Source organism: Trichoplax adhaerens, genomic scaffold (assembly GCF_000150275.1).
Source record: "Trichoplax adhaerens TRIADscaffold_8 genomic scaffold, whole genome shotgun sequence".
Taxonomy (NCBI): Eukaryota; Metazoa; Placozoa; class Uniplacotomia; order Trichoplacea; family Trichoplacidae; genus Trichoplax; species Trichoplax adhaerens.
Genome location: NW_002060950.1, coordinates 1,919,015 through 1,973,998, shown reverse-complemented (window position 1 = coordinate 1,973,998; position 54,984 = coordinate 1,919,015). Strand labels below are relative to the sequence as shown.

The window sequence follows — 54,984 nt, the reverse complement described above, 5'->3', positions numbered from 1 at the left end:
AACTGCGATGCAAACTCTGTGTGCTTTGCTATACAGTAATGAATCTCTTCGAAAGACACGAATAAATATCTGATAAAAAGTAGACATTATTTTATTTCGCTATCACGATACAGATTAATCTTATTTGTAACACTGTAATCCTCGTAATTTTAACAATATCAATAGATTGTCGTAGTAAGGATAGACCAGTCTGATAATATTTACTCCGTATGATTAGGTTGAATGATCAAGGTTTGCGTTTTAATTCTTGCATTGGACAAGTGAAAATGATTTATCTAATAATGCATCTTGTAGATGCCTTAACAATGGCCTGCATTGAGAAAAACATCGATATTGACAGATCTCGACTGTCTTCACGAAAAAATATTTTATAACCATATTAGATCTTACGCGGAATGGAGATAAATTTTCACCGATTGCTGTAGGTTAGTAATTAATTTACCATTTACTAATACTAACGATTTGAAGATTATATAATTTGCAACTTTTTTACTGTAGAAGAATCTTGTCTTTGATACCAACCGCTACCGCGGACATCTGGATTACATTAAGAGTAATTTATTTCGATATGGAACCTCCTACAGGAAAAGAAACAATAGGCTTTTACTTTTATTAAAGCGTAACGAGGATAAATTCATTGAATTAGTCGGAATTGTCATAACTAAAGAAGGGAAGTGTAATGTAACTTAGTATTGTGATTGTAGACCGTTAGCCATGTGTAGTATAATGTACGGTAGATATTTATCCTAAGAGATATTTGGTAGCTGTAACTATAGACTGTAGTGGTAGAGACGCTATGCTAGAGTACAGATGACTATATACAGTAAGCTGTTGAGTTACTAATATGGCTATAGGTAAAAATAGAACTGTAAATCATATATTAGGATATGGTTAATTCATTGTACTTTGGCTGGTGTGAATAATGTCTACGTAAGTACTGTAGTCGTATCTATATTGGATTAATGATGGTCCGCAGTAGAATAGTCTTACTAAGAATAATTTAACTATGTGTAAAATAAGGTAAAAGGTTGCCATGCGGATTGTAGCTGCGAATGCTACGAAAAGTATAAAAGCATGCAACTTTAGATTATTCTGTTAGTTCGTTGTAGAAGTCTTTAGAAGTAGTATTCGGCTAGAGTAGAGCTGTGTAGTTAATCTTTGTATAAGATTCAATAAAGCCCTTATTTTTCTAAAATTTGGAATTTCGTGATTGGTATATATCACAGGAAGTAAAGAATATTGAAGTAGAATATTATATATGAATACCTATACTTTATGATATAAGGATTATAATTTAGTTGAACACTAATCCATTTACAGATCGAGTGGTATAAAATGTAAAAATCTTTAGCTTGATGAGAGCGGATTTGAAATATGTATCAAAAATAGTTAAAAAAATAAATAGTAAACGACAAACATCATAAAACGGTATTTTATAACATGGCAATATATTCTTGCAACAGAAATATCATCTGATTTGCAGATTGATGAATAAAATTAGCAGTAAAATGGAAGGTATTTTTTAATGGCAAGTAAACCATGCTTAACATGCAATAACTAAGCACTTCTGTTTATTATAACCAAATATTTAAACATTGACCAAGCTAGCAAGTTCTTTATGATAGCTCTGTGGAAGTTCATTTACATCTCCATTAGTAACGTTAGTATGTTATGCAGCATCACATTATAACAATAAATTTCATATTAGTAAAATGAACTTTAAATATGCAAACAACTCGCTACGAATGGTTATACCTTAAATCTTACTTAGTCTATTATATAATTGTCATTAAAATTACCTGAGCGTAGAAGTAATACTATTATCTAGTAATATAAAAATCAATTTTTCAAATTATCACAAACCAGCTTCGTGACAAGGATAACGTAAAACAAAAGCCTAAATTACTATAGTCTCCGAGATTCAGTATCCCTTAACTACCTCACAAGAATTTAGACGCCTTTGATTCTACGTTAAACTCAACTAGACAATTGAGAACTACTTTATTCAACTATCTGATGGGCTTATATACCCTTCTACAGCAGCTAACATTCATGAGTCATCTTATAAAAATACTTATGTGAGAGCATCTACTAACTAATTTTTCACAGTCGGACTACAATATGTCCATTCACAGAATCATTTCAGTGCACATTACAGCACAGTACCAAATTTACTGTAACACATTTATAATTAGAGTAATTCCTATTGTAAGTAACTAGTTGTAATATATGATCACTATATTATACTAACCAAATTTAGATAGCTATTTCTTCACAGTAGTTCGTACCGTGACACAAATGTATTATTTTAGTATTCTTACTGTTACATTGTGTAATAAATAGTTTAAGTCAAATGCGAATATTGAAATCGAATATCTAGTTTAATCAATAATTAGGTAAATTACTCTACTGTCCTCTCAGACATATTACACTATTAAAGAGAGACTAAGAGATACGTGATTACAATTGATAACCCAGAATACTATTGCTGCTCTTGACGTCAAGAAAATGTACTATTTCTCTAATTCTGAAAGTGTTGCTAGTACTTTAAGTCATTTTACCAATTTGGAACTGATGAAATATTTCTGTAATATTTTATTTACGCCTGGAAAATTAGCATACGATGGCGCATTATGAGAAAGATTTTTCATTCAGCAGCCTAGTTGATAATATCACCCATGAGAAGATGAGTGGATTATTTTGTAATGTTACTGACTTTCCTCAAATCTAATTTATCAATTTAGATCATCAAAACAATTTTGTATAGCAAATCACATCCATAAGATATCAATTTGACTAATATGCGATCCATTATTCTTAACCAAATTCTCATCTATAATTTATAGCATCATTTTTATAGTATTTCGCTGAAATAGCATTCTAATTGATAAATAAACAATTAGTATTGCATTAAGCAGCTAAATTCACTATCAGATATGGTAGAAGAACTAGTTTTAAAATAAGACTGAGTAATTTTTACTTAGTTAATTTTAGCGTTAATTCTATTTCAAACAGATAAAATATCTTAAAATGTAACAACTAAAAGGAGCAAAATCCTTTTCTTTCTTGAAAGACTATCGTGATACAACACATGAATACATTAATATAAGCTGCTCGATACAAATTTCACCATTGAAGTTTTAGACTTTAAAGTTGAACTTTTCTATATTAGTCTACCGCGCCAAGATATGCTCGGTACAATAAAATATGTATAAGCCACACTACACGATTTGTCTTACGATCATCTAACTTTTCGTAGTCTCATTTATAACAGTAAGATGGATAATGTGGTATCGGAAAATTGGCAATCTAACGCATACTGATAATTTACTATCACTATCTTTATGATTTGAAATAAATTCTTTTGATAATAACTATTTGTTGGTTGTGACAGTGTTATATACTGTATTAGAGTAGAAATATCTATGTTAGGATAATTCTGTTAGCCTATCCTTATTTAGTTAACTTCTAATTTGGATATACTGTGTTGTAATACAGCACTGACGTTTTATGACAGTGACACTTATACACATACTGAAATTAATACTTATAATAGGGAATGCAAATCATCTACTTACAGTTCGAATCATTGTGATTGTAACTTACTTATGGTAAATTGTAAATTATCGTGGAAATGTTCCGTGATAGGACATATCGTAATCTGACTATTCTGTATTAGTCATCAGATGTCTATGTTCGTAAATACTGTTGTCTGCATTAAGGGAGCAGCCCCTAAAATTAATATCTAATTCAGTGAATGATTCCAAAGTTAATCGTACTGACTTTGACTCATGAACTATTGAGGAAGAGATATAAATGCAGTATATCGTGTAATAAAGAGGATTCTCAAACTTAGTGTTTAACGTAAAATACGAGGCGTCTAAGTTTTTGTGTAGTCTGCTAGTAGAGCAAAAGTGTTTGTGATAGTGCAGATATCGTTCCTTGATACGTGGTTCAAGGAATTGACTTATTGATCGTACATTGCGTTATCTTGTTGCAAAGCTGTTTTATGACACTGGTATTTATTCATCCATTGATAAATGTAACAATATCTAACCCATATACAAGGATAAACGCTATGATTTCATCACGAATTCATAACGTTGATTCGCAAGACTTAATATCACACAGTTTACTTAATTACGTAATTACGTATAACGTAGTTTTATAAGCCATATGACAGGAACCATTATCAGTAACTGCAGGTCTATACAGTGCTCCAATAAGCGGTAAAGAATGAAATATTTATCCTACTCTCCCGCCCCTATAAGTTTAGTTCCGCTTTTTTGAGTTGTAAAATTTCAACAACGTTTTAAGTCTATGACTTAAAATAAGCAGTTGCATACACACTTACTTCTAGAAATTTAATAAATAATTAAAATTTTCACCTGCAGCTTGACTGAAATTTAATAAAACAAAATTCTTATAGATCGTTCTGTAAGTTATAGATACTTATTTCGCTTTAACCTATATGTCATAACGCTAATAAATCATTTTTTTAAGTACTCTTCGTATTAAAATCATGTACTACTAGATAGATAGTCTTTAGTAATCCATGGTTAAAATCTACCTGGATTTTTATAGCACAGCTTCTGAACATTGATCAAGTTCTTGACTTGATCTATGCAGCTTTATGATTATTTATTCTCAGAAATTAAGTAGGCGTTTCATGTAATCCAGATGGATGTAGACTAAGTTAGCGTATTAAATTTTATTTAAGAAAGGTGACATTTCATCGAGGATTTGCGTATTTCCTCTTTTTAAGTTGTCACCGCTTACATAATGAATTTTAAATATTGAAGTGTGGTTCTAAAATTAGTCACAAAGTGCTCTTGGTTAAAGTACTGGAAAATGTTCCTTTTACATTCTCAGCTATGCATTAACCTAAGTGAATATAGCTTAACAAGCTATAATACGTCAAATCGTAACGCACCTCGGAAATTTGCTGGGTTAGCTATATGAAAACTAATACTGCTACAAAATATTCATAGATTGATGATGTTATATCATTTATGACTTTTTTAATGTCTGCTAATTTATTTTGAGCGAAATAAAAGTAGTACTATAACGTTTATAAAGTAAAATAGATGATGCCACTTATTCCATTAATAATCACATAGAAAAATTTTTATTAGAACAAGGAATTACTGTATCGGTACTATTGTGAAACTTTATAACGAGGAGGATCTTTCAAAGGAAACACCAATACATAACACATTTACTGTTACGTTTGCAATAGTTGAAAATACTACAAGAACTTAGATTTCATTGTGATTTCATTTCACCGTAACAAATTGACCTTTGTCAATCTATTATTTATATATCAAATTTTTTCAGCCAACGCTGCAGTTTCGTGAAATGCTCATAACGAAATTGAGGAGGTCGATATTCGTGATACTTTAAATATGACGATTTCACTAATACAATAACACCCGAATAAATTTTCACTTTTACATCTGTCGTGTGGTGATTTAATGGGTGTAAGTTATGAAATCTTTCACTGTGAGAAATTTAAAGCTTAGATTTATTGACAATATACCACGCCGGCGAATATATGCCTGCTTTATATTGTCCTATGTGTATATATACACAGTATTATCGCCTTTCTATATAAGCATACAGCGCTATTTGTGCTTTACATATTTCTTCCCTCAAATCCGTAAAAAAGTAAATAATTTGTTAGCGTTGTTAACGTTAATACAATTATAGCCACAATATACTGGTGTAATCTATTCAATGATGACCGACATAATTTAAAGATTAAGTAGTTGTTCTAATAAAGTTTAGGTTCTTTAATTTAATCCAAAGACGCATAAAGTTCTTTTTTACTCTTATGGAGGATAAAATTTGCACAATTAATTAGTTATGCGATAGAAAATACTATTGAAGACGTCATGCTGATTTATGGAATACCTTTGTTCCCCTATAAACTTAATCTTTTGACAATGTCATTAGTATTAATTTATAGACTATCAATTTTTATGTACAATAGGCAACTGCAATACTTTAAACTGATATATCATTACTGGAAGAAAATTTGTTAAATAATGTGCTAGTATTCGTCTTGATTCATAACTTGCTATATTAACAGCCTAGTGTAATGGCATTTACATTTAAGTTAAAATTTAAATTTAACTTTTAAACGTCGCATCTGCTATAAAAAATGATCAATTGAAAATTGCTACAATTTTCGATTTGACAAGGGGAAATTTCCGTGCGTGATAATGCTCATGCAGTCATGCTTCATAGAGTAAAATTATAGCAATACTGGCTGCCTTCATGATTTGATTAGTTACATATCTCATAAGAACGTGATCTGATATAAATAGTGCTAAACAATAGCGAAGTGATCTACTAATTAACTAGCTAATTAGTGCCTAGCAGTCGTTATTTCTATTTTTAAACTATAGGAATTAAATTAACATTAATAATGGCAATTGATAGGCATTGCTTTATTTAGTCGCATAACCTTACGTCGGAAATGGGCCGATAAATATAACTTCTTCAAATTTTAGCTATTATAATTACCTTTTTCTTTGGCATAAGAAACTTTTATATAAATATTTCCAGAAGAGAATAATCTGCATAACCCATTTCTTGATACAGATATTGGAATTGAGTTGACGAAATAAATTTTAAAAATAAATCTAAACCGTGATGTTGCTAGGTATTTTGACACGGGGAACATTAAGTGGTAAATACCCCTAGATTTTGCGCTATATATTCTAATGTATGCACACTCTCTTTCGATAATATATTAATTAATCAATATTCAGTCTTAATTTTCATGTATAAAAAGATTAGAATGCAGTAATAAATTTATTAGTTAGACAATCTTTATAAAAGTTATATGCGTATTTAATCATTCCGATTGCGCCACAAATAATTCTGACTTACTTATTGTATACATTAAGTGTTATTGATTAATTATTAAAGTGAGAATGATTTTACATGTGAATTTTTTTATGTATGGGTGAACACTATGATATTAATTCAATCGGCGAGAAGAAGAAATAATATGTCATAAATGATATTGATATTACCATGGACGATATAAAATAATTCCACCCATTGAGATTTCTCAATAATGGCTTGTCACTAAATAATGTCGTAAGTTACCCTCAAAGTTAATTCAGAGATAAAAAATCATATCGGAGCTAATAAGCGATGAAACACTGGGATTTTATTCTAAATTTTTCTTCCGATTTCATAGTTGTATAAAATGTCTACTTTGTTGATAATTATCATAATAAAAGATTTATTAAAAGTAGATTTTAAACTTCAAGCCTACGTAATGAACATGGGATGAAAGGTCATGCATCAACAACAACATTAGGTTAAGAAAGAGTTGATGATCTTCACCAACAAATCTTTTATCTATATCTACGTTTACAGATTCGAAATTATTCCATATACGTTAATTAATGTTAAGAATAATAACATCGTGGGCATAGTGTTACCTGCGTTCAGATTCATATTCTACATGGCAGTAATATAACAATAATATAATATTTTAATCAATTTTGATAAAATCAAATGATGGATTAATTGATTATAATTATAATATTTTAACTATCAAGTATTTGTGCGGGAGATATTCGGAAATAAAATATAACATCAAACTTTGGAAATAAATTAGCTAAAAAAATTTAAGAACATTAGCTTAAGCGCAATTTAGTTCTTAGTATAACACAGCGTAATTTAGATCGTGATTGAATAGAAGTATGTCATGTGCTTTCAGTAATTCATTTAGAAAAAATAGCCATTATAAAATCGTAAACAATCTAACGGTAAATAAAAAAATACGATGATCCAAATAGAATGTAAATATCAGTTCCTTTGTATACTATTAGTACAGTATGATGTACTGTTCATAGTACATTTCATTGGATCAACATCCGGCACTGTTACAACTTCCAAATTTTGTAACAAGTACTAGATCTACACTCAGCAAGGAGACCCAGTAATCAAGTTGAAGAACTAACTTTATTGTTAAAACGAAGAGTTTATATACTTTCTTTATTGTGACCTTTGATCTACTGACGTAGATCACAAGATCATCACCAACAGAAAGGTTTCCCTAGTTTAGTCATTACAAATAGACTATCATGCCAAGTATGGCAACATGAGAATACATATATAGATAACCTTAATATAGTACCATAACTACATCTATATACGCCTGACGTGATAACATCGTGATATTTAACCATATATAGAAAGAAGGTAACATACTAATTATGTAACTATTACAGAACGTGACAGGTACAAAAAGGATAATTTATACTTCTAGATTCCAAATATACATAGGGTAACTAAAAAATAGTTTCTTTACATCAGAACTAGCACATTTTACTTTATCGTAATTCTTTTCTACATGCAGATATGCGCCAGCGATTTACTTATATCACTGCTTGTGTAAACGATTTATTTAAGCTATAATCGTAGATCCTTTTCATAGCATCTTCTATAGCAAGCAATTAGCTCTCGTCATAATAAGATTCATGCAAATGTTTAGAAAGAATAAGAAGCAATTAAGATATTGAACATAAATAAACCGTTATGGATTAACAGGCCGTACCTTTATATCAAATTCTTCCTTAATTGATATCAAACCAGTTATGTGAGCGTTATCGAAGTAGAAAGTACGGCAAATATCTCTGATATCCAAATAATTTCATAAAGCGCTATTAGATCAACACCATCATATAGAGGACTACCCTAAGATACAGTATTTTATTTAATACAATTTCTATTTATATTTGCAATTCTATCAACGAAATAACCAATTTTAAGTCGGCTTTCTTAGCTAATAACTTACCATAATGTACATGGCCATATAATTTAGACAGAATAAAATTCAATGATTTTGTATTTCAATTCGTTATTAAGACCACAATAAAAAATCGTTGACGAATTTCGACACTAATTAATACTAATCTAAAACTATCATAAAAGATATCGTTGTCATTATTATATCGAATATTGAAGACTGGTATGCAAGTTCCTGCCACTGAATTATTTCTAACCGCTTCTACCCTATAAATACGACCGAAATTTCAATTAACGAAGATTTCAATTTAACTAGTGATCAATGAGCAATATGAAATATATCAAGTATCAAGCCATCATTTACTTAAGTAAGAACGATAATGAAAATAATCTGTAATAATTTTTTTACTAATTACGAATTTAGATAAATTTTTTACCTATCTATCTATCTATCTATCGATCTATCTTCAACTAAAATAATATATAGATATCTTTATTTTTTAATTTTATTCTGAAGGAAGTTTTTAGGTAGTAAATTTATGAATTGTAAAAATTATTTTATTAAGTATTATTGGTATTTAACAGTATTTACATTACATTCTTCTAAATTTTAGAAAGTACAATTAAAAATCTCATTTGATCAACTTAATAATACTATCAATCAAAAGTAACATTCTAACTTAATATTGTAGCTATAATACGCCTGACTAAGCTTGAACGATTACAAGCTATTTTATGGTCATTAAAATCGACATAATCAATGCAATGAAGTCATTGTTAATCTATGAGAATTTCATTATTGGCATCTGTTAGCTATGTATTATTTCAAAGAAGATCAATTCTACCATTACTTTGATAATATTCTAGTTATATTCTATCAATAATGAATTCAGGATAAGTTTCCGAAGTACTATTCAATAATTAGGATATAATTAGAGATTTATTAATCTCGTATCACCATATCGATCGCACCAATAACGATGGTGATGCTCGGATAATGTTATCTGATTCGAGACTTCTTTTATATTGAGCACTAAAAGATTACAAACAATTATTTCAGCACTTACGTCAATAGCTATGAGTCTATCATCGTTCCATTTTACGTCTGATGAAGCCTTATCGAGGTATTTAGTAGATATTGGACGCTTATTGGAGGCATCATCAAAAGATATTAAGCAATATGCAACTTGCCTGAAAGCTTATGACGCCAATAAATTATTAGCTAGCAATAATCAGATTTGCAGCTTGCTTTATGTAGATATTGCCCTTAAAGACGAGGTAAATAAGCAATCAATTAAAAGTAAATATTTAATTGCAGTACCGATGAATGTTTCTTACGCAATCATCTATTTGCCAAGAATATCACCGAAATTAGTTTGTGATTCATAAGTTTTAACATCTAAAGTTGACATATTTAGTTATTGCTTTCTTTTTATTACCTATCTAAAATGTAAAATGACTTTATGATACGTTAGTTTAAATGAATCTATTCAAAGATTATATCTTAATTGTAGGAATGATAATTATAATTGATTTAGATAAAATTGATTATTCTCAATTTATTAAATAATATCTCTATACTTGATGCCTTATTTTTAGCCGTTCAGCATACTACACACGTTAATGTATCAAGTACAAGCCTTGAATCAAGGTATAGACGAACTAAGGGGATATTATGAAATTCAAAACAGAAACTGTCATCTATCAAACGACACACGCGATCATATCATTAATGCCATACTGAATATAGCAGACTTTGTAAGTTAATTTATAATTATAATAAATACCAATCGCCTCATCATCACCTTTATTATTAAATGATCATCTATTGGGCATGATAAAATATTGACTTAAAAATAGCCAAGAAAGATAACGAATTTTCACTCTGCACAGCTAATTAACGGATCAATTAATATTTATAACCATACATTGTGGAATTCCCCTTAACTAATGATATATGACCACAATAATGTATTACAGTTAGGCCTGGAAGTTATTTCTAAGGTATATTCGTCTACTGATGTAATAGAAACTATTATATTAGGTTCTAGAAGCGGTACTGTTTCATTATCATATGTTAGATGAATTTGCATTATCAAATTATATACAGTTCATACAAAACTAGCTTTAATAATGGTATCCGCTATGCTTAAATATTATTTATTGAATAGACTAGAAAATACTATTGTGATTTAATTTGGGTCGTTATAATTAGTTAATTTATTTTAATATTTCAAGTACGGCCACTGAGACTTCAAAATCCTTTACCTTATGTCTCCTATTACCAGTTTTTAAATATTTATTATATTTCATCACGATATTTTAATTTAAACAATCACCGTACTTTTCATCAAACCATTATTCAACCCTTAGAAAAAATGCCGTACATAAAATTTCTACAGAAAGAAAGTCTGAGTCTGTTTAAGTTATAGATTGCAATTATAGTAATAGTATAATGATTTTACTACAGAATGGAAGAAATCAAGGATTTCTTTGTCTAAGTTCTTACGTAATTGACGTAAAAGAACTGCATTGTAGGTTGGTGTAATTTCTTATCCTGCTGATATATCTAGTATACATGTAGCTCTTTATTTGAAGTTGTTATTTCAAATAGAAGAAATTACATGCAATAACATAGTTAAACGAATTAGTGGTAGTCAATTCACTGTTATGCCAAATGAGGGTATATAAATAGCTTAATTAGGAAGAACCGAATATGGAAATAGCATGAAGAAAATTAATTTCTCTTTATGAATTTTCGGTTCAATATTAATTTACATCAACGTCTAGATAGAAAGAAACGCAATTATAAACTACGCAATACATACAATACAACAAACAAAATTTATGACGGATTAAAGTACGTCTTTACAATTGCTTTAAAAATGTATTTAGTAATCGTCAATTTTCTTTTATTAAATTATCCAATTAATGTTGCTATTCAAATCAATCGAATTAGAATTAAAACCTTAATATAATGTTAATCTCCCGCCGCTATACAAGTATTATAATAAATAAAGCTAATAATCTCTATACGAAGATCACACTTATTAAATTATCCTTACTTCTTCAAGTCATACGTGCTGAAATAAATTTTACTGCATTGATTTAAAATCAGAACAGCAAAATAATTAAACTTTGACAAAATCAATAGTTATTTTCGCTCATGAAGTAGTGAAATTAATTTTATATGTTTATCAGAATATAATCAAGCAGTATATTAGTATTTGTCGTTAGTTAATTAATCAATAATCGTATGCTTTACATGCATATGTACATTATCTTACATTTATAGTTAGAACTTCTGTCTAAAATGTCTAGTAGGTTCTTGCTAATTATAATCTGCTACAAATGCCTCCTACCATGGTAATATTGTTGCATGATGATGTCTTCGTTACTACTGACTAATATCAAATCTGACTTTTGGGCAGAGTAAACCTATACTAACTACATTAAATTACTTATAATAACTTCTGTTAATCGTACATGCCAACATATTCTCAACCTTTAAATAAGTTTTAAAATTTAGTCTTACTACATCAGTACTTGTTTTATAAAGCTTAGCAATACAGTAATATTACTTAGGCTAGGAATCCCACAAGGTAATTGAAGCTATTAATTTTTTTTATTCTGAAAATAGTGCTCAATGTTTATTGTATTAATCATTCTAATTAATCATTATTAATATCAATCAGGTCAACCTCACAAACTTCCATAGAATTTCAACGTTTGATATATTTTATAACAATAATTATAAAAAGGTAAGTATATTACCTTATGTGAAAAGAAGATAAACCATATAAAATTAATTCTTTTACATTTAAAATTGGTTAATACACAGGATCCATAATTTAGTATTGATGAATGTATTTAAATACTTATTTTATTAAATGATACATTAAATTCTGATGATGGACCGATAGACTTTGACCGTTAGAATTGCACAAAGTTTTAAAAGTCCGATTCATACATTTCATACGCTAGAGCCATGTTATCACTAACCTAGTAATGAAAGTAAGGTACTACACAATTTCATACAAACAGCCAGTATTAGTAACTAATCCAAATATTTGAATGTAAAATTTACCTTGTTGATATCCAATTATAACTAACGATAGCGAACTTTGGCTTAAAATCAGGGTAGAAATACTATAATTAGCTAAATTTATGAAAGTAAACAACTACGGGCTGAAACTGATTCTCGTGATTATCCGGAAAATGGAAAGAGTTTCTTTGAATAAATTTAGCAATATTTCTATCCTGATCAGTCTTCTGTTATTATTCACTTTATCAAGTAATTTTAAATTAAATACATAATCATAGCGAATAACAAAAGCAAATTTAATTCCTATATAACTTATATTATAACTTATTTTCAATAGATTATCGATGAATGTCAAATGAAAGGAAGTGCAGTACAGCAAGACGCTATAAATAGAAGGTTAAGCTTATTGGCCAGCTTTGATGTCAACATTGAATTGCTGTTTAGAAGTTTAAGATATTATTCAGCCTATACCACCTTTACCAGATTCATCGACGATATGAAAGACACATTTGAGAATAAAGAATTACGAGATTAGTCGATTATCATAGTTACTAATTAGACCGTCTGAAGTTAATGAGCTGAAGTTATAAACGAACGGAATTAATGTAATTCTAATCTAATAACTAAATTAATATTATTCTAAATTATATGCAAGGTTATCTCTATCTATCTTTCAGCCTAATATTATATTAATTCTGGCCAACATGTAAAAGTTATATATAAAGGATATGCACATATCTCGTAAAATAAATATAAGTACATATTATATTAATGAACACGTAAGTGCACACAAATTATTTAGTTGTGCTCAAGCATCAAACTAATGGAAAAATTGGTTATATTAATTTCTCGCACAAGCTTATTTGTAAAGTATTATAGTCTAGCAATAAGGTATTGTATTCTTTACTTCTGTTACAGTGTTATACACTGTATTACAGTAGAAATATCTATGTTAGGATAATTCTGTTAGACTATCCTTACTTAGTTAACTTCTAATTTGGATATACTGTATTTTAATATAGCACTGACTTTTTATGACAGTGACACTTATACACATACTGAAATTATAATAGTTATAATAGGGAATGCAAATCATCTGCTTACAGTTCGAATCATTGTGATTGTAATTTACTTATGGTAGATTGTAAATTATCATAGAAATGTTCCGTGATAGGACATATCGTAATCTGACTATTCTGTATTAGTCATTACATGTCTATGTTCGTAAATTCTGTTGTCTGCATTAAGGGAGCAGTAGCTAAAATTAATATCTAATTCAGTAAATGATTCTAATGTTAATTGTATTAACTATGACTCATGAACTATTGAGGAATAGTATATAAATGCAGTATATCGTGAAATAAAGAAGAATTGTCCAACTTAGTGTTTAACGTAAAATACGAGGCGTTTAAGTCTTTGTGTAGTCTGCTAGTAGAGCAAAAGTGTTTGTGATAGTGCAGATATCGTTCCTTGATACGTGGTTCAAGGAATTGACTTATTGATCGTATATTGCGTTATCTTGTTGCAAAGCTGTTTTGTGACAACTTCATAAGCTAAAAATGCGATGATGTTAAGTATAACTGTTACGTAACTAATTAAGAAGGTTTATGGTGATAAAACTTTAATATTTAACCGCAATCTTAGATCAATTTTGACTATTATAATATAACAGCTTCGCTTTCAGTAATGAAGCCTTGATCCTGTATCTTATTTAATCTAAATGATACATAAATGGATAACATGCTCATTAATCTCAATGAATGCTGAAAATAAAAGTGATATCAAAATTAGAGTGCCTAAAATATGACTAGATGCCATTATTATCGCCGGTAATGATAATCTCAGCTAGCCACACTCACTGCATTAACTTTACTTTAAAACGTTCAAATGGCACAGGTTACCGTACTAAGTTATAATGGTAGATACAATTATAGTAGAACTTCTTGCCTATTTTACTAGCTTTACAGTTAATAATATTCAGCTCGACCTGTAATTGTAGGGTAACTTACAAGCCGCACTTTGATGAGAAATTGGGTTGATAATAGTTTAAAATTACGGCAATACAAATTAGATTAAGCGATCATTCCATTCGTAGATTCTGGCTCTATTTATCAATAATCACGACTGTACAATCATAATAATTTTATGTTCGCCATATATTTGTCATACTAATTCTTACCATAATTCTAAAACATAGCTAGACCAGTCTTCTAAAAGGGATACAGCGTTATTTTAATATTATAAGGAAACTGGATATTTTAACACCAAAATATCTATAATTCTATATAAATTCATGTACTCATTAAATCGATATTCAGAACGGAGCAAAATTAAAGGCTCTTAAATTTAGGGTTCTTAAACTATACCTATTGTATAGAAGAAGAAGAAGGATTGGGTAGTTTAAAGCATAGTTTTTCACATCTCAACTAGTTGGTACCCATTCCTTGAGTGAGATCGTTTTTTGGCTAGGCAACCCTATGTAATTGTTTAGTGTAGATGCAGACATACTGTGGATTTGTAATATAAAATATTGTGCTAATCGATGTTGTTAACCTTATTTAAATAATAATTTTCTAGATTATTACAGTTGAAATAACAAAGATGAATTGAATGCGAACATATCTGAAAATTTGATAAGCTTTTCTTAAAATTACAATTTACAGTCTAAGAACTGTTAAAGGTGGGCTTGAAACGATTATGGTACTTCGCAGATATAAGAATACGTCAAATATTAGCGTAAAATGTAATTTCCTATTTTCTTAATGATACATACAATAAAGAAAACTATTTCTTCGCGTCATTTTACAGGTATTCTAGAAATTTAGACTCAATTTTCTGTACTATGTGTATCTTAAAGATACAATTTATTTCTGGAATTTGTATTAAACAATGACTTGGCAGCAAGATCTTTCAAGCAGCCCGTATTAGATGATGAATATATGAGTATGAATATTTCATATCTTCTAATACGCGTACTTTACTAATATATATAATCAATATTAGTGCATTGCTTTCTTCAGACATTCGAGTCTTGCGCTTTTCAGATATTTAGTTAGCTCAGTTACACAATTTTCTATGCATTTTGGTACAGTAAAAATTATATCGGCAATATTTTAGCGTATTTATCAAATTTTGATAATTATCATTTCATATTGATGCAGTTGTACGTATGTCGAGCTATTAAAGTATACTATAGAATTCCCGCAAGTTCGGCTAGTTATTATTAATCAAGCAATAATAATTAGGGTGTCGTTACTGAGTTACCATAAAATATTTTAGGCCATACAGAACTCGTAAGCATCATTTATGAATTTGTTATCGACTGTCAATAAATAAATATTTTTTACTAAGAAACGTGAAACAAAGGCATAAGAATGATTCCGTCTCAGAGCTTAAATCGTGTAAACACAGTAAAAGACAGGACTGAATCAGCAGTATTATTGCAGCTTAATACAGACAAGAGTAGAAATCAGTAAATTACGTTTCACTATCTGCCTAGTTTAATTGTTTACATGTGGTATAAGTAAAAGTAATAAAAAAAAGAGACTACAACCCGAAATAAAAAGCAATAAATAAATGCAAACAATTTCTTCTTTTGATTGATTTTATTAAAGTACCAGTTATCAATGTTAAAGTGTTAAGATGTTTAAATCTAATAGAAACAGCTACAATTCCTACTTTCTCATTAATAGAAGACAGACCTCACTTTGAACGGTGATAAATTATAGAATCCTACAAAATGTTCGAACTTGAATTCATAAGAGTTAACAATAATCAATAGTTATTATAGGATGTAATTATATGTAACATAAAACGCATTAACGTTATTAAAGATTCAGCTCTTATCAATCAAATAAATACCATTATTGGCTTTAAAATGCTGTAAGAACATAACACCATTAAGATTTGATAATGAGCATCATATAGAAATGATTAATCTTATGATTCTAGTAATTAATACAGAATATTAATTAATTTTTTTTGTTTCGTAGTACATGATTCTGTGTTGCTAAATTGTCATATTTTAGTTCAACCTTAGTGTATCTTAAGGCTAGACACTCGGCAGGCTTCATTAATATATTTTACATAATACAACATAAGGTATAGTGCGAAAACAACAATAATTAATTTTGTGTTCAAATTGAAGCAGGATTGGGATTATTGGATTAATTACTTCACAAATTTACAATAAGTTCTATCATGATATTTATTACATTACGCTATAAAGTAATATACTTAAAATTTAGTTGTAAAGTTAATACTAAGCCTTTCTTTGGTGAAGTCAATAATTCTAATTCTGGTTGATTATTTATACAAATAAATAACCATGAATCAAGGCTTAAAGATCAGTAGTTGACAGGTATGTGGTAGTAATTGATATAAAATGTAAGTAATACAATAGCCACTAAGAAGATTATTACACTATTGCTTTTACAATGAAGGAAGTTATTACAATATCTACGACCTTCAATGAATCAACCAAAATAAATCCATATGCTCCTGAAAATTATTATTTATTACTTTAAGGAGATATTGTAGAAATTATTAAATATGCTAACAGACAAAAGAAATTAATATTAAAGTTTCTTCCAAAGTTTTCGATAAAATGAGCAATGTGAGCTCTAATTAATTTACAGCCATGAATACTAATAAGATAAGCTATAGTGTATAAGATGAATAATGTTTTCGAAGAACAAAGTGCATATATATTTAATTCAGCAAGTACGGAAGATTAACTATCAATCATTTTACTCCTCTCTTCCAAAAGGAGCCAAATTTGGCGATTTTCTTAGTTGTAGTGTAATACTCTTATTTTTAATCATTTAATTCGGAGCATAGTATTATAGTAAATGGAATCAGCACTTTTACCGTAGAGCAGTGACGACAAAATACCCGAAAAACAGATTTTACTGTTCTAAAGTAAAGTGCTATACAATAAACAATATCGCTTGAAATATGTAGACACCAGACACACCTGAATGCAATAATCTATTAAATTGGTATAATAACGGATCTCACATGATCTAGGAGATTAAGTTAATTTATGTTCTTATTATTACTCTAGGATTTCCGAACTAAAAATTTGAGAAGACTCTAGATTATATTCCAATAATAAAGATCTAGGTGAAAGTAATGAATACAATAATCCCCATGTTCCTCTTTTGATAACTTAAGAATCAAATAGAAAATTATATTGTACATTGGACTCTAAGATGAACATATCCCAATTTATTATAAATGCCCCATGCCTTCCTACATTGCCATGTAACGAAATGGGGAAATTATCTCTAATTAATCGCATGATGCAATACGATGATACTTTTTTCCTTTGGAAAAATAATACAACCGAAATAACAAATATCGCCTTAGTTATTTTTATTTTTGTTTTTCCATTAATTAATTTTATCTTACCTATTTATCAGTTAATTAGTACATAAAACTATCATCTCAATCTAATAAATAATACTTTGATTTAAAGCGGATACATAACTAATAATTTTTATCAACGTATTGACTGAAATAGTATTAATTAATATTAATAAAATAAGACTTAGACTAAAATTGAGCAGTAAGCTCGTTGTATTATAATACAACGAAAACATGACGATAAGAAGTTGTAGGACTACCAATGTAAGGAAAATTCTTATTATGTCCTTAGTAAACTACTTTTATGGGACTAATGTAGAAACTAGCATCATCACGCAATTCTACATTAATAATGTTATAATTTATGGTTTGAAGGCGTAATGTTGAATTATTTCTTTAAGTGAAGGAGAGCTATCTCTTTTTTCAGCTAAATCGTTTCCTAGTGCAATGTTGATATCTTCTTTGTAAGCTTTGATGTATAATTTTAAGTCCAACATAGATTCTTGCAAATTTGAACTTGATAGTTGCAACTCAATGTTGGATAGTATATAATTTAACGCTTTATCAAATAACTGAAATGCCACTTGCCAATGCTTTATACCATCTGAAATTAAACCTGGGCAATTATCTTGCTGTTTTTTACAGTCCTTATTATGCGGTCTGGGGTCAAAGTTACGTCTACATAGTCGATTTTGGCAGGATTTGATGTGACAAGACCGAGTTTTGATAGTGGAATTGCTTTGGCAATGGCGATGTTTACATGATGTTACCAACTAGAAAAGGAATTTGAATTAAATTGTTAGTTACCGATTTGCCACTACTCCTTAATTTTTATCTCCTTTTTACTTCTACTTTGATAATTACCAACTGAATAGGAGAGAATAATTTTAAAAGTTACCTCGCAGGCTTTATTACAAGCTATCCGATCAATAGCGTCCGTTTTATATGTAGCCAAATTCTAGAGGTAACGATAATACATTAGCCATACTATGATATAGATTATCATATCGATAATAAAAGTTAATAAGATTACTGCCTTAAAACTTATGAAATAGAAATAGATTTAAACCCATTGGCTTACTATTCGCTCCTCAAGATTGGTTATTATCCCCATCGAGTCTTCAATTAGCCGTTGCAAGGATCTATTGCAGTGCAGGCCGATATGATCAGTAATATTTACTTCAACTTGATCGTATAGCATGATATTCATTGCGCTTGTTATAATATGTGCATAATACAGAGAATTATTTAATATGGTAAAGGGCTAAATATCACATTGTTCGATCCATAATACGTTTTATCATTGCCATTCGAGCATAAAAATGGATAGAGAAAAAGAAAAATGATACAATTTAGAAATGAGTCCTCAAAAACGGTCAGATTTATTTTCACGATAATATTAATTTTTTGGTTTTACCGTATTATAACATGTTAATGAAATCACAGTTCTAACGAATTAAATCCTTTTCTGTTTTGCATTTGGAGTAATATTACTGACTTTGACTAATGTGTATCAAAAAATACAGTATTAATATTGCATACCTCATTATCCTCGCTAATTGGGATTTGAAATTCATAACAAAGTGGTAGGTTGAAATCATTTCTCCTTTCGATTTTACTGATGCAATCAAGCGTATGCCGAGTTAAGTCGATCATCAATCTAAGGTCATGATAGTAATATCTTGGCCTTGCAAGTTCATCACTTATATAAACAGTATCATGGCATATTTGTTCTCCATTGGTTTTACACCATAGCAGCAACGATAATATAGCTTAAAAGAACAGATGAATAATGAGAAGAATAAATCCGTTAATTATTTATTATAAATTTTAAATTCATTCACTTGTCATTAAGATTGAGTTAAAGATTAAAAATCCCTTGCCTAGTAAAGTAAGGAATATTTAATTTTCAATGGGTATACTAATTAATTCCCATCAAGCTATGGGAGTAAAATGCTTTAATACCGGAGAAAATTATGATAAGTAATAATTAATGATTATCAAGATAAGAAATTACTGCATTATAATCTACAAATAGAAAATGGATAAGTCATAATAAATAAACAGCCTTTCTAAGCATATTCAAAGATTGAGCAAAAATTGGGTTGCGGCTTCATTATAAGCAAATATCTCTTATAATTTAGGTTATTAAATCGAAATCTAACCTATCCTGCCAACTACATTATACTAAACAATAACTAAAAATTTATACAATTTAAACACGGAAACTATAGATTAAATACAATCATGATTAGCATTTTACAGAGTTAGCCTGGACTACTTTCTAGTTGACTTAAAAATTAACTCATACTGGCGAAAGTAGAGGAAATTCGTAGCAAAGGCAGTGCTAAGAATTGGATCATCGATGACTGCTGTAAGAAATACAGTCGTTAAAGTGTTTGATAACATTACATTTTCTATTCTTAAATTTGCTTGGTCAAGTCATTCTATCAGTAAAATAATAAATATGTCAAAGCTTAGCCAGACAGAGGTATCATTGTATTTGAATAAAACCAGAACTTGACAAAACGAAGACTAAACGACATTGCTTTTATTCGTTATTTTGAATGTTAACATATTCTATCAGAGATTAAACTATCATTCAAACTAATGCTATGGTAATTTAAGTTAAATGCGGCTTTCTTACTTATGAGCAACTATAATTCCTTATGCTAACTTAAAATTCTATTTGATAACACGACGTAGAAAATAGCTATTGAAAATGGACGATCGTAAACCATCCATAATTCTTGTCTAACTCATTTTTTTATCTAAATTACTCTTGTTGCCGTAATTTCACACTTACAATGACTGCTCTGTGTTTAATTTATCAAATACTAAGTTTTAAGTTGAAGTATCTGATTTCGAAATTTAGGATGATGCTTTAACATAAAATCTTGTACGTATTTATATCTACAAGTTGATAGATATTAAATGCAAAAATGTATCAAGATATTAAAAGTAAATATCATCTTATCGACATGTATAGTAAAATATCAAGGATGGGATTTTGTTAAGGTGTTATATTAACGCGTAACACTAACATTTATTAATAATTTGATTAACGATATTGAGGTATTTAAAATCCACATAGGAAAGACTATTTCGATATGAAAAATGATTATAATTTGCGTATACAGCATTGTACACGCAAAGTATACTCATGGGTAAAGTATTCAGATTCCGGATATGAGAGCAAAGAGAGAGAAAAAGCTTGCAGGACATGTAGTAATCGTAGTGAAATTTGAACCTACCTATACATTGTAAAACATAAATATGCTTCATTCTTTACCAATAGCCCTAGATTTGCTTTGTGGCAGTAATGGTTACCAGTTGACTTTGCTTCACTTTAAATAAAATGAAATTCTAGCAAAGAATTGTTGGATTAAATACCGACGTCTGGCCAATTTAACGTTTAAAAATAGAAGTAATAATTAATTTGATCCAAGCTTGTAATGATGCAATCTACCTCATAGAGTCTCATCTATCACCAGATAGACCTTGTTGGAAGTAGAAATTAAAAGCAATGATGTGTCATGAATGAATGGCTCCGCTTGTACACAACCAAGATTGTTTTCATTCACAGTCAGCGATTAATTAAAACTTCTATTTAGCACTATGAAAATCATAAAATTAATTAGATCATAATACAATTGGTGTACTCATACAACTATAATACAATAAGTCATTTTTAAGAAATAAATAAACAACAAATAACTAAATAGTAAGATCGAAAGTTAATTTGGACATCTTATAATTAGATCTAACAATTACTTCCATGCATATGTAAAAAAAAAGGATAAAACGATAAATAATGATAACAGTAATAATAATGGAATGATCAGGACAATACTATTTAGAGTTAGTGGGAATCGAAAATACGTGATATGGCTTAAGAGTAAACATGGTATTGCAGTAGCATGGCTTGGATTAGATAATATAATATCTCACTACAGTATATAGTCTACTCATTACGTAGTTGGTTAAAAAAGAAGCTGCAAATTGCTTCCTAATCATATCTAGAATTAAATTGTATATATGTTATGTATGAATATCTTCGACCATTACTAGCAGCTGCAGCGCTATTGATTGTTAAATAGCATTGGGCATTAGCCTTCCATTTAATTTATTAAAGATATACTGTCAAATTACAGCTATTGTTGTTTCATCAATTAGATTTTATCAGGGTGAGAAAGCCAGACCGGATGACATTGGTAAATTTTAAGTAAAGTTAGGTTTTCTGAAGAAAAATTGAGCAATAAAATGTAAATATCGTTACTGATTGTAAGAATAACTTAGATTATCGCATGTTATCAATCTGCCGGCAATGAGATTGACTTTTCGGAATCTGTGATCGCAATTCTTACGGCTCGTCTTACGGTTTCATTTCCTCTACTTAGCTTACAAAGCTCCACTTTAATAGGGATTGAAAATAAATTTTCCCTATTTGCCCTATACAATCAACAACAACTATGTTGGTGATACTAAAAAACATGTCATAAAATAAATTCCATCTGAAGTCAAAGACGGTTTTAATCATTCTTTATTGTACTATGCAGTAATTTGATAACGCTAATTTCTATAAAAGTGAATTTTTATTTTATATTTTCGATTGATAATTGTTTCTTATTGAATGAGCAAAGTTGTGATTGAAATTAGATAGATAATCTCAATTCTCATGCTTATTTAAATAGTCATACTAACAAAGGTTGTTATCTTATTGTGCGATTATTGGTTGACTTAATTGCACAGTTTTTTATGGGAAATTGATTGATAGTGAAATGTTGTCTATCATCATATATGCACTTTGTGGCATAGTTTATCAGCTATGTAATAGCAATTTTAGTGATTTGTGTATTAATAGCTATCAAGACAATCAGTTAAAATAGTTATAATAATAGCGTAGTCATCTTTATCTGAAATGGGTTGAGAATGGGAACAAAACGATATCGGTAAGTCAGATACAATTACTTAAGACTGCAAGTAAAAGCTGCGGTATATCAGTAAAGCGAATTTGCGATATTATAGCTAAGTCTTGAATATTAGCAAGATTGTTATATAGAAGACTTATTACAATCTTAATTGTTATCAGTTTATAAAGCAGATGGCTTGGTTAATATATTCGGATATTAATGGATTTCAATTCCTCCCACATTATTACTAATCATGGACAGGATCAGTGAAAAACGAGCGATATTATTCTAATCATTTAGATATCCCCGAAGAAAAATAGTAAATTATTGAACGATTATCTGCCTGTTTAGTGACGCTAATTTGTTGAATAGAGCTAGAAGATGAGGATGTGCTATATTAATAATTTTATCACTAAAACGACTCATGTAGCTATCTGGAAAAAGCTTTCATTAGCCATTCAATTACTCTTACTGTAAATATCTTATTATAAAAATATCAGAATTAAAATCTGCTAATTAATATTGTGCCCAATAAATACCGAATAACAGCCTAATTGAGGTGGTATCTATTACTCTCACATAAGTATCTTATTCAATTAACACAGCGAAACAAAATTAAAATTTACGACATAAGTGCGGGAAAAAGGCGTTTGATTGAATTAATTGAATGAAATAAATAACTCAGCATGTTTATTTTTCATCAAGGTTATTATAAGCTATAAACGAAGAATTGAATTAAGATATAGGTTAGAATTTTTCCTTCTGATGATAATGGTCATGATCTTTATTAGTTTTAACTCATGAGCTATATATCCTATAAATGAAAGTATTTCTATCTAAAGAATGCCAATATTTCCGTTACTACCTGTGCATATATTCAGTCGATTAAATTAGTATATCCTATCCTACAAGTTAATCAACATGGAATGGATAACTTCTTTATATTCTCTACTTGACGATGAATTTTATCACTGATTATAAGATAAATGCGGCATGCTATCATTTCTCGTCTGTATTTGAACTCAATACGAGTTTAGTTACATACTTATACTACGAAATATTGATTTTTTGAATCATGTAGCGGTAAATTTAATAAGTAGGATCAATAGGGGTCATATCGTTGAAGACATTTAAAATTTTTTAATGTAAGATAAAGAAGAAAAAATCAGGACAAGTAAAATAAACATTAATCACAGATTTAAAAATGATTAACTAAATGGTAACAAGGCTTACAACATTATTTTGTCTTTTTCTACTAAATTACTCGTATAGTTATCAGTTTATTCTCATTTTTTACCTTATTAAAAGTCTTTGATTAATTCCCGATGTCCTTATTTTAATACTTTGCCGTGAATGATGAGATGAAACTCTATATGAATTATATGATAAAGACGTGAAGTTATAAAATATTTGGTTAATCTTTTTACTTATGACTAGAAATTAATTGCTACCGGTTATTCACATGGATGATTAGGGATATTTTTATGGTTAATCGATTACTGTTGATTATTTATATAGCTTTTGAATGTTTTTAAAAATTCAATAGATAGCTATCTTATGCAGTATCTTTCAATCCTGCTAAATGAAATAGATTTCAGTTGATTATTAGCTATCTAAAACGTAGAAATACAACGGACGTCAAGCGAAAAATAAAAAAATGACTTGACAATTGCTATTGAACTGTTGATCCTATTGCCATCATGATTCAAAAGCTATCTATTGGCGCAATATTGATCTATTCTGCACTTTTTCAAATTGCAACAATAACAACAAATCAAGATAAAATGCTGACATGCCTATATCGTCGATGCAAGTCATGTAATCTTCCTGTCTATATGTTCTAGAAACAATCTTGCTTAATAGCCAGCCAGTTATCTTACCTAATCATTATTCAGTAGAATAATAACAATAATCAAATTGTTTAAAGCAGGATATTGAGTTTTTGATGCCAAAAATGAAATATGTAACAGCCACTATCGTACATAATAGATAGAGAGTTTGACTTTATTCTGTATAAATGAGATTTACCGTAACTGAGAAATTAGCCTATTTTAAAAGATTTAGTGAGCCAGATAGGAAGTAGAAATCAACGGAGGCGTATATATATAATGCATTCCATCGACATACATGGATACTTACTGATTTTCGATCGTATCATTATTCTGTGAATGTAGGAGCAATTAAGAGACTACAATATCATTATCTTAGGCTAAATCGATCAAGCTATAAATTTCAACATTCTTGTTTTAAATACAATTGCCAAGATATTTTGGCATAATTAGTTATCAATATTGCAATCATTATTCTTTTAATCCATTCTTTCATTTCAAATGTAGAGATGATTCTAGAATGATAATTGATAGGTATTGATGTTGAATTTATAAAGGTACAAGTGAAGATCAATTTTATTTAATGCATTGATAAAAAATATCGAGAGAAAAGAGAAGAATTTGGCATCAGGAACAATGTTTAGTTAAGTAAAATTGTCTAATTATATTATAGGGAAGTTATAAATAACTATATAAAATGTAAGTCCTATAGTATGTAATAGAATTTACGCTTTCGTAATATGAGAAAATCTCTTAAGCATTGCGATATCAATACGAACAAAAAATAATTATTATATTATTCTTGATATAACCAAGTAGGAGTATAAAAAATACAGTAGTGTACACAATTTAACTAATGTTAACAATAGTTATTCTGCAATGCGAAAAATAGGTGTAGGTTATTCATGGCTTAATGTTAAGAATATATAAGTTGATAGAATACTTTCGTTGCTCTTTCACTCAAGCTAGGTAAAATTGAAAATCAATTTATAATGATTATGAAATAAGAGCTACGTTTGTTTCTTGCACATTTCCTGAATACTAAAAATAAAATCAATCAATTAAAAATGCAATGGATATCGAAACAATACCATCTAATGAACTATAGATAGAGATCATCCAACCACTTGATCGGCTGCATATTGTGAGACCTATTTCCGTAGTATAATTTCCTCTCTCTTTAGCTACTATTATTGATTATCAACAGAACTTCATTTTTTTAATTTTAAACCTTTAATAATCACCTATACGTGCTCTTTGCTATCTGCAGGTGATATGAGTGTCAATCAATGTCTAAATAATCAGTAGTTGATTAATAAATTGCATCCAATCCAAGAATTTTAAACATAAATTTATAAGCATTCAATAGTGACAAATTCAATATTAGAAGAATTATGAAATAAAAGATTAAAATAACATTAAAATTTAAAACTATTTTTGACGCACTCGTTTACTTCTTATTAACTGAAAGCCTAATTTCAATGCCACGCGAGTAATCAACTTTCTTTATGATTGCTATACCGCCTTTTATATTTTACTGAATCAATTTATTGCCATCGTCGAATGACGTAAACTCTTTCAAATTAGAATCAATGGCTAGATTTGAATAAAGTGATAAAGTAGCTAAACATTTGCTTCATATTCGATCGATGATTTATGGTAATGGCAAATAATTCATCATGCGTAACTGTACGTAAAGTAGAGTGTACAGCGTAATTAAATAAAAATCACCTGGGTTATTTTTTGATCATGTCAAGTAAATAAAGAATATCGCATAAAAATTGATCATGGCATTAAAAATCTACTGCTTGTCCTGCGTTACATTTATGAGAAGGTATTACTACACATTACGCTAACGACAGAAACTAACAAAATATGGCTGTCTGTATGTTTACTGTTTACAAGCAGTAGATGTGATAAGTTGAAAATTGTATACCCGGAAGAGTATTAATGTCATCGCCATGATTCTAATAGCATGAATTAAATGGAATAAATCTGTGAGATGCGCTTTAATAATATTTAATTGTTATCGTTTAAAGAAACCATGCACTTTTACTCAAGCTTTAAGCTAAAGCTTAGCTGGTTTAAAATGTTGCTAATTAATAATGTTTATAATATTAAAGCATGGCTTGAAAAGTAAATATTAAAATCGGGGCTAGAAAGGTTGAAATAAATTTTAGTTATCATTATCTAGATCATAGTATTCCCTTATGACAATTTAATTTTCTTTAATAGGAAAGGAAAATAGAACACTTTTCATATATAAAAATTCCTGAATTTATTGATTTATAGATTCTTTAAGTATTACTTAGATAATGCGCGAACATAGAGCTTGAAACAAGAATTTGTAAAGGAAAGGAAATTATCATTTTCAATCTATATATAACGATAACGTTTTTTGTAATCATAGTATCAATACAATTAATATCGTCATATTATTATTACTTAATGTTTGCTAGTACAAATAATGGTTGTCTCAGCTGAAGATTACAGTAGCAAATATTATTTATATGGTAGTCTAGTAGACGTCTCGATCTAAGATTTGATATTATTCCTGCATTCTCTTGTAGCTACAGTTTGGGTATATTATTTTAGTAGCCAGATAGACGTAAGTTTGATAGATAATAGTAAAGGTGGAAAGGAAAATAAGCTGTTTAATAAGTTAAATATTTTATACGTGTTCATAGTAAGCAATGTTAGAAAGAAAAATGGACTTTAGACACAATCTTTTCAAATCGATCAGTATCTATTGGTTTAAATTTAGACTTAAACCTATTGTGGCTAATTCCAATAACGTAATCAGTTATTAATCGACTAAAATAGCTTTAGTTTTCCAATTGACATCATTGTAAAAGAATTGGAGTTGAAATTGCATTGATTTTTGATTGAATTATTTGTATAATACTAACTGTTAACTAGGGACTTCCGAACATTATTGATTGAAGTAGACAATACCTCGATACAGGTGTAGCTCTATTTTTCTTAGTAAGTTGGATAATATTATATAATTTCCCTCTATATTCTTCATTGTATCTTATAACCCTTGATTAAATTCACCTCTACTCAAGTAATATGCGTAGTCAATAGTTTGACTTCGCAATCATTTCTGTAATAAAAAGATGACTTGGTATTTAAAAATTGATAGCCTCAGCCCTTCACTTTAGTTTTAATCTTAGTTGGTACAAATGGAATTCATTGATATCTTATTCTCTTATATGTGACACCAAGTTTGATCCAATAATTCCATGCTGTAAAATTAATATCTAAATCGGGAGGATAAACTACTCAAATAAGTTTATGTACATAATTATATCCGCACTTTCTTGGTAAATGATCGAACAACTTCAGAGAGAACTTGTAATTACAATATAGTAATTGAATTCTAGCATTTACAATTTAACGTGTCAAGACATTATTTGAGCGCAATCATGTAGTAAAATATAAATGGAAGAAGAAATGACAGTGACAGGATTATCAGAATAGTTAGGTGTCATTCCATTTACTTTAATATTTCTGAATAAAAACACTAATACAGGTGATGATGATTTCTGATGTTATTTCATCTCTATCAATCGTAACTGATTCAACTTAAGCAACTAATAATGAACTTTCCAGTAGCAATTGGTAGCCTTACAATGATTTCAATTTTCAAATAGATAGATTAATGTGGTAAAATTTCCTCGATTGTAAGAGAATAATTCATGAATGAAAGATCTAAATTGTTTGTTTATTGCATTCTTATTAAGTACATTTTGCATGTTGCTAATGCCAATAAACTTGATTTAATGCTACGATAGCCTGCTGGATATAGCTGATTTTAATGACTACGATATCTTCCTAGCTAACTTATCGTGTCCTTTATTTCTGAAAGTATTATGGAATAGAATTCTCTTTTCAGACGTTGTTATAATTAGCATGATATGGTGAAAGCATTCCAAATCAACTTTGTTCATTTAGCTTTGAACTGTATAAGTTTTAGTCGATAATAACATAGAGTATCTTATTATTCAGATGGAACGATATATCCTACATTATTACGATACGTGGATAGCCCACCTGGGTATATGTCATGTCAACGATATAATCAACTTTTTCATCTTACAGGATGCAGCCGTCTCTTTTCTTATCGTATCTTAGCAAAATGAGATTTTGTAAAGTATTTAAACAATAATCGTTAACCTGTGAGGATAGAGCCATTCCTTTCACTATTGTAGTAATATATGTGTAAGTGATGAATCAAATCCAGATACAATAACCGGCAGGATGTAGCTGTACTCTCTTCTCCCTTCCTACTTCATTTAGACAAAATCCTTAGATTAAAACACTATTATCCTTGGTAACTAATATTACACTTCCTATAAGTTTTATATTATCATACCTAAAATTATAGTATACTACGATTTAGTAAATTTCAGTGCGTAAATACAATAAATTGGCATGTATCTAGAATGGAAAATAGATCAGCTCGACGCAATAGCCCTCTAGAGTTAATGATATAAGCCCAAGATAAACTCTTGGGTAAAGATATAAACTTTATTTATGATGACATCTGATATATACTATTATATAATTTGTAGTTCTAAAAAATAGTTTACTCTTATAAATCATTCTGTTTTATTGATAGTAAAGAAGATTTTCCGCACTGAAGTAATGACAATGAGAAACTAAAGTATTATCTGTGTTAAGTTACGTCATAAGGATAGGAGCAATTATTTTGCATATAATATTATAATTGAGATTGTCTAGACAGTAGACAAAGTAGAAAAAATTAATAATTACCTCGTCTTCATTAACTGAGAAGTTAGTTCTATAACCAATTATTCTTTATCGATTCGCTTTAAACTTTCAAACTAATAGCGTTATTATTTTATCTTTGTAATGTTTCTTATTTCCTTCCTTCTGGCTGATTCTTTTCCTTCATATACTGATAATTCTATTTCAATATCTATGTTAAGCAAATATTTCTAATTTAATGAATCAATCGTATAGGGTTATCAATTCTATAAATTAAATTGATGATATTCATACATTCGTATGTATAGGACATTAATCTTTCATTATTTAAGAAGGAAGACACTGTCAACTTAGAATACTAATCATAATGGACAGCTTTCAATTACACAGACTGAAGTAATTTTTATTTTATCATTGCAGTATTGCTTTTGCGGGTTTATACTTGTTAAATATTTACTACATTGCTAATCGAAAAAGACATTATGAAATAATCAAACTTATTTACGAAACTCACTGTTTTATCCAAGGCTAAAATAGATTGTCATAAATGGCATATTAATCCATATTTATGATGATATAATCAATATTACGAATAAGAAATAGGGAACCTCTCTCCCTTTACCGCCTATTACTAATATAAGAAAGTAATCATTAAATTAAATTTTGGTAACGTACAAGTTGGTTTCATGTAGAATATGCTTAATTGTCTCTACAAAATGAAATTAACTGTATCTTTATTACGGTAAGGTAAGTAAATTGTCAGGTGTGACAAATCTTTTATTGGTGTGATCACTTCTTACGCAACTAATACAAAGATTTAGGCGCATATTGTGAATCGGTAATAAATTAGTATATTCAAATATATAAATTATATTTGTAGTATGGTGATTTATTCTAACTACTTGAATATCGCATCTTCGATCACATACATATTCTTTATTAGCAAATGTTTTCATTGTATTCATCAACTTAGGTCTTTATGGTAATTTATTGAACATTAAAACTCAATCAGGACATTCCATATATACAGATATAAATTCCTAGTTGAATTAGGCTATAGTTCTAATTCAACACTTTTGCTCTTACTGTTCATCATACATCTAGATAACATGAGTTAGTAAAGATTAAGAGAATTATACCAAAGTCTTCAGAAAGCAAAGTGATTAGAATAGTTTTGTATTTCATCGAGAAATCTCAACAAACTGAATTTGCGATGAGTTGCAAAAATTAGATAATAGACATTTCTTGACGTGTTCTGAAGCCTGAAAATATAGCAATAACGAAATTATGAGTGTACCTCAATCTATACTTATACTGTAGCATCATAATATTCTAGTTACTTTGTGTTCTACCATCATAATTAGTAATACAGCAGTTGGATAATTCCTTACATGTTGCGATATCAAACTTTCATACAATTTTAGAATATATGTAAATACGACCATGAAATCATTTTTCCAGTTAGTAAACGAATGAAAATGCAAGCATATAGGAAATTAGATTTTCTCTCAATAAAGAATAATTTTCTCTCATATTATTGTATTGTAGGTATGGGTATGACCGCCTGAATTAGAAGGAATAAACTGAAAGACAATAATTAATTCTATAATTAACAGGGTTTGCCATTAGATGTCAGATGCCGTTGGACATAAATTTATAATTACAATGGGTTTTATTATAAATCATAAAGTTAGCTAAGGCCAGCAAGAACAATTCCATGATTTATAGCGCATACAAGCAAAGAATGAGGTTCCACTACTGCCTATTAATAAATTAAGTATTTCATGGATGGTCGTATTAAGGCACTTATATCATAATTCGTGATCAGAACTAGAAATTTATACGGCTAACTTCAAATGTGAACGATGCTTGACATTACCGCCTTTATCATAACAACTTCAAGTACTTTAATTCCGTAAAAGTCGTATCATAAAACATAGTATCATTTACAAGGTAGAACTAATTGCACAGTAGAATGATTATAAGTTTGTGTATTTAAAGACTGATGAAGAAACTAAGACAACTCGTTTATCTTGGGAATTTATTCCTAAAATGTACTTTAATCATAAGACTTTACAAGCAAATAAATGTGTTTAAGGCTTGCTATTGTCTTTTACTTCATCTTTAACGCTAATAAGAGAAGGAATCATTCTTTATACACTGCTCATTATAAATTTTATCATATATTAAAATTTTAATTTAATAGCCACTGCTTTATGTCGTAAGCCTGGACGCATTTGTAACACCATTGGAAAACATTGCAGTGAACAATTTATAAATCATATTAAGAAAAAATAATAGCAATTGTACAATTAGAGCGCATGTTAAAGCTTAAACCGAAATAAATGGTGAAACCTTGTTAGTATTTCTAGTTTCTAAGTAATCTGTACATATTAGCATAAGCATCATCGCTATCGAATTAAAATTAGTTCCGTTCTCCACATAGAAAGTTTAGATGTCAGACATTATACGCGTATACTACAGCTTACGACATACCACGGTATATCAGTGAAAACTAGCGATAAAATTTGTTTTGACGAGTAAGCGATAAACGTGCTAACTTTGGTGCTAAATAAGTTGGAAGGATGTTAAGTAGAAGAACGATCATATGATACCAATATTTTATAATTCCTTATGCCGTCTGAATTAATAATCATCACAAATTTATTAAACCATTCCTTACTAGTATCGGAACCTCTATAATTGTAATTACCTCCTATCATAGAAATAGCAAAATTATCTTAATTGCGTCAAAGATGGTCATAAAAAAGTAATTTAATTAATTTCATCGTGATTGGCACCGAACTATAAAGAAAATCTTCTTAAACTCTTGATGATTACATGGTTTGGATCTCAATCGTCAATTCTAAGCGAGGCGATGCGGCGTTCGAACACTATTGATATCGGGTAATGTTATATTATTATTATTTATTAAATCAAATGTAGCTCGATACTTAAATTATTATCGATATCATGATAGAAACATTACGAAAATATTTAATATTCCCGTCTAGAAAAATCTATTTTCTACTTTATTCATACCATATCGCACGTAGGAAAAACTTATTTTCTAAATTTTTCATATTTAATAGCCATAAGAGATTTAGTAAAATAGACATTAATACAAGTTCTTTATCGAATTAAATTACTATAAGCATATCAAACTCTACTAGATGAGCATTTTTTGATTTTACTTCGGTGAATTTAAGGGGTAATTTTATAGAAATGGTGAAACTATTTATGTATTTTACTCATTATAGTCGCGAGATCATAAACTAGAATCTTCAAAGCGTGTCAGTTGCATATTATATGTCTCTATATGTGACCAAAATCCAATAAATAATATCGTTTTCCGTGAAACTAAAATTATTCATTCTATCCATTTAAAAGCATAACTTAATTTACTCAACTTAGATGAAATTACTTTCAATTTTAAGCTTTGATTAGTTTAAATTTTATATAATATATTGATAACAGTTTTGATATTTCGCCATCACTAAACTAATAAACTCTGATTTTGTTGGTAATTCAGAAAATTAGTGGAATAAGCCTGTAATTTATGACATAATGATGACGATACTATGATACCACAAACAGAAGATTTTAGAAAAGTCCAGCTAAAGAATGGTTCTATAGATGAAGTTTCATTCTTTTATGCATTACTCTGTATATATACACAACTAGTAACCGTGTAAAAACTTTACGACCTTAGCGTTTATATCCTATTCGCTTATTTACACCATACCATCGTGTAATGACAAATTAATAACATGCTATTATAATTTTAGATGATACCACTAATGATGAGTTAAGAAAGTTCTAGAATTGATATTGCATTCATTGTGTTGATTTCAGAGCCGTCAGAAATTAGGGAACGTATCTTTGTGAATAGAATAATTCCCGTGAAATAGAGTAGTTGGTTACAGATAGATATCTGAAACCTTACACAAGTAGGAAAGAAATGGGCTCTAGTCAAATAGCAACAAATTTGTTGTAGGTAACTCAATTAGGTCTAATTCTAAGAATCTATAGTGCCGCATGAAATCGATCACATTTACCCGTTCTTGTCATACATAGCGAACTTAGGGTATTAATTTGAGATGTACAAAGCTTAACTTTATGCCATACCACGCTGCCTAGCAATTTCTACTGTAAAAGTTTACTTTATGCTCAACAATTACTAGTACTATCTAAAATTTGGTGCTTTAACGTAATAGTGAGTTCAAATCAAAATATCGTCTAAACATATAAATGCATAATTAGTATACGTATTTTCATTTGCAAAATGAAAGCATAATGAAGGTAGTAAGTATTTTATGATGCAATAGTCTAAAATGCTGTTTGTGGTTATAACCTTGGCTGAAAGGTAATCGTAGTAAATAAAATATAATCTATGACACTTTTCATTAATATAAACACTAATAGATATAAGAAATCTAAAATAGTAACTTTCAGGCCAATGAAGGCAGATATGCTAGTATATGTCAACAGATGTTTACACCACGATATTCAAGTGAAACATTGTTGCGGTGGAATTTCACTTAAAATTAGTTAGCGATATTTAGTGACTTCGCCTTATTTAGATCCTAAAACAGTTGCACGTTTCGGTATTTTGTGCCTCAACATGACTTTGGCAGATTTCTTTCTTGGCATCCGTGGTTAATTGCAAGACTTTAAATTTTGATTACCACTAAAAAAGTCTTGACTGAACCATCTTATAAATCTCAAAAATTGAAATCACAGGCCAAGCTTTATTGCAGTATACACTATCATTACTAATAATAATGTAGTTCATTTTACTACGTACAACATTTCCATTGTATGCATAGTCTTTCTTTCTTCTTAGCATACATTCAATACTGTATACTACTAGATCTATACTACTAATTAAGTAATGAAGAATCGTTCGTATTTTTGTTAATTTTCCGTCATTTTATCATACAAGACCGATTCATATCTACTCGTTCAGTCACGCGAATAGTTTTGGGTAGCTTCCGTCCATAACTTTAGGTTTTCGCTAAGAATTTCACTTTATTTAATTACTATATCACAGCATTTAAACTAAAGGCAGTTTCTTTACGTATCTATATTATCACCCGCGCCTTTACATGAAATAACACAGGTTTATCGCAAGTTCGTATAAACAAAATGAGCTCCATCAATGTAAAAGCAGACATTCTTGAAATTTAGATTTTGGCAGGAAAAGAAGCGTTCTTATGAAATATTTCCATAATTTATATAGGGGACAATACTAATTTAATATACTTAACTGAGTGTACTACCTTACCTTCATTCCGTAACCCACTGGTTTAAACTATTTAGGCGCCATAGTGAAACATTCACCGGTGTAATATCCATTGCATTTTGAACTATTCATAGTTCCACCAATTGTTTATTGTTAGGTTGCGATCAATATTCGAAATTGGACAATCCTAGGATTGATCCTGGGTATTGAGTTTAACATATAAATCTATTAAATGATCTATAGCTGTAGTGGTTACCATCATGACTTCAGGGTAATACAAAATTTTCCACATGCATGTTATTCTTCTTTATATTAATATTTGGATTCGATATTATTTAGTTCGTTAACTGCATTAGATTAATGCTACTTTGTTTTAGCTAACTTTCAAATTGGTCAAAAGACTCAGGTGCTATTCTACGATTTACGTTTATTTCGTTTAATATAGTCTGACTTAATTTCATTAAGTTAATTCATCAAGTTAATTCATCACGTTAATTCATCAAGTTAATTCATCAAGTTAATTCATCAACTGCATACTCTAACAATATCAACTTTATTTCAATGTAAAATTGGATCTGAAAGTATGACTCATCGTTTGCAATTGAAATCGTTAAAGTAAAATACTTTAAAGGGCCTTACCATTGAAAGAGTTAATTGTCTGGCAAAGAAAATTTACTCAGTAGTTAACTTATAGTTATATTAAAGAAAGAATTCATTGTTTATGAAAAGATGGCTATCTCAGCATGCATTGGCTATTCTATACAGAAATCATGACTGCAGCATTAATGGTGTTATTCCTAGAGTTTTATTACATTAAGTAGAAAATAAATCAACTTATGTAGTTAAAGAAAGCATTGCAATTCTCGTGTAAACTAAGAGAGAAGAAAAAAGATAAATAAAAGAAAGACTCATTTTGATCTCAACAGAATGACATGTTAAAATTACTAAATGCATAGAGACCAAGCATTGAACTTGAAATACGGTTGATACCTCACCCGTGCTTCAGTAACGATATTGAAGTATATAATAATGATAATTGTAGATTGTAAATCGATCGATATATTTTAATTAACCTTGACGTGATTCTCAACGTGCAGATGTTTCTAAGAATTATCTCCAAACATATTATTTAGATAAACGATGATGGTAAACATAACAATTATAATGAAATTTTCTCTTCTATCACGTGACTAATATCAACTTAATAACTCTTATTAAATTCTTGCTATTAGTAAATTAAAAATACCATAAATCTTCTTTCATGTTCCTAGTATAAGTTTAGTTATTAAAAATGATAACGCCGAAGTAAATACCCGAAAGAGATTCCAAGCACGTAAGTTATATGTAACTTCGCCAAATCATGGAGATCATCACCAATTATCGAAAGGGCACCGCTTTACATTTTGCGTATGATCGAAAACTGCTATAGAACGGAATAAAAAAAAAGAATCTTAATATATGAAATTGTAGGCTATTATATAAGTCTCTTGTATTTTTTATCTAAAATCAATTCAAGTGGATGCATACATATAAAACGAACTACTTATTTTTAAATATATGTTCGGAATAAGAATTTTCTCCACAATTACATGATTAATTATGTTATAAGCTAGGAGTGATAAATTTTGATAGATTCCTATCAGATAAATTATGTAGATTTTTATTAAAGGATTTATAACTTGGCGTTACTTTGCCGTAAGAGGATAGTTTTGAGTATGCCAAATGTAGTTTATTAAAGTTAGGAATAATACTCAAAGGTTAATCCAACCAATATACGTTTTAATGAATTATTCCAGAATAGAGAAGTGGACGGTGGATCGAGAATAACTTACACTGATATGTTTACGTGATTTAGAATATTAGAAAAGGTCTTACGTGCATAATCAACTATAACAGATATATTACCGCACATTGCGGTATCTGATAATACAGTGGTTGTAGACTTTAAGGAAATACTGTTTCTGTTACGGCGCACTAATTTCGCGTTAAAGATTTTTTGCGATCTTATATTAAAAGGAATCAAATCTTGCATGAGACTTGCTTTCATTTATTTGATAAATATTGAGCCGCAGAAATTCTGACAATCCATACAGTTATTTCGTTAATGCTCATACTTGTTCATTGCCGTTGCTCGGAAATTCGTTAAACACTTTGAGATTTAATTCTTTACTCACGGCTGAAACACGTACAATGAATACGTGTATTTTGTATGATTTGCTTTTTACTTTCTCTATCACCATTTCATTGTCGAGATAAATGGTATACGGCATTCTAAAGGTATAATTAGGTTAATGTATTTTGTATAGCTTTTATGATTTCATGCACAGTAGTACTCTTAAAATATGATCACATACGTATCAACCGGAATATCACTATCAAGATCTTTAAATAATCTTTTATTAAAAGTCGCTTCGACTATTGCTATTAGGACTGTAAATAAACGAATTAATGAACATTAAATTTGAATCAACAAATCGTGCAAATTATGACTACAGGTACATATCGTCAATGGAAATCTTTTTATCAGAAACATGAATAGGCGCTAATGAGGATAAAAGTGATTTAAAATATTAAAAATACCATCAGTAGATTAACATTGTGCTTGCTTGATAAATCTTAAAATAACAACTGATATAAATTGATCAGAAGCGTATAACAAACGAGATTACGTAAAATAAAGCACGAGGACAGCATACTATGCAATAAATTTGACATTCATATCTAAATAAATTCACAAAGCGAATTTTTACTAACTCGGCGAATTATACTCTTTAGGACATGATGATTCTAGGAGCTGGTCATTAAAGTGCTTTAAACTATATATCAAAATCTATTATTAATTTTGTATACATTCGAAGTGAGATAATACACAGATGAATAACATTTCTTTACAATTATTAAAGCTTAGCCCAATCGATAGGCTTCCTTCCATTCTTAGTCAAGTATTCATTCGCTTTCGAGAAATGGCGACAGCCGAAAAATCGTGTTGCAGAGAGAGGTGAAGGATGAGCACACTTTAAGATTAAATGTTTATCCTGTAATAATACCACAGCGTATTAGTTAAAGAAATACTATCTAGTTAAATTCTGAGTAACGTCCCAACTCAGGTATATTTCAGTCCATAAACTAACCTTGCTTATAGAGGCACCTTTCTTTTGAGCATAAGCACCCCAAAGTAAGAACGCTATATGCCGAGAGTTCTTGCTTAACCACTTAATAACTGCATCAGTCAATTTTTCCCAACCCTTAACAATTATGGATACTGAATTATACAATTATTCTCAAATTTAAATATAAATAGATAAGTCAAACAGAAATGTTTACAACAAAAATTCTACCATTTAAACTCTACTTTATAAGTTAAATTACATTTCAACCTTGTCTTTGTGAGAATTCGGTTGTCCAGCGCGTACAGTCAAGCAAGCATTCAGTAGAAGGACCCCTAAGAACGTAAACAAAACTCTTAAAATTATTAAAAGTGAAAACCATGCTATTATTGCTAGAGATCTGATTGACTAAATGACAGCGTAAGTGATCGTGTACGTATTTACTATCCTTATTTTAGCTATACAGCTATCGAATCGTATGGTTTCATACGCTACAGAACTAGTATGTAGCATGCCTGCTACAGCATATCTCGCCGTAGCTAGAATTCATTCATGTATTACAGTACAACAAGTACACGGACCTTGTTTAGCCCATTCAGTAAGATCACCGTGAGAAGGAGCCTGAAATTCAGGGATATCTTGTTCCAATTCCTTGTACATATTGCGCAAACTATTGCAGGAAATGTAGTGCATATTTTTTTAGTTTTTGTTCGCTTACGTTTACCTTAGGAACGGCATTGCTTAATACTAAATGTAGAATAGTCAGCGACCGGATAAGGACCTAAATTATAGCCTTCTATGTAGGTTATCCGCAACTGTACGCAGTTACCTTAAGTCGTTTACTATTCTTAAGATCTCCATACAACATCAACTGAACAAAAACTGTTTTATATATCCAATCGTCATTTATTTCGACACGGTCTAAGTAAAGTTATGCTATGAAAAGGTACTTACTGATGTAGCTATGCATTACATTAGAACGCTGTACTAATATTTCAATGGACTGCATTATAAATACCTCAGCGTCTGCAATAACCATATATAACTACTTCTATAAGATTATGAAGCACAATGCGAACTATTTACTGATGCACTAATACAGTCAGTCTACCTGGGAGGAATAGCAACACCTTTCTGTACGCTAAAGCATAATCCTGCAATAGATTTAAACATCTTGATTACACAATTGGTATTACAACATTACACCTCAATTTTTAAATATATGCACTGCTAATCAGTATTCTCGTATATTTTTCACAATTCAAACAATCTGACTTGGAAATGTAGTCATGCAAGAAAGCTTTACCATGTGCTTGTTTAGGTCCATGATAAGGATCTTGACCTAGGATGACAACTTTGATCTACAGATTTCGTTTCCATAAAAATAAACAATGAATTAATACAGTATTTTCGATATTATAGTTACCGTTAGCTTACAAAATCAGTGATTTTAATGAAAACGTAAGATATCGTGTAATTGATGTACCCGTAATGATACACACACATAGTCACTATTTACAACTTACCTCTTCAATCGTACACATTTGCGTCCAAGTGAATACTTGATTTTCTATAGATGAATTAATATATTCATATAAAAATGGATGATGTACAGTGTAGTGCTATAGTTATGATCATGTGAAAAGTTAGCACAGGAGTAACGGAGTTACTAAGAATCTATTATGATTCATTTTTTGCAGTGCGTACAACAATTCTGTAATCCTGCATTACACTTGCTAACTGTCAAGTTAAAATTACTCTACCAAATTTTAGCCTACTAACTTCCATCTAGAAAACGTTGAACCTGCAAGTATTGCAGATATGTAACGAGCTCAGATTTAACCAAAAATATAACGTTTTACAAAGCAAAGCGGGTACAATGAGCCACTACAAAAGTATCAACAGAAGATGGTTTATAACATGCAGGAAACTGACACAAATATGAGGAGTTGATAAGCAACTCATTAATGCAGGTCTTTAACACTCTACCCAGTATAGCATAAAGTAGCGTAACCGTAAGCTGCAAAACATGCCCGAATAAAAGTGCAATAATAACTTTGCACAGAAATTGCCGGTCGCAAATCACTTATCATATGACTATTTCATGTAATCACCTGGTGGATAAATAGTAGCAGTTTTCCTTTCTTGCTCTACAAAGTCAAGCAGCTGAAACAAAATTTTCAATCACACTCACCATTTACGCATAATTATTATATAGCTATTATGCAACACAGTACTGTACTAACAATAATTAATAATAATACAGTACATTGATAGCGGCTGAAGCATCGTTGCAAGCAAATAAAGAAGCTCATCATGCACAGTAACATGTCTCTGTTAATTCTGAGATGTTAAAGTATACAATCGTAACCTACAGCAGACTTATACTGTACAACTATATCTTATGCCATTTGGGACAGCTCATGATTACACCGTATTACGGGTTGAAAGGATGGCAATTTGATAAATCCACGAACTACTAGCTGATGTACTGTATAGACAGAGAACGTTGTTATCATTCCATCGGCAAAACACAAGCACTGCACAAACTTTTTCGATTGCATGTTCTCGAGATTGTTGATAATCTATACCTTCCTGCAATATGGCTGGTTGATTTCAGAATCCAATACTTTCTTCCAGGACGAGCCGATCAAATTCATTAGGCGGGCATTCTTACCCTCCATTAACTTACTTAAAGCTTTAGCGCGATTTTCATCCATGCGCTTAAGCTGTTCAGGTGACAGGCCACCTTTATCCTCTCCACGTTTTTTCTTTTCAGGTGTAGTATCATTGCCAGCTTGAGTAGCTGAACGTTTAGCTCCACCAGCACTGGGTTTGAAAAAGTCTGACACAGAAAGCTGAGGCATGACCGTGAAATAGCAAGCCAACTTATGTAGATATGGATATTTCAACCAACGAGCAGCACAATTAATTTGCCGATTTTCAATAATAAACTGCATGTAGCTTTGCAAAAACAGCTCAAAAAATAGCATGCAAAATATTGATAGGGCCTGCACAATGCACAGTGTACAGTACAATATAGTGTATTGTACACTGCGCAGTATTGCGCCTCATTCAGTACTATCATTTCATACAGTAGTCCAGCATTTGATCGGTAAGGTAGCGAACAAAGGTACAGTACATGAATGTCCAATTGGATACTGCATTGTACTGTACCGATCAAGGTCTACTCAACGCAAATCCAATAGGAAACGGTACCTTTCTATCAATGGCGTCGGCTCTATCAAGGGGATTTCCTCACAACACTGCTGTCAATAAAAATTTTCGGCAAACATCAGGAAAGAAAAGTTTACCATGTACAGTATACTGTACTGCCTCGGGGAAGTAAATACTGTACAGTGCTACTGTGACTAGACCTCCGACCTGTGCAAATTCCGCGGTGACGGGATATGTTGCACAGAAAAATGAATTAATTGAAGATACTTCCAGTTAAAATGAATATATTTGATTAATGAATTAAATAAATATTATTTAACATCGTTACTAGATAATTAAATGGTTACACCGTAGAAGCAGTGGTATTGAAACAGTACTACCATACTGCACTGTAAGTGTACGAGACTGTACCGTGTTCCTTGACCGATCACTAAGCCGAAGCTTTCTCAGGTCCAGCTCCATTTCCTCTAGCTGAACCATAGAAAACATTAAAAGTTTAGTATGCACCATACTATTTTGGAAGGTACTGAGGGTAGAGTTGTATAAAAGTTTAGCTCATAATTCGAATTAGTTTAGAATGGCATTGCATCAGAATCTCCATTGCAAGTCAAAGCAACAGAATGCTTAGGCTGCAAAGCTCTATTTGTAGCCATGAAACATCACTAATTAAATATATATGTAATGCTACTCAATTTAATAATTGCATTCGCTTTCTATGATACGGAAATGAAAGATGATCAGAGTGAACCGAGCACACGAATACGGATCGAATACAATGTAATTTCGGCTTTTTGCAAAGTGTTTTAATTTTATTTACAGTTAAAGAAAGGAGAAATCAAATTTGTGCATATATCCTCAGTCACCAACATCCATGTCATCCGAATCCTCACTTTCACTTGAAGACAATGGTTCAGGCTGCTGCGATTCTACCATACATCTATTACAAGTACACTCGAATAGATAATTTTCCCTAAAGGTAATATAGTTGATTTCTATTAGAAAATCAATCAGGCTTACAAGCTCAGAAATTAGTGATATATCTAGCAGTAAACTATACAAAAATTGAATGATAGGCAACACACATCAGTATTGCTTGGCGCTTTTTCCAATTTTTAATATCCGAATCGATGTACGAAATACAAAGCTCCTATAAGCATACGAAATCAATGATGGATAAAGCATATGACTGCACCGGTCAGTTAAGCGAATACTGTCTTCTAAAATAGTACTATGAATTTTAAACGTCCGTTCAATGTAGATATAGTATACTGTATTTAGGTTTACAGTAATAATAATAAAAGTAATAACAATAACTGTAGCCTTACAATTAACTGCAACATATTTTAAACTAAACATAAGCACAAAATAAGTTCAATAACTGTTGACTATATTTACACACAATACCTGCCCTTCGGAGATGTTCCTAATTGCTTTCACCGTTAAAGTCGCATTATTATCCAAAAAATTTATTTCTACATTAGGGCTACAGTCATGATTGCCTAGACAATAGAACAGGATGATAAATGATATTATACCTATTATCATAATGGTTACAATTTACGTGAAGGCGATATGTCGAACACAATTTTTTTTTCACTTACAGCAAGACTGTAGCAAATATAAGCCAGAACCTTCACAATCTAAGAAATCCCCAGATTCTAATAGTACAGATGATAAACAACTTAAAGACGGCATATAGTGTAATAGAATCGACTAAAAATATAGAGAATATGAATTGTGGATTTATAGTAAAGGATGACGTACACTCTATTATGAACCGATTAATAAAATTTAAATTAACCAATAAATGCACCAATAACCTTACCTTCATTCATATCTGCATACAATTGATCCAGGAAGGAATTAATGTAATCTTCTTCCTGTTTCTCAAATTTCGCAGCATCGACATTTCGAGCATACTGGCTAAAAGAACTAGATTGTAGTCTTAATATTAGAAAAACTTTCAATATATTGCAATAACAATGAAGATTGCTGCACCGAGATAACCTCTCATCTTTTATTTATTTTAAAAATAAATCATAAATTCGTGATTTATTGATTTCATGCTTAGAATATGACATCTGCTTGCTAGCGAGATAAGTTGAATCTAATCTGATGCGATAGCATACCTTGACGCAATGCCTTGACCGTTGGTTCCAATCATAGCGAGAAGAGATCGAAAACCACCCGGTGTATACCACTAAATTAAAATGTTTATGTCAGATCTCACAAGTATGTAAATCAATATTTATCAACATTAGATTAGATATTGCAATATTGTTTATTATCAGATTATCACTGCATAGGCATTGAAATCTTACTTCAGTGATTTTACTACTAGGCAAAGTGTTTATTAATTCCAAACGAAGAATTTCAATCTGTTCCTAGATGAGAAGTAATAATACGTTATTAATTTAATGCATTTTTTCATAATACTATAAATACTCTTCACTGAAACATAAAAAAACTAGAATCTGTTACGGAGATGCTTTACCACAAATTGTTTCCCAAATAACTTGTGTGCTACGTGAGCTTCGTTATTGGCAGTTACACGAGAAAATTGCGAGAACAATTTAAGCACATCCATTGGGTCATCTGCCTAAAAGTATAGTACAAGTAGAATCTCAAAAGTCTGGATTGCATCAATAATTAATAGGTTTGCAAACCACTTGGCTTGAAAGTTGTATGAGCGATAGAGAGAGATGTACCTGTTCAATCATGGCTATCATTTTAGCTATAAGCATGATGCTGCTAGTCTCTGGTGGATAATGGATATTCCTATAGGGAAGAAAAGTAGGATAAAATGATATGCAGTACGTGTAGCAGCAACAGTATTTACGCGTTTATGCTAATTATCAGAAGCTTGCACCGGATTATCAAAAATATACCAATTCACTCATTACACGTGCATAATAATTCATAATTAATAGATCATTTATTACTTTATACCTACCTCCAAGTTTCTCTCAGCCTGTTAAGTGAATGATCCGGCCTGCAATTGTTGGAACCGCAACATAGACTGCGATGATATTCTTTGACTGCCTTCTCCAAGCACGTAGAACTGCAGTACATAGTCTAAATTGCATTCAATCATTGAAAATGTTTAATTAAAGAAGATAGACCAAGGATTTATCCATCATTGTTAGCCTAAGCGCACAATTCACAGTAGCGATAAAGAAGTGATTTCTCAAGGTGTTACAGTACAGATACGCACTACATATCACTCTTTTACCGCCGTGCAGGATAGTTGATAACGAAAGCAGCAGCAATATCAATTAACCGTTAAATTAATGTAAGGAAGGTAACTAAGTAGCCTACGATGAATCTGCTTCTAAATCACAGAGTTTAATCTGATTTATACTTTGACAACATTGTCACTGAAGCCAAGGTTAATTTGTATACAACAAAGTCTTAAGAGCTAGTTCAATAAACTACTTATTCGGAGTGTTGCAGCGAGATAGCTAGACAATAAGACGCCTAAGATCAGTATTACAAATCTACATATCTATATTGAATTGCTCATCAGAGCAACAAAAGAGTAAATATGTATCAATCACTGTGTTGCTACTGTAGGTAATAGAAAGTCGTTGCAACAATATCCTTTTCCTTCAAATGTTATTATTACATGGTTAAGATTAGCAAAGCGTATACAACCTCGAGGCATAATAACTAATTACTGCCGGAGATTACTACAACCCTTTAGTACTGTAGTCTTGTTAACGTATGCGTAGTGATTTTAATATATACATGTATTGATAAACTACCTGACATCGTGGGCATTTGACATAATTCTCCATTGCATACGTGCTGCAATACTCTTTATGGGGTAAGACAACGTTGGGGTTGCCAGATAACCTTCGCGCCATAGTTTCAGCATCTTCCAAGGATCTTAGACAATATTCACATGCCTCATACTTATAAAATTCATTCCATAAGAACTGAGCGCAAACCAGCGGGTTCTCCTTAAAAATTTCGTCTCCTTCATTAAAGCAATTTGTAGCAAATAGTCCTTTACCTCTAGCATTGTTGATATACTTAACTTCAACAGGTAAATCTTTTGTAAAAAATTGAAATAAGTTTAAGTCCATTTTAAGGCTAAAGAATCTTGATCTATCAAGCAGCTTGCGTGGACCACATTCAATCGATCGATTTACAAACAGTGATTGGATTGAGTCCAGTTGCCAATTTCTCTTTCTACGTTAACTTCGTATGTTGAACCATTCACAATTTGCTTCCTTGACTGTTTCGTAGTTGTAACAAGCCTTGAAGAGCATGAACCATTTGCGTATCGATATACTGTACAGTGTACAGTGTACAGTACGGTATCAGGACTGTACTGTAAATGTGAGGTACTGTAGCAGTGCGGCGGGAGGCAAGCCATGATATAATGTACAGTATACGGTACTGTACTGTACACTGAACAGTACAGTATCTATTGATTCATTCTAGTAGTAAACCAAAATAGGAGGCGAATTGGTGATCGATGTGAGGTTGAGCTTGTTCATGGCTTCAATCTTGGTAATAAAAAGAGAGTTCAGAATTTGCTTCCTTGACTGTTTCGTGATTATAACAACCTTTGAAGAGTATGAACCATTTGCGTATCGATATGCTGTACAGTGTACAGTACTGTACCAATACTGTACTGTAAATGTGAGATACTGTAGCATTGCGGTGGGAGGCAAGCCATAACATACTGTACAGTACTGTACACTGTACAGTCTCTATTGATTCATTTTAGCAGTAAACCAAAATAGGAGGTGAATTGGTGATCGATGTGAGGTAGAGCTTGTTCATGCCTTCAATCTTGGTAATAAAAAGAAAGTTCAAATGAGATTTCATCTTCTAAAATAGAAATCGACACAGCCATCGACTACAGTACTGTAGAAATACTCTGTGCACATTCATCAATTGCATAATGTAGTGATAGCACCTCAAGCAACGACGGGCCGAACCAGGTAAAACACATTCAGTAGTCGATGACCACTGAGGACAATGACCAATAAATCGGCTTCAACCTAGTTTGTTGGTACAGTACACTTACTACGTTAAACAAAGAGCGGTCATTATTGCCTGAACCCACGAACCCGTACAATCCACATATCAGACTTTGATGAATAATTCATTATTATAACGAACTTCAATAAGCGATTTCTTAATAGGTTATACCTTCATTATTAATCCAAGACAGTAAATCCAGAATGTAATTTTAAGAAAATGGAATCACTACGGCGTACTAAATAAAGCAGATGCGTTAGAGAGAGAGAACTTGCTTTCATATCGCAGGTCGAAATTTATTGTAGTTTGTGCAAAATGATTTGTTGGCGTCCGCGTATCAGCGTTGTCTGTGTTAACGAGCATAAATATCAGCGACAATGCTCTACGCAAAATAAAGTATTTCCTCTCCTGGTACAAATCCCTGCGCTAGTTACTCAAAAATGCATGAAAATACTTAGCTCTTGCAACCGTTCACAACTAGAAACACTCGTCATTTCACCACCACAATGGATTTACTCACTATTAGACATGGAATACTGAATTGGGTAAATATTGGACGCTTAAGGCGTTGTGCGTTCAACAAGGAAAAATAAAATAAAAAATAAAAAGCAGAGCGTGGGAAGAAATTGACGCGTAGTACCGTCAGAGCATCGATAATGAAAGGGTGACGATCCAGGCTCAAATAACCTTCAAAATAGAAAGGATTCTGAGCTAATATGGCAGTACAGAAACCGCAGGATAAACTGTTAATCAACATGATGGATGGCGATGATCGAAAATATAATGATAATTTGCAACTCAACGAAGACCGTGCGTCTTTATTCTGGATAATTAGGTGCTGGAATCATGTACCACTTTTCGAGCTCGAAAACTTTTAATTTCAGTCATTGACTGTATTAACAAAATGTCAATTGTTAAAAAGGACTACTGTATATGTGCATAAAGAGCTTGAATAGACGAGAAATTAGTAAATATACCATTGTATTGGCTGTCGCTGCAGAAAATATCGTCAACATATACTAATCATATTATAAATTTTAATTTTTAACTTTTATTTATTTTCAGAGAGGAAAGAATTCCATACACCAAGCCAAAGCATACCCCATTCACAATCAAAACGTAAGTCAGTTAATGATCAATAGTGTAACGGTGTCCATTTAATATGGGAGTATCAACCAAGGTAAAAGTAAAATTTTTCATTGCAAACATACAGTAGTTCCTTCCCATCTGTCAAAGATCTAACGTTCCTTACTTGACTAGATTTACATTAATATCAACAGGCTAAAACGTCTACAAAGTAATTACTATTATCACAAAGTTTTGGGCTTCAATGATTCCAAAAAGAAATCTATAGATCCCACAAAGCGTTATTCAGAACTGTTAGTAAATACTATCAAAGAATCATTTAAGGTAGGAACAACCCCAAAGGATAGAGAATGCAAAATTAAAGGTAAGAAGAGTGTTTACTGACTAATTCAAGGCTCTTTGAATTAAGAATCTTTATCGTTCATTGATTTAACATTCTTAAACCAGCGTGGATAATTTTACCGATAGATATTCCGTTATGGTACTATTATTGTTAACGAAAAAATTTTTAAACGATATTACAGCTACCATGAAATTTCCAAATGATGTGGATTTCTACTTCCATCATGGACTATTATCGGCGTCATGCGATAATTTAAGTAGAGAAAATGTTACTACGATAAAAGTGAAGAAGGGCACTATCCGAGAACCTGTAAGACGAAGCCGTAGCATTTCTCTTTAAGACTACTTCGTTTTACGATATAGTAATGATGGTTTGAAATTTAATTTACATATATGCGAAAATAGGTTCAAGAAACTGTAAATTCAGACGATGTAATTCAAGCCAAGGACATTATCGTAGACCTTGGTAAGCCTCACGTTTAGGCAATGTGACGTTAGAGTGAACGAGAAGCAGTATATTTTGATGAAATCTGGATAAAAGTCGCCTTGCAATATTTAATATTTGTTACGATACACTATTGAAATCTTTATGTTAATGTTAGTTCAAGACTGTAAAAATTATTTTTGCAGTGATCAACTATACGAGTACTTGTAGCATACTGTATTGGGTTGTCATTGGACGGTTCTGAACGACTGCAATTAAGTTATAAGAAATTTCTTAAAAGTTTATTTGTTAGCAGCAGTTATAGACATTTATATGATAGAAGTCGGTTTTAACTAAAACGGATAGCATCGTAAATAAAAATATTTCCACAGTAAATATAACAAATATAATATATATCGTTGGTTGCTATTTCATCAAAGGCGGTAAACTACTTGCAGTCTTTAAGTATTTTATTCTATACTTAATCTCTTTTCTTCAGTATGTACAGTACACAAACTACAGTAATATTTGTATGTCTCAATCGCTCAACAATGCATTCTAGTATCTTTACAATACGCGCTTATGCTGTTATTTCAGTGCTCGAGGCATAATAACTAGATTACGTTACTATGAACATTCTTCTAACACCAAAATTCGATATAATGTTTAATGATAAGGTCGCATAACAAAACTATTGCAATCTACTGCATCGTAGATTGATTGTACATAATTTGCGGTGCACGCGTACATGTACTCAAAGCATTGTCCTGGTCAGTACAAAATTCACCTTCCATTTCTTAAAAATAGGAAAGAAATATGTAATCCAGTGTAGCGATAGGAATATAGTATATTATCTTTTACGAAGAGTATGCTCGAGTCAGCTTACATAAACAGTTCGGTAAACTGTTATGATGATAATATCGTATCAGTTGATCTAGTCTTTCAAACCAGCAAGACCTATCTAGAGTCCATCCCTTATCCTAGAAATAAAATGGAAATGATTTTAAAGTAATAGATATTACTAATAATGAAATATAGTATTAGATTTGTGCAACTGAGAGTGGTACCTTTCCATTGTACTAATTCTAACTAGTGTTGCAGCCCGAACAATATAAAATAAATATAATTAATTCACGAACTTACACTAAAATATAGTATCCTAAAATGTAATGGAACATCTTCAGTGCCTACAGTCAATATCTATTGAAATTGAACATGACAGCGTCTCAATTTTACGTCTCAATATTTCAAAATGAAGGATACTGTTTTAGGGTTGAAAAATAACAACCTTACCATATTTTGCATAGTGGTATTTATGGAAGTTTTGCCTTCTCGAATTAAATAGAGCCCTTCCTGAAACGGTTGGTGGTATAATAGTCTAATGAAGAAGAATTTATGTTGATTTACTATCGTGAGCACGTAATACAGTATATCGTAAATTCATCAAAGTGAACCAATGTAGAAACAAACTCAAGAAATTAAATCAATTTTTTGCCACCAGGTTTAATAAAGGAGTTACCATTTGCAAGTGAAAAACTTACCTTAAGGCTTGGCTTACATCAGCTTTTCCTATAAATGTTGACTTTGGTAAATAGTGTAATTTGTCTATTTGTGAAGTTTGTGATAACTCCTGCAATAACAATATTTACTCATTAAGAAAATCAAGCAAAACCAATTCACTGTAACATTCTGATCAGAGTGTTACGATAAATTCAGTATCACTGCATAAAATCGTTGACTAGACCATTCAATTTAATATCTTACTTTGCTACCCACTGGCTGTACTGTAAGATTAACAATATCAAATTAACTGCATTGCCGGTTTTATGTAATAAACTCACTGATTTTCATATTAAAGTACTTATTATAGCGCTACAACAAAGTTTGATTTACTGGACTCGCTTTAATCTATTCTGTATGTCTCTAGCGACTAAAATCCTGAGTCAACCCGTGATATAGTAATAATCATGGAGTACTAAATTCCCTCAAAAGAAATTATTAAGTAGCCCATGTAATAAAAAACCAAGACGGTGTTGTGTATCACTACTGTATCTAGCGTTAATTAATTAATACTAGCCACGATATTGAAGATTCGTACTACTCCTAATTAGTACAACTGACTAATAATTTATATAGTAATATATGGCATTGATGCACAATCTAACACTCTAACAATTATAGCGCTGTACTGTATACTGTAGACATTAGGCTATTCGAATAGCACAAGATACAGCTTCTGCAATATATGATAACATAATAGGGTAATGGTAGCTATCTTGCAGTATGCGGCAATTTGACTTCAATCGTATATACCTATTACGCTTAATTTAAATAATTGTTACTTTTAATTAACTTTAATTCTTCCAAAATTTCAATAGTTATTATACCGTTTGCCATGGCTTCAAGGAACTGGGATGTGCAACTTGATATTCGTGGAAGAAACTTCAAAAATTAAATTATAAATTTTAGGATATTATGCAAAGCAAACATCAAATGGATCAACGAAAATCCTTGTTTAATTACTGAAACTGCTACAGCGTATCGAATCAGTGCTTTAAAATAAATGATATACCCACTTTATTACTATTGTACGTTATCGAAGTCGACATATGCATTAGTCAAGACCTTCGATACCAACGAATTTTCATACGTTCGTATGCTATGATTATAAGATCTTCTTAAGAAAACTTTATCATCTCCAGTTTCATCGTAACCGTTTGTACGGTACCGTATAACACATTAAATTCATTAATGAAAATACTTTGTGTAATGTAGTATATAGTATCTTAAATATTCTTAAGTGGCCTTCTTTTAATGACTATATCCATTTTAATTGACGATGATATACTTGTTTATAACTTGATCAGATTGGTTTGAAATAATATTATTTTGTATAATTATAAACTGTATATCGTAGTCTATTGAAAAAATCAACTATCGCTATTACGAGCTATAGTCATTCCTTACTCTTTAGATTTAATTATCCCGTCAATCTGTTGGTCATAATTGAAATTTATCATGTCACCTTGATAAATGAATTTGAAAAACAAATAAGTCTATAGGATTGAAAGCATTTAGTTACTAAGACCAATACATCTACTTACTAGATTCTGTCGCAGTTGGTGGATTATCATTTATATTTACAGGAATTTCGCTTTCTTGAAAGTAATTTCTTCTTTGGTTTTCTGGATTGCTTTCTTCATCATATTTTTCATATCCGTGACCCCTGTACACAAGAATTACCAACCGAGAACCTGGTTTACCTTTAGGTAACTTCACCTTAATAAACTATTTATCTTACGTAGAAAACAAATCTAAAAATGTCCGATCATTGTTCGCTGTATGTTTTAAATAATTCAACAAAGTGATATTATTTTATTCCAATAATATCATAAAAAGAGAATATAGTTAAATATTTAAGTGGATAGCTACTAGCGTATAGTTACAGAAGCAACGTTCCTAATTTTATTTTACCATTATCATTAAAAGTATTACCAGTCATCACTGCTACAATAAACTTCAATGTCTTTCCCGATCATTTCGATCCAACGCTGACAAGATATTTGCAGAAATAGGAACAATGTGAAGAGTGGAAGATAATGCTTACTGATAAATCATCTTATGTATAAATAGCGGATTAATTTTGATTCGGCTAATTTCATTCGAATACAAAGTGTTTCTTAAAGTCAACTAGCACTAACAGTTAGATAACTTGCATAGTATCATAGTACGTAATTGTACACGTATACGTGACAGCATAACATATTAAAAATAATGGCTTTTAAATTAATCTGAAGTTTATTAAATGATAATAAGAACAGCGCTACAGTTGTTAATATGAAAGACTATAAAGATTTTCTCACAGCCACTGTATTTCTCATTCCCACCTAAGTGCAGGTATTGGACTCACGAAATATTATGTGATATCATTTAAATAATTATAATTACCAGCATTTCATCTCTATTTTTACAGGAGACGTAGTACGTCCTCATGCACGGATGAAGATGTAGTAATTTAAAAACCCATGGCATTTTTCTCATTTCTGGAGCTGGACAGGCTCTGTTCTCGTTCATGATGTAGTGTATAGTAGATATCAAAAGATAGTTTTCGTTGCGGTATGAAAGGTGTATTTAATAGTAGAAATTAAAGGCAATACCGCTATATTAATGAATATCCACGGTTTGATGGATATTTTGACTAATAAATATAATCTAACAATTAAAATTTATTTATATTCGGCAGCATGGCGTAAGTACTACTATGGTGTTAAATATAACATGAAATGGTTGTACAGTGCACCAACTGCTGTAACAGTTATATCGAACCTGTAGTTATTAAGGACAACATGGCCTTTCGGTTTGACTGATTGTTCGTTCTCATAGTAATATAAACATCCCTGACACAATATCATGAACCGAGTTTTCCCTGTAAATTCGTATGACATAATATTTACTATATTTGCTTTAAAGATGCTATGCATACAGAAGTTATTATAATGTCAGCATTTTGTAACGCTTGTTGTTAAACCAAAGAACATGTAATTCGTTGCCACTACATTTTAAAATCTACCAATTCCAGTGAGCACCAATTCTACCGTATTGTTAACAACTAGGATTTCAGTATACTTGCTCTAAAAATTAATTTCTTATTTTCTTTATGACTTAATTCCAACTAATGCCTTCAAAATAAATATTGTATAGGAATACACTGTTTATTACTTCTGCACTAAGCCTTGCTATATTTTATGATATAAAAATTTTCGGTATTAGATCGGTAAAATTTTAGAAGTTTGAAAAATTGAAATTTAATCATGACTTACAATTTTTATGATTACCGCCTTGTTTCTTAATCCATCCATAATGACGACATTGATAATAACTCATTAAATGTTGAACAGATGCGTCCTGCGTAGCCAAATTATCTAGAATGGTGATATATTGTCTTCAGAATTGTTCGATACTAAATTGGCATCAGGAATTTTAAAGTCTCCAAAAAATCTTAGAAACGATAATAATCGAGAGCCAAGTATAGTTATGAATTACGAGTATTTCTAGAGTTCGATTGGGAGGGAGGTATATCACGAAATGAGTGACTAATGTAAATAGTAAAGTAAACAACGATAGTACCACCCTCCGAAGCGTAATAATGAAGCATATCATTCAAATCAGACAGTACTATAACGCGCCGTATTTTTAGTTAATCTCGGAAAAGATTAGTCTATTGGCAGTATAATTAAGATATTTTTTTTTAATTTTATTTTTTGGGTAGTTTATGTGAAACCGATACGGCGTAATGCTTTAGTCTACCTTGATTCGCTGGTTTATTTCCATCAGATTCAAAGCTGTACCTAGAATGAGAACAAAATGCCATCGCTTTGCGACTCCAAAGGTTGGCTGCTTTGCTAGATTTCTTCAAATATATTATTGGATTTTAATTGACATCAGATAGCTCGTGTTTTGAACAAGCGTGCGAACTGTAAAAAGAAAATTATTGTTCAAAATATAGGAGGCACTATACGAGTAATCGGATATTACAGTCTCTTTGGATGAATCGATTCACGTCTAAAATATATAACTCTAATAAATGTTTCTAATAAAGTACTAAAGGGGACAGGCTATATTACTGGAATTTTAGCAAATACCGTTGTTCCGGCTCTATAATCATAAAATTTGTACGTTCTATTCTTCATCGCTTTTGCTGGCGGCGAGTTATTTTTGCTTTTTTCGCCATAGATTGCAAGAAATGGTATTCAATTTACAAGAAAAAACATAATAACTGAGTAACAATGATTTTGAATAACAAAGCTATCACAATTACTGTAAGGCACTATGCGACGCACAACGTTACGCTATTATAAGCAGGCTCCAATGCAGGAGGGTGGAGCCGTCGAGGCCATAGTGTAGTGGATACGGTCTAAAAATCTTGAAATCTTTATGACTGCAGTTAGGACCGGTCTGACGTGCAACTACTGTATAGCCACTTTTTTAGAATACTCACTTAAGTTTACAGTATCCCAATTTAGTTTGAAGTAAAATCCTTAGATTAAATTAGATTAGATATGCATAATGGCTGTACAGTACAATGTACACGTATAAATAGTGAGTGGATATCTAGTAGTATACAGTATAGCACTAACTACACTTAGCGCGGTAGTAAAGTATTGTACTATACTGTACTGTACAGTACAGTACAGTACAGTGGTATCGGACAAGAGATGGGGCAATCTGGGGCAACTTCATGTGCAGTACTGTACAATGTACAGTACAGTACATCCAGTTAGACCTGATCCAGTATTACAGTACTGTACTGTACAGTACAGTGTACAGTACTGTGCACTCAATTCATAGCGCATTACTACCGTAAACATCTTAACTTACTGTACAGTACAGTATTTCAAATTATAATTTCAATTAGATAAGATGACAAAGCAATCGCTACATAAATAAAATAAATTCTAGTTTCAATTTTCAAATTGAACGTTTATTCTAAGTTCTACTGTTGCACTATTACAGTATATAAATACCATCATAAATCAATGTAACCAATGTAAATAAATTTCCATTTCAAGACTGTTCGCGCAAGTTTGTTGTTCATTTGCAACTTAAACGAATAGTAAAAAGTCTGTAAATGCATGTAAAGTTCGCTACTAGCATGGCTAAGACTATAAAAAAAGGAATTGATAATTATAATGGGTATTATTATAAACTCGTATTGTAGTCATACTCTCAATCTGTGTGGTACTGTACTCATTAACCGGAGCTCTTTTCATACCGTACAGTGTATTCTCCTTTAATTACTATAATATATTGTACTGTACTGTACAGTGTACACTGCATAATGCATATGGATACTGAATAATGAGGAATAAGATTTTTCTTAAATAAAAATTCTTCCTTAAGAGGTAGGTGCGAACCAGGATGGCCGAGTGGTTAAGGCGTTGGACTTAA

The 54,984-nt window shown here is 30.7% G+C and overlaps 5 protein-coding genes across 5 annotated transcripts; 1 reads left to right on the top strand and 4 right to left on the bottom strand.

The window, feature by feature from the left end:
- Window positions 1-18,546: 18,546 nt before the first annotated feature.
- Window positions 18,547-19,785, bottom strand: TRIADDRAFT_58652 (uncharacterized protein; the record flags this gene model as incomplete). Its single annotated transcript, XM_002114586.1, has 4 exons — window positions 18,547-18,957; window positions 19,083-19,142; window positions 19,266-19,326; window positions 19,727-19,785. 4 exons carry the CDS (start codon window positions 19,783-19,785, stop codon window positions 18,547-18,549), a joined length of 591 nt encoding a protein of 196 aa, XP_002114622.1.
- Window positions 19,786-37,802: 18,017 nt separating this feature from the next.
- TRIADDRAFT_58651 (uncharacterized protein) lies at window positions 37,803-40,972 on the bottom strand (the record flags this gene model as incomplete). The annotated part of the gene is made up of 8 exons (XM_002114585.1): window positions 37,803-37,940; window positions 38,037-38,150; window positions 38,283-38,347; window positions 38,594-38,682; window positions 39,124-39,166; window positions 39,319-39,373; window positions 39,539-39,582; window positions 40,690-40,972. 8 exons carry the CDS (start codon window positions 40,970-40,972, stop codon window positions 37,803-37,805), a joined length of 831 nt encoding a protein of 276 aa, XP_002114621.1.
- Window positions 40,973-42,044: 1,072 nt separating this feature from the next.
- Window positions 42,045-45,277, bottom strand: TRIADDRAFT_28394 (uncharacterized protein; the record flags this gene model as incomplete). The annotated part of the gene is made up of 11 exons (XM_002114584.1): window positions 42,045-42,159; window positions 42,272-42,336; window positions 42,594-42,688; window positions 42,791-42,847; window positions 43,015-43,121; window positions 43,319-43,389; window positions 43,511-43,573; window positions 43,684-43,788; window positions 43,898-43,967; window positions 44,143-44,264; window positions 44,951-45,277. 11 exons carry the CDS (start codon window positions 45,275-45,277, stop codon window positions 42,045-42,047), a joined length of 1,197 nt encoding a protein of 398 aa, XP_002114620.1.
- Window positions 45,278-46,900: 1,623 nt separating this feature from the next.
- Window positions 46,901-48,095, top strand: TRIADDRAFT_58649 (uncharacterized protein; the record flags this gene model as incomplete). The annotated part of the gene is made up of 5 exons (XM_002114767.1): window positions 46,901-47,019; window positions 47,250-47,303; window positions 47,465-47,634; window positions 47,795-47,922; window positions 48,018-48,095. 5 exons carry the CDS (start codon window positions 46,901-46,903, stop codon window positions 48,093-48,095), a joined length of 549 nt encoding a protein of 182 aa, XP_002114803.1.
- A 798-nt stretch (window positions 48,096-48,893) lies between these two features.
- Window positions 48,894-53,407, bottom strand: TRIADDRAFT_58648 (uncharacterized protein; the record flags this gene model as incomplete). Its single annotated transcript, XM_002114583.1, has 11 exons — window positions 48,894-49,016; window positions 49,330-49,414; window positions 49,578-49,666; window positions 50,424-50,478; window positions 51,004-51,061; window positions 51,141-51,262; window positions 51,532-51,587; window positions 51,985-52,096; window positions 52,363-52,462; window positions 52,857-52,958; window positions 53,344-53,407. 11 exons carry the CDS (start codon window positions 53,405-53,407, stop codon window positions 48,894-48,896), a joined length of 966 nt encoding a protein of 321 aa, XP_002114619.1.
- Between the last annotated feature and the right edge of the window lie 1,577 nt (window positions 53,408-54,984).